Source organism: Magnolia sinica, chromosome 6 (genome assembly GCF_029962835.1).
Source record: "Magnolia sinica isolate HGM2019 chromosome 6, MsV1, whole genome shotgun sequence".
NCBI lineage: Eukaryota > Viridiplantae > Streptophyta > Magnoliopsida > Magnoliales > Magnoliaceae > Magnolia > Magnolia sinica.
Genome location: NC_080578.1, coordinates 24,041,634 through 24,113,722, shown reverse-complemented (window position 1 = coordinate 24,113,722; position 72,089 = coordinate 24,041,634). Strand labels below are relative to the sequence as shown.

Genomic DNA, 72,089 nt, shown 5'->3' with positions numbered 1-72,089 from the left:
AAATTCTCAATCGTCGAATCCAGCCCCGACAACCTCCGTAGAACCCCATTCTCGGCTCTCAGCGCCCATTTGTCAGGTTTCAATCTTAGGATGTTACGAGGAAGATTTTCAACATCAGTTTGATTCGTAATAAGCATAACCAAAGGCATAACCCACAAACAACAACCAAAAACTCCATCACATTTTCACTATGTTCAAAAACTTTACAAGTACAATGAGCATAAAGGGAAATACAATGATAATGGACAAAAAGCTCCAAAATGATCTGCTATGCACTCCTGCCTCAGCGCTGCTACGGTCCAACGTCACCTGCACGCAACGGTCGTGCATAAGCTTATGGAAAGCTTAGAGGGTGGTGTAAGTGTGTGCGTAAGGTAGTAATACAATTATGCAGTATCAAAGTAACACGGAATATGCTGATGAATCCATGAATGCTATTAGCCGTACCATGGTCATGCGGTGCAAGACATGAATGATGATGTCGGCCATACCAAGGCCATGCGGTGCGAAATGTAACTCAAGCATGCGAATCCTCATCTAAGACCACATATCAATACAACTCAACTGTAGAATATCACCGGGGTCTACTACACTCTAACCAGATTACCACCCTATCGCACGCAATAAAGTGAGTGGAAGAGACCTCACTATCCGCCTGCCAATATCTAGCTCGGCTCGTCGATAGCGGACCCATTCCTCGAGCTGGTCAAACTCAGCCTAGCTTTGTCCCCTCCTCTCGGACGGTTAAGGCCGCAACCTTTTCCAACCGACTACGACACAGTGGAAAGCGCGCCGTTTGGTAATCGACACACGACGCTCATGCACCCACTCGGTTTAGACGTTAGAACAACCTCTTGGTACCATAAGGGTTTAGGAACTTTTACCCAGGGATATCTATAGCACCCCATATAGAATAAGATTTTTAGTATCCAATCCTGCCAACCACGATATGCCTGTGGCGGCTATGGCCTTGATGTCGCTAGGGCGTATAGTATACATGTCAAACAATGTGAGATGCATAAATCACGCAATCCAATCATACAGCAATCATGCGTGTACTACGCGCTCATGTGGGCATCTCCCTCTACCAGGGAGTCCCATAACAATTTGCCCAATGGCATGCTCTATGATCAATCACTCGTCTCATCACAAACATGCAAATGATGCGTATGGGCATGTATTATGATGCCATGTTGTCACATACTCATAATCGATATCGATAACCGGCGTTGGCCTCGGCAATCGGCACCGATAATCAGCATCGGTAATCGGCGTCGATAATTAGGGTCGATAATCGGCATCGGCCTCGACAATCGGCACCGATACTCAGCATCGGTAATCGGCGTCGGCCGTAGTTATGAAGTCATTCGTCTACAGCGAATCAGGCCCACTTATTTGGGTTAACCCATGAAGAGAATGAGCCTAACAAGGCCTAAGGGAAGGTCATAATGAGGACATCTAACCATCATTGCTCATCAATGTGGACATCAAACCAACATTGCTCCCAAGGGGGGTGGCCTACATACGGGTAAACATATAGTGGGCCCATGGCCTCACGTACAATCATGATGGGCCTCATTTGCGTCACATAGGCCTCGTCACACGGGCCAACATACATCACATCGGGCCTCGAATACACACAACAGGTGGGCCTTGCACCAGGGCCTCGAATACATTTCAATAGGCCTCTTATTGCAAGCAGGCCACATCACATGGGCCACACTATATGGGCCACACCAACGGGCTTCATGTACATCAAATAGGTCGCATCGATGGGCCTTATGTATATCAAATCGGGCCCACCCCTATTTATATTCGAGATCCAACCTCTTCACAAGTTAACATAGAGATAAATGAAATGGAAACAATATTGGAAACTACGGTGGCCCATAGAAGTTTTGAATGGTGGATGTCATTGTACCCCACTATTTATTGCAATTGGTGGGGTCTACTTGAACTTCGGATCTCACTCATTTACCCTATGTCCTAAAATGATCTCACTAATGGTTGAACGGTTTGGATACGACACATGCACCATGGTGGGTCCCATAGATAGACGGTGTGGGTGAAACAGATGGGACCCACGGAATTAGCTACTGACGTAGAGAGAGGGAGGGAGAGAGAGAGAGAGAGAGAGAGAGAGCAACCACGTGCTGCTTGTACGAGCAGCATAGTTGCTTTTATTATATATTTTCTTTTTCTTTTTCTTCTTTGCAACAAAATAGAGGTGGGTCCCACGTAAGGCCCACCGCAATAGGTACCTATTTCAAATATAAAATATGTATATATAATATATATTATAATATATAACATACATCATATATATAATATAATATATATCATATTATATATATATATATATATAATATGGCGTCCAGGCCGTCCAAGGCCTGGACGGTCTCATACACCAGGGAGGGCCCTGCACGAGGGGGTGGGTCCCACCGTCCAAGGATGGTGGACACCACACGTGCATGGTGGTGTGGCCCACTCCAAATGGATGAACAGTGTGGATGGGTCCCACAGGCCCACTGTCAGTCCACAGTTCACTGTTAGCCACCCTCACTAGGAAATCGTGCCAAGACCTCAGTGTTGCAGCGATGTATCTTTCACTCTGTCTACCAGTTGAGCTATGAACTAAGTGTGTCAGGGAGGACCCCACACGAACGTGGCCCCATCATCCAGAAACGGTGGATGGTTTGGATAAGACCCATACACCATGGTGTGGCCCATTTGGACGGATGGAGGGAGACAGTCAGTCCACACCCACGTCAGTACACCCATGTCAGTACACACTCCATGTTAGCCACCTCCACAGGGATCGATACCAAGACCTCCAGTGTTGAAATGAGGCATCTTTCGCTCAGTCTGCCACCTGAGCTATGGAGCTGGGTGGGCCCACGTCAGATCACACTTCTCTGGTAGCCACTCCTACTGTTAGCCACCTCAAGGTGGGCCCCCCATGGACGGTTGGGATGGCATATAAACATCATGGTGTGTCCCACATTGATGGGGTCCACCGGTAGATGGCATGGATGTTATACACACATTAGGTGGGCCATAATCATAAAAAGAGAGAGAGAAAGAGGCATCGGCGATGTCGGAGGTGATGGAGGGGCCCCGCCACTATGGGCCCCTCTTTGATACAAAACATACATCAAGGTGGGTCCTAATAGATATGGACCCTTAAATCACAAAACAAATACATGAAAAAGAAAGGGAAAATGTGGGTCCAAGATCACCCACCGTCCACTCCTTCTTGGTCCAATGGGAAGGTAGTCGCCTAGGCTTCGACTTCAACGGAAGAGATGGGGTTAGATGGTTGAGATGGAAGAGGAGAGGATAGGAAGTGGGTCATACACAAAGCTCTCTTGGAGGAGAAAGAGCTTGGCGTGTGGTGTTTTCTTGCTTGGGAAAGAGAGTTTGAGAAATGAAAATGAGAGAGAGAGAAAGAGAGTGAGAGAGAGGGGTTGTAAAGAGAGAAAGTGGGAGATGGGTGATGGATGTGGTGGGTGATGGATGTGTAAGAAGTTTTTTTTTAACTTTTATGGTAAATTATGTAAGAAGGTATGCGCTTGTAAGAAACTTTTGACTTTAGGGGTTGCTTGGGGAAGGGTGAGATGTGATGTGTCCTTGACATGATGGGATGGATTGGTTGATTGATTGATGTAACATATTGTAGAGATTCTCTCAGAATTCGCATGCGCAGCGTTTTCATCACACCAAACGCTGGCCCACATCTCCTGGCTAGAGTATCGGATTAGCGCGCGAGACGCGGCATCGGAACTGCAGCGACGGTGCGGTTGCAAGGGTACAAGTCTCGGTTTGAGTCGATTCAGGTTGACAGCGTATGACGCAGGGTTGCGCGCAAATGCCGATTAAGGGTCAAAGGTTACCGGAATTCGACCGGAAAGACCGCGGAAGTCTATGGAACGGTACGGTATAGGATAAGGGGCTTACACATAGTTAAATATTTTTATTTCTTTACTTAATTTTCTTTCGCTAATTATAATGATTCTTACTCAAAAATCATTGAAATTGACGATTCTGTTCAATTTTCGATTTTATTTATCCATCATTTTATTATAGAGAAGCCTAAAAACGCAATCTTGATTGAAAGAAAAATCTTCGACACGAGAAAAAAATAATCTCATTTTGAAGGACTAATACTTCCTCTCTAAATTGCTTGACATAAGTATTTAATCGATTTGAGTCGAGTATAATTTAGGCACGCCCGACACCATTTTTAATTAATTGCACATGTTTAACCGAGCTCGAACTGTTCGTAACACGTGTGGCCAGGTACATAGATTAAACAGCAACAACATGCATGCCGCATGCATGGTAGATACATCACCTCCGTTGTTTAAAATGATGGTCAACTACCGCAATAGTCAGCCATTTATCACATGTTGAAGTTATTTTAAAAGCTTGATGGAGCTAAGTACATAGATAAACCATTGAAACCATCTAACTGAGCACGTATCCCACACTAGTTAACAATCAGTACGCCATTTCTTGAATGACCCACTACCTAAGATCTAACCGCTTGAACGATGGATCTTTTTCAGACATGACCCATGCAAGATGTGAACGATCTAGATCGATAGCCATATACAACGACATTAGTACTGGCTTATACTTTATACACCGTATTTCAGTGCAGACTACGTAGTAAAGTAGAGGCAAACATTGAGGTTGCAAAGCTTTTACATAGAGTCGAACACCCATTTTCCACCGTCCATAAATGGAGGTGGGTGGGAATCATATATTTTAAAATGGACTTTAGAAAGCTTGGAATGTGAAATGCTGCTAGATTCTAGCTAAGCATCTTTAAACGGTGAAAGTTAACTATCATACGGCTATTGTTATTATTAAGGTTCGTAGCAGCTACCTTCTCTCAGTCATTTGATATTTATATTTTGGTTCCTTATGTCGCGAATTATTTTAGGTAACTCCCCTTCATTTTAGAAGTAAGATGTATCTATACCAAGGACTAAAATGCCCTTGTTTGAGGAGTCCATTTTTCCTGAATGGGCCGCTGTTATTTATACATGACATCCAACCCATCCAACAAGTTTGCTTCACTGTAAAAATTGGATGCACAAAAAGTTAGGTGAACCCAATCATCAAATGGGCCATAACTGAAAGCAATAGATAAACATTGAAAGACCTTCAAATTTAAATAATGAGCCACCTTGTGATAAAATCAACCTGATTTTTTCATGTGAATAATAGTTTTATTTAAAAAAAAAAAAAATCAACATAATTTTTTGGGTGTCCCATTTTCACGAGGGAGTGAATTTATTAAGAGGGATAGATACCATTAAAGGAATTACAATGGGCCCACACATCTAACTAGTTGCATATGAAGTAGGGATGAAAAGGTCAATTGCTTAAAAATACTGGTGCTGATAGATCGCTATGCTTGTGTGGGGAATCAGTAATGAATATTTAAAATAAAGGAGATGTATATGTAATGATGCAAGATAAAGGGGGCACATGTACAAGGTCATATGGCTGGGGGCATGTACAAGTAACCCAACTTTTACGAAAACAGTGACTTTTTGCCGCAAATTCCCACAGATTAATGGTTTTACAAGGTCTTAAAAGGGCCTTGGAGCGGCGAAATGGCTTTTTATTTTTTCTCCGTACAGAAGTTGTATTCCAACGGTGTTGGGCCCACATAGTGTGGGTATGACGTCCACGCTACCAAAAAGATGCAAACAACATGATGATCAGGCCAATAAGATGTAAGTACAATCCATCATTACTGGACCCGGGATTGCCTACTCAGTGGTGTATGAGTAAACTCTGTGGAGTGCAATATGATGTATATGTATTATCCATGCCGTCCATCAGATTTACCAGCTCATTTTAGTAGTTAAGCCCAAAATCGAAATATTTCCAAAGCTCAAGCGGACCACACTACAGGAAACAGTGACGATAATGACCCCACCATTGAAATCTTTCTAGGGAGCGCAGTGATGTTTATTTGTTATCCAACCTATTCATAAGGTCACATTGAAATCTTTCTAGGGCGCGCAGTGATGTTTATTTGTTATCCAACCGACATGAATGATGGGAAAACACAAATATCAGCTTCATCTAAAGCTTCTGTGGCCCTCAAAAAAATTTCAATGGTAGTCATCAAATTCCCACTATTTCCTGTGGTGTAGTCCACTTGAACCTTAAATATGCCTAAATTTTAGATTCATGCTATAAAATAACCTGCTAAAATGGATGGACGGCATGGATAAGACACATATTATAGTGGGCACCACAGAGTTCACTTAGTAAACAATGGTTGGCCGCCATCATTAGTTGGGTCACACCATAACCAACAATGCACACTACCGAAAAACATCCAATTTCACATTTTGGCTCACCGAGTGACCGTTTTGGCCTAATTTTTCGTTTGACTGATCGCCATGTTAGGGTCCACGTAATGGCTGGGTTGGATGATACATCAAGTCAACCCTGCAACCTTCAAATTAATCCATTTTTATGAAAAAACATAAATTAGGTAATTTCGGTTGTTGCATCCTCCAAAAGGGACTTAGTCTTTATTTGGTAAAATAAGAAAATGTGAGGTATATGTGTCAAAAAAACCGAGAAATAAAAGATAATGAGAGAGGATTAGTCTAATTCTAGGTGCCAAATGCACCAAACACGCCAACATGGCACATGTGTGTGATATCTGAGACGTTCATAGCATGGTCCTCTCAGTGAATGCTTCTTAGGCCGAAAATCTGTCTGGTTAATTCATCACGTGGGCCACACATGAACAAAAATTGCACGTGTAGGAAAATGAGAATGGTGCGCGGCTGGTTTTAGAATTCCCACATGGGACAAAGTTAGACTGATAACAGTAGTCAGAGAGGAGATGATACGTTGGAAGAACCAGACTATATATGGTAGTTCCATCTCGATGCTACAGTGGACGTGGGAAGGCGATTTCTCAATCAGCGCCATCCAGGTGGCCCTACTATGATTGGCTAGTTCAAGATATACGGAGATCCAATGATCCTAGCCATCTGAAGGGTGGATTACGTGTAAATCTTAGGAAGAAAGTCTGTTATCATAATCACTATGATCATCTGATTAATGTGATTTTCAAAATATGGGCCATCCAAAGTAAGACACACTAGATGGACGCTTCTGATTGACAGATAACCTTTCCACGTGTACTGTAGAGATGGTCCTACCAGAGCGGATTAGGTGCGGCCTGGCTTCATCCAAGATGGTGCGGTCCTTATCATGGGGCCCACCTTGATGCATTTATTCTATATCTAATCCGTCCATCCGTTTTTCTATATCATTTAAGGGCATGGGCCTAAAAATAAATTAGATAAAAATATCAGGTGGACCATTCCATAAGAAACAGTGGATATTGACCATTAAAAACTTCTTGTAAGCCACAAAAGCTTTGGATCAAGATGATTTTTTTTCTCCGTTCATCCAGGTTTTTTTTGTCCTTACCAGGTGGTTGGATGGAAAGTAAACATTACAGTGGCCCGTAGGAAACATTTAATTTTGGATCGTTCAATCATCACTGTTTATTATATTATGGTTCACCTGAGATTTAGATCTACTTAATTTATGGTATATGTACTAAAATAATCTTTCAAAACGGATGGACGGCGTGGATATAAAATAAATACATCAAATAGGCCCCAAGGTAAGGGCCGCACCTAATCCGATCCTTTACACCCTATCTATCATATGTTCGGTCAGAGAGAGCAGCTGAAAAGTCAACATCGGTTTTATATGTCTTGATCAAACGTGTGGGTGTCTCACGTTTTCAGAGGCGATCAAATGCGGCTTGAAAGCGACAAAACGAGTGATGCTGTTGCGACATCTTGCAATGGCTGACGTGGATGACCAAAGGTCAACACCTATTGTCGATTGCCACGTGGCGTTAATCACGGTGATACACGAAAATAAAGGGACGAGGATTTCCCACCGAAGCCTTTTGCATAAGTTCCTACGTATGGATTCTGGATGGACCCGCTGCGATGTTGGGGAGAAATCCAACCGGTCCAACCTTTTTTCGAGCTCATTTTAGGATATGCAGCCTTAAGGTGATCCAAAACTCAAATGGGCCACATGATAGGTAACAGTGGAGATTTAGTGATCTATGTTGAAATATCTATATGGCCACAAAAGTTTTGCATTGATATGAGATCTTAGTGTTTTTTACTTCATTCCAATGAAATTGACTTTATAAACAGCTTGGATGACATATAAATATAAGGGCATGAAAAATGATATGTTGTATGACTTCGCCACAACACTCCCTCGAACGATTCCGTCTAACGATCGCACATGACAGCACTCCCTCATTGCGACTTTAACTGTCGAGTCGCCAAAACGTAGCTAATGCAATGCATGAATAATATTAACCGAGTATTTAGTTAATTCCATTCATCCAGCAGATTGGGAAAACTGGTACACCCCACGATATCAATGCCCTTAACTAGTTGTGAGGCCAAGACCCCTCAATGCGCGAGGCCAAGACCCCTCAACGCGTGAGGCCAAGACCCCGCGATCTTTGATCCTATCGGGTTCCCCATCCCCGATTTCAAGCACATGGGGAGTGCTGGGAAAGGGATCGCTCGCGGTCACTACGGGGAGGCTCGTCACCGCAGTGTAGGCCGACAGTTCAGATACAGTGTCTCATTCCACCATGCCTGGCTCTCGAGATAGTGGATCAGTTTCAAATGGTTATCAATGGGCTTCAATGGGCGAATGATGTTCCAGGTTCCATTCAGGCGTAAGCAGACATAGTTAAAAATCATAGTTAGTTAGTAATTGGGCTAGACCGTGCGAGTCCAGGTGAGTACGTGACGGACGACATCGGGTATAAGTGATCCAATAGTCCAACTACTGTCGCCCATTCGCATCCGCCCAAACCCGCGGGTTTAGCCTCAAGATAGTCCTACCAATGGGACCACCTTTACTCTCGTCAATTTCCTGACCAACCTAGAGATTTAATGATATTCAGTGATACTTCAACAATTCATGGTTTATCATCTAAACTCAACTATTGCCATGCACTCATATATCGATATAGAATTTCATATTTTTCTATAAATGTAAGTATTAACAATATTATGAAATGAATGTGCATCTGTGTTGTGAGGGTTTAGCGGAGATCAAGGGTTATAAATCATTCATAGCACAAACATGCATCAAAGATTTATGCTAGGATAACATACATCGAGGACTTATACAAGCACACATATACAACAAGGATTAATGCAACCTACAAGCTATGAGGAATCATCACACAAGAAACAAACAATAAATGAACATGCATTCACCAATTTCATGCCCAACCATGTTGAGGGACAACAAACATGCCATAATTAATCCATGTCGATTGAGAGGATCTAAAGTGTAAGGTCTCCTTAGGCTTTCTCTAGATTCTTCTAATACATCATCTAAGTAATCATAATCATTAGATTCACACTAAAATTGGTGTTAGGCCACTTAAGAATAATAGTCCACACCTATAGATCATTGAGATCTTGGGATATGACCTAGAAACGTGGATTTTGGGGTCGATCGGCCGGAATCCCTAAGGCAAGCACTTGCATGTTAGAACTCCATGTAAATCCCCTCTCAACACAAGGGTTTCAAGAAAAAAGGATGAGGGATTTACCTATACAATCAATGGGAGAGGTTCTTGCGGTTGTAGTGGAAGGTTTCCTTGGAGAAGAGGTAGGGAATTACAAGATTGAACTCCCTTGGGCCCCACCTCGATCAATGGTCCACTTTTTCCCATTCTACACTCTCCCTTCCTCTCTTCTTCCTTTCTTCTTTCTCCCTTTTCTCTCTTCTCTCTTTCCTTTCTCTAGGGCAAATTCGTATGGGGAGAGGGGTGCCCAAAAGAATCTCCTTTTATAATATCAGATTTGGTGCAAATGACCCCAAGTGTTAGGTTTTTCCTATACTAGCCCTATGGAAGGGTTTTTCTAGCCTCTAGGGCCCACTATGGGGGGTACATATTGATATACACCGTAGAATAGTTAGCCCTAATGATGATCTACGTATGGACATGATCGGCTCGCCATTTGGATGCATCGATCGACGGATATGATTAGAAATTTGTTCAACGGTCATCGATGGTCGATCGGGGCCGCGGATATACGGATATGAGCAGGAAAATATCATTACTCTACATGTAAAGTTTGGTCGTAAACCGACGGTCCGAAATTCTCAACTTTGCATAAGAGTGGATGACCCAATTCACTTAAGTTTCAGCTTCTTCCTTTAGGGTATTTGCACTTCTTATGCACTTGTCCTTTGGCTCAAGTTGAGTGGTTCTGGACCGTTCCCAGGTCTGACTCCCGTGATGAACGTCGAGCCCAGTAAGACGGACATTTCTCTATAGTTTTGAAACTAGTGACCCGCCAACGAGCGGTCTAGAGCTTGTTCAGAAAATTAGGGCATTTCTGGAATGAATTTGGTAGTGAGATTTCTCGTGGGCAATGCTTAGGTTTTGCATTAGCTATGTTCATAATGTGGCCTATTTATAACTAGTGAAAGTGGAGATTTGGTTATGATTACTCTAAACCGTCGGTTTTAGGCTAAAAGTGTAACAGGGTTAATTTGGTCGATTAGTTAAGATCCGGGCCTTATCTAACTCGGCTTCGGTTAGATCTTTAATTTAGTTATGCTTGTCTTGATTAGTTAGTAATGGGTCAGTTAGATTTGGGTCATATGTGAGTAAATCATGGGGCTACACCTGATGTTCAAGTGATCAGGCGAATTCGTTGGCTTCCTACGGTTGATTAATCGGACTTGTGTGGTTCTTTACTGGTACCACCCCTATATAAACTAACATTGGGTACTAATGGTCATTAAGTAATATTACAAGTTAATTAATACAAAAACTTTTAAGGATTTTTTTGGAAATCCAAAACAGTGAAAATCCAGGATGTTACACCAAGTCTGTTTGGCATGCTCGGCATATCCTGAGATTTTACCTTTCGATCCCTTCCAATCCGTCCAACCAAACACGCCCCAGGCGTGATTGAACGACATTAGGAGGGATGGGATTAATTTTAAGGTAATGATGGTAATGTCAGTGGATTGGTTTAAGATCCATAGGTTTGTTATTTCCCGAGACAAGTTCATCGGGTCTGTTTGGCTCGTTTGGCGTATCCTGAGATTTTACCATCCCATCCCTCCTAATCCCTCTTAATCCGCCCGGCCAAACAGGCCCTAAAGGTGACACTTGGGAAGGTTTCAACTATATGCAGTAAATCTCCTGGCCAAACAAGTTCATTTTCCCACTGTTTCATCTACTATGGCCCACTTGAGTTTTGTATCCTCCTCATTTTTGTCGCATGTCCTAAAATGAGCTTGTAAAATGGATGAACTGATTGGATTTCTCATAAACATCACAGTGGACCCCACCATCCCATATAGGAACTTCCTAAAAAAGCTTATGCAGTAAATCTCCTCCAAAATGGATACAATAAGACAAATCCAAAGACCAAATGGGCCACACACTACGTGAAAAATAGAAAAAAAAATGACGGATTTTGAGACGGTCTAGGACCGTCTCTAAAATTCCTTGGTTTAAAGACGGCTTAGAGACGGCTCTGGACCGTCCCTAATATTGTCTAAAAAGGTTGCCCAACCACAAATCATTTAAGGCGGTCGAAGACCGTCTTATATGCAGTCATCTGAGACGGTTATTGGCCGTTCGCATTAGAGATGGTCATTGGCTGTCTTTTACTTGTCATCTAAGACTATCAAAGACCGTCTCTATTAGAGACGGTCCGTAGCCGTCTTATAGCCCTGTCAAAGACCGTCTTCATTAGAGACCGTCAAGGACCGTCTCTATTAAAGATAGTCCTTAGCCGTCATATAGCCCTGTCAAAGACTCTTTTTAGAGACTGTCAAAGACGTCTCTTTAAATTTTCTTTTTCAAAATATCATTTTTCTTAAACATTGTCAAAATTTAAGAAGCTCAAAAAAATTATGAATTTCGAAAAAAAAAAAAAAAGTTGAGAAGCTTAGAAAAATAATTAACAATGTTTAAGAAAAATTTAAATTTTGAAGAAAAAAATTCGATAAAAAAAAGATATTTTGAAAAAGAAAATTTAAAAAATTAAACAAAATTGTGAAAATTTTGACAAATTGAAAAAAAATATATTTTTAAAAGAAGAAAACTAGATTTTGTATTTTGACAAGAAAAATTGAAAAGTTATATAACAAAAGTGAGATTAAAAAAAATGATATTTTGAAAAAGAAAATTAAAGAAATTAAAGAAAATTGTGAAAAAATTGACAAATTGTAAAAAAAATATATTTTTAAAAAAAGAAAACTAGATTTTGTTAAAAACATGTTAAATTTATTAATAATAAAAATGATATTTAGTTAAAAGAGTAAAAAAAATATACATATTGAAAAAAAAAATGTTAAATTTATTTGTGTAAAATAAAATTACTAAATTATTAAGCACATTCACTAATTGAACCTTTAATTGTTTTTGAACAATCTAATCGGTTCAAATTGAAGAGTAAATAACTTCAGATGTTTAAATCAAATTTCATTGAAATTGTTGATCAATCTTGTATACCCAATATCTTTCTCATATGTAGCCTGATTGAGGCGAGTAAGTAGTCAAATTGAGAGTATTGATCAGTAAAATAGAGTGAATGGACCAGACATGTAAAATGGGCCAAATATTCTGGTTAAAATTGTGATCCAACTTACTGACCTCATGAGAACCTAGGAATTGATGTTAGTAGGTTTTGTGGGCCCCATCATGATGTGTGTCGAACATCAACACTGTCGATTTGATGTGTCCCCTTTAGGTTATGAGATATCTCAAAAATCATCGGTAAACGAAACTCAAGTGGGCCATACCATTTAAAACTATGTGAAGACATCCTAAAAAATATAAAAGCACATGGTGGGGCCCACATGAGTTTTGGATGCAGTTGAAACTTGGTCTGACCCCTCATCTAAGAGGGACACACATAATGAGTGGGTTGGATATGGGAATCACATTTAGGCAGGCCCAATATATGATTATGAATGTTTTAAGGAAACCTTTCTCCACTACATTTAAGTTAGTCGTTACTTTTACGAGAGTAAACTCTGTGGCGTTCACCATTATTTATTTATTTTATCCACTCCATTCATCCATGTTAACAGATAATTTAAGGTCTAAAGAACAAAAAGGAAGCATATCTAAAGCTCAAGTGGACCACACCATAGGAAATAGTGTGATTGAACCTCTACCATTTAAAATTTCTTGGAGGCCATAGAAGTTTTGGATCAAGCTGATGTTTTTGTTTTCTATTCATTAATATATTTTTGATATTATGAACAACCTTTAACTGTTTTTGGATAAGCTGATCAGTCTGGACATGAAGAGTAAATAACTTCAGATGTTTAAATCAAAATTCACTCAAATTGTTAATTAATCTTGTTTGCCCAATATCGTTCTCATATGTAGTATGATCGAGGCGAGTAACTAGTCAAATTGAGGTTAATGATTCAGTAAAATTGAGTGAATGGACCAGACATGTAAAATGAACCTACCATGATGTGTGTCGAACATCAACACCGTGCATTTGATGTCTCCCCTTTAGCTTATGAGATATCTCAAAAATCATCCGTATACGAAACTCAGGTGTTGATTACCATCTAAAACTATGTGAAGACATCTAAAAAAATATAAACAGTACAATATTGGATGTCATACCATTTTGGGGCCATAAAAGTTTTGAATCAAGCTGATTTTTGTTTTTTCCCTTCATTTAGCCCTATATGACCTAATCAACATATTGGATGTCAAATAAACATTATAGTAAGCCTTATGAGGATTTTAATGATGGATATCCAATTACTATTGATTTCATGTGGTGTGGTGCACCTAAGATTTCTGTGGTGGGGTCCACTACAGATTTTTATCTGCCTCATTCTTTGGCTCATGACGTAAAATGATATCTCAAAATGGATGGACGGTGTGGATATAATAAATACATCATAGTGGCGCCCATAAAACTTGGTGAATGTTGGTTGGTGCTCTATGGGTCCCACCATGATGTATGTGTTTCATCCATGCCGTCCATCCATTTTTATAAATCATATTAGGGCTTGATGTAAAAAATGAGAGGGATATAAATCTCAAGTGGAACACACCACATGAAAACAATAGTGATTGGATATCCACCATTAAAACCCTCCTAAGGCCCACTGTACTTTTTATTTGACATCCAATCTGTTGATTAGGTCATATAGGCCCAGATGAAGGGAAAAAATTATCAGATTGATCTAAAACTTTATATGGCCCCCTGTTGAGGGTCGAATATTGCATATTAGACCCCAGTTATTACTTGTTTTTACGAACATGATACTGTTTAATGCCCTATTTAATCGTGTTTGTGATGCAAGGTGTATTCACAAGTGTAGGACTGAAAAGGATGCTTAAAGAATGGATTTAACACTCTGATGAAACCAAAGGCAAGGGACAGACCCCAAGGGAGCAAGATCGAAGGATTTACACGTCAGATATCCTAGGAAATCAAGTCGTTCACGTTAAAGAGGCTTGAAAGTCATCCAGTATATAAGATCATAAGGTTCCCACCATCCGTTTGGCTCGAAACTGTATATATGCCCTGAGGACCATAAATTAACTGTACACGTCAAAATTCATCCCATGGATCAGTGTATAAGTAACCTGATGGGCAAAATCAGACATTAACCATTAAGAAAGCATCTTGGACATCCTTGAGCGATTAGGACCCAAACTGAACCGATGGAAAGAGCACGAAAAACGGTGGATATTCGTCAAATTTCACTTCTTTTGGACGGTGCAGTAGGGAGGAATGAACGACGGACTATTCTAAAAGGGAGACTGGCAAATTTGTAAATAAACAAAATTCCATATGCATGCACATAAAGGATATCAGAGGGTTACTTTAACGGTGGGTAGTGCCTTATCACAGGTGGATAGTGTGGCCCACATAGAGTTCGGATCTACTTCATACTTTGACCCATTGGCTTACACGTTACTGAGAAAATGATGAATGGAGTAGATCCTCGAGAATATCATCAGAAGTGGGCCCCACCTATTTTTTGAAGAAAGCATCCAAACAGTTCCCTTCTAGCGAAAAACGTCCAGTGACGGACGTGCTTACTATTGGGTTTTGACAGTGGGCTCCACCCATCATCACTTTTCATGATCTGGACGGCAGTCTAAAAAACTCAATGGGCCGCGTCCACACAAAACCAAAACCATCCATATTCGGTTGAAATTTCGACACGCATTCAATGGACGGACTGGATTTCTAAGCCAGCATCGACCAGGGGCCCCACAGCTGACGCAAATCGGATTTTTCTGCAAATCGGTTGAAATTTCGACACTCATTCAATGGGTCGCCCTTCCATCAGAAACCCATGCGCCCTTTTCTCTTGCTCACAGCAAACCTCCCCGTGAAAACCCATCTCTCAATCTCTCTCTCCATCTCTCTCTCTCGCACTCAGCCTCTCCATCTCCCTCGCCCTCTCTCCATCTCCCTCACGCGCTCAGCCTCTCTCTCTCTCTCTCTCTCCTCAAAGCTCGAGAACCCTATTTTCGGCGTGGACTCGTGATTGGGGCTCCAACTCAAACAGGAACTCGTTCTCTTCCTCAAAGCTCGAAAGGTAATCCCATTTTGAAGGTGGTCCCTAATCCCATTTTGAATTTGGGAATTTTGGTACCCTAATTCCAAATCGAATTTGGTGGTTTTGAAATTGGGGATTTGGGTACCCAAATCCCACTTCGAATTTGGGGATTATGGTACCCTAATCACATTTCGAATTTGGGGGTTTTAAAATTAGGAATTTTGTACACCCGGCTTGGTGGATATCGAATCACTATTGTTTTTCTATGGTATGGTCCACCTGAGATTTATATTCCTCTCATTTATATTCCTATGGTATAGCACATGTAGAGAAGGGCATTACTCGAAAATCTCTGGTGGAATTGTTACTGCTACTGTTACTGTTACTGGTGAGATTTTTCATTTCTTTCCTTATCTGAAATGGGTTCTCTTTAATTTTCTCTTTTAACCTTTTTTTTTTGTCTTTTTTATTTGATATTTTCTTTTCTAATATTTTTTATTTGGATTTTTATTCTAATTTTGGTTTTTTTATTGTGAGATTTTTTATCTGGGTTTTTTTCTTTAATATATATTTATGTAGGAAAAATAGTGATAGAATCTTAGGCTCTGCTTGACTCTTCCGCTGTACACGTCATAGTTTTATGACAATCCAAACTGTTCAAATAGCTGACCCAATTGTGATGTATTCGGAATTTCGAATTTGCCACCGTATTTGGCAGTGATTAATATGTGGTATTTTTTTTAAAATTATTATTTTCAACAATGTTTCTAGTCCAACTAGTTGAACCATTAGTCATTTTCCACCTAGTGAGTTACTTCCAACTAAGCATGTTTGTGCGACATCCAACCTTCTAATAGGTTGGGTCCACCATGAGGATAGTCTTACATAAAAATCAGTCCCATCTACTCATTAGGTGGGTCAGACCAGCAACATTGTTTATTCATTAATAAATAACAAAATATAATTATTTATTTATTTTCAGGGATATAAGCCACAATAACTTTGTTAATTGGCTCCCACCATAGGTGGGGAATTTGTCAATTGCAACAACTGTAAGTTCTGTTTATTTTTATTTTAAAAAAAATTATTAAATTATTCTTCTTTAGAAATACCATATGATGTGTTTAGAATTATGAATTTGCCACCCAATTTGTTAGTGGTTAACATGGGATAGTTTTATTTATTTATCTATTTTAGAAGGTTTTAAGTTCAAAACTTGTTGGACCATAAGTTATTATCCATCCCTTGAATTATTGCCAACCTATCATGTTTATGATGATACTAACCCATCTAATTGGTTGGCTTCGCCATGAGGATACCCTTGTACAAGAATTAGCCCCAACCTCTTATTAGGTGGGCTATACCATTACAACAATGTTTGACTATTGATGAATATCAAAGTATAATTATTTATTTCTTTTCAGGGATATAAGCTTCAATAATTTCATTGGTTCGCTCCCACCTCAACTGTGGAATTTAGAAAGTCTGCAACAACTGTAAGTTTTTTTTTTTTTCAAATCTAATTAGTTATTCTTCTTCAAAAATGCCATAGACTTTATTATTTATTTATTTTAATAACTTAACTTTTTTTAAAAATGCCATAGGTTGTGTCTGGAATTTTGAATTTGCCACTGAATTTGGCAGTAATTAATAGGTGTTGGTTTTATATTTTATAATTTTCTTTTTAAAAAGGTTTTACGTTTAGCCACTTGTACCATACGTTACTATCCACCCAATGAAATACTTGCAACTGTTCACTCCCCAAGTATAGGGTTGTGATGTAGTAATAAACTCGGTAAGACCGAGGTCGAATCCCAAGGGACTAATACTTGTACGTTATCTGAAACCAAGTAGAACTAGAACTAAACTAAGATGTGATCTAAACCAAATAAAATTTAAGGAATTCAGAGGAGGGAAACTAGGGATTCAGAGGATCCACTTGTGGAGATTAGGGAGATCTTATGCCTGCATCAAGAATTATGGAAATTAAACTGAACTTACTTGATCAAGTTTTCATGAGATCAGACGGGTGTAAATTAGAGTAGATTCCATCACAAAACCATGCCCATGAGACAAAGCCAACAACAAAATCAAACCAATTCACAACCAATCTGAGTGATGTATGAATGTCAGGAAGAGTACCATCATCCTACCATGCCCAGGAGACGATGGTGAACAACAGGGCTTCCTAACGTCATAACATCAAAAGGGGAAAGAAATACTCAAAGCCATCGCAGATCTATTGTAATTTAGTCACAACAAACCATTAAAAACTGAAAGCATTCCATGAAATCAAACTATTATCAAATTCAATTTAATAAAAAGCACCAGCTAAAAGTCCCCCATCACGCTACAAGCTTCACCCCTTAGCCCTAGCTAAGAGATTTAGCCAAGCATGATTAGGCTAAATCCTTAGAAGACATAAGGGAAAGAAAGAAAAGAAAAAAACAATAGTTAAAGAAATAAGAAAAAAAAGGCTTTCCTTTTTTTTTCTCCCTGTCTCCACGTTCCCACCTCTGCTTACGCTCAGCCTCACGTCCCAGCTTCCTCCCTTTTCTCTCCACGTACCCCCCTCTTCTCTCTTGCTTATATGGTGGTGAGGTCAGCTGCAAGTGCATAAGGGTTACTGGAGTCCCGGTGAAAATCGGACGTCGTGCGAAGCTTTTACGCAGGCAGGCTGTGCACACAACACCTTTCGCAGCAAAACCGCGAGATCGGTTTATGTTTGGATATGATCATGCCCAGGCATTCTGTCAACGTAGGTAGGGTCTAAATTTCCCTCCCAACCATTTGGACGAGGAAGATCGGCTATCCGAACACTAATAAGATCACTTAGTGGGCCGAAAAAAATCGGGCGGCATCTGGAACTTACGGACGCTGGCTTTACGCACGGCAGCTGCGCTGGTTCTTGGTGGGGTCCACTTCTTTTATCCTTTACAAAATCCATGCCGTCCACCGGGTTCTTCTCGAAAAACCGTTTGGGAAGGGACATATTTGGATTAAAAACGCAGTGGCCCATGAGATCTTTGCTTCCACCATTTATTCTATGTTTGATCACATCCTTCTTGTGTGTGCATGCATGGTCGCAGATGATCACCATGGATACGGTAAAACTTCTGCTCTGGACGCAATGGACGGTCAGGATCAAGCGTTTGGAGCACAATGGTGGCCCACCGAATTTCGTCCGCAGTCTCTGTTTCATACCAGAAATAGAGTTTCTGTTTTGAAGAGGAGACGGTCCAGAGGACGATCTCTGTGTTGCCATGCACGGCTTAGTGCAATTGTGTACTGTGTACACTTTGCTTAGGTGGGGTCCACTATGATGATTATGAGAAATCCACACCATCCACCTTGTTCCCCATTTCATTTGAGCCGTGGCGGCTAAAGTTAAAGAGTATCCGGACAGCGGGTGGGCCCCAAATCAGGGTTTTATGGACTGATCTGTTAGTTCAGCCACTTTCACGAGGATCCAATGGCTGAAATTTGACGTGTACGGTTAGTTTTTGGTCCTCGAGCCATGTATAAAGTTTCGAGCCAAACAGATGATGGAAACCTAGTGATCTTGCATTCTGGCTGACTTTCAGGCCGCTTGAGCTTCAGTTTCTCAATTTTTGCGGATCCCTGACATGCACATCCGTCGATCTTGGTCTCCTGGGGTCCGTCGCTTACCTTGGTGATTTCAGACCGCTAAATCCATGCTTTTAGTATCTTTTTCCCAGTCCAGGCTCGTAAATACGCCCTGCAACACAAATATGATTAAAATGGGCTATTAAACGGTACCATGTTCATAAATCCAGGCAATAACTGGGTCTGATATGCAATATTTGACCCTCAACACAACCCCCAACCAGCATTTTGCTAGTCCCGAGCAAAATATGCGAAAAGTAAGTTGAGAATTACAGAACAATTTCCATAAACTCAAGTGATTTTTGCAGAATAATCCAGATATGAGAATTCTCAGATTCATGAATGTTGGCATTACTTTCTCCTGAAATCAAGTTCACAGTAAACTTCATAATCAAGCTCAAATATTAATCCATTAATTAGAACGATTCTAAATATTGAGTTTCATGAGTGTATAGTGTAATCTCAGCTTAACACTATTAAAATTCACTTCTCTATTTCAGGATATCATTGGTAACCACAATAGAATTCATGATAACCAACACCTAAACCAAAGCTTGATTCATTCTTCCAGCTTTTGATGATTTTCACACTATGTCAACTTTTCAAAAGTACAGTCAAGGAGGAGAATCGAATCTATACCTATAGGGAGCAAACCTATGGTAAAGACCAGTTGCCAAAAAGTTTTTGAATGTCAACCTTGGGGAATCAAACCTTCACCTGTAGGGAACAAACCTATGGTGAAAAACATTCGCCCAATCTTTTCAATTTCTCAGGTTGGTTCCTTTCAAACTTAGTGATCACCAAATTAATCCTTCAATATCGAATGAAACCTTAATGTGTAAGCGAGATGTGACATGTAAAATTATGATTCAATCAATGTTTAAAACTTCTAATCATGGATTAATAGTTCTAACTTAACTGTGAAATCTAACAAATAGTTGAATCCAAGAGTCATAAATTCCAACATCACTTATCTTGTAATTCTAAATCCAAGATGGCCGTCAAAATCGCTTCGAATTCATACGAAATTCTAGAAAAATTTAAAAATTTTCACAATTTCTGCTCAAGACTTAAGAAAACACTGATTAGGAAACCTAATCTCCCACCCTCAACCTAAAATCTACATTGTCCTCAATGTAAAAGAAATAAGCATGCAATGCACATGGGATAAAATAAGTAAATGAGAAGTGATGGGAAGATAGTACCTGGATGATGAATCGAGAGACACTTTCCAAGAGATTGCAGCATGGGCGTCGGTCAGCATGAGAGAGGAGGCGACACAAAAATAACAAAAATAAAATCCTACCTATACCACTTTCGTAGGTGGTCTCGATTGCATTTAGCGTATGCAACAAGCCTTTAAACCCCTAGGTTGCCCCTAGTGGACGAGTTGTAGTCTCGTGAGGGTTTGCAGTAATGTTACCCACAAACATTGAACTAACTAATGATAAAAACGAAATGAAATGAAGAGCTGGGTTACCTCCCAGGAGCGCTAAGTTACCGTCTTTAGCCAGACAAATAAAGCAACTACCCTAGTCCTATGAAAGTGGTAAACCTACCTATACCTCCATCAGACTAGGAGATCAATCCTGGTAAACAGGAGCAGTCAGAGGCATGGACATGTCCTCTGAATCAAATTTCTCGACAAATGGTTTCAATCGATGTCCATTGACTTTAAACTCCTTGCCATTGTTGGGATCTCTTATTTCAACGACCCCATGAGGAAAAACAGTAACAACAATGTAAGGGCCGGTCCAACGAGATCGAAGCTTGCCCGGAAAGAGATGTAATCGAGAATTGTACAAAAGGACCTTCTGACCAGGCGTGAATGATTTTTGCAAAATGTGTTGGTCATGAAATGCTTTCATCTTGTCCTTGTAAATTCTCGAATTATCGTACGCATCATTCCGGATTTCCTCAAGTTCATTCAATTGAAGTTTGCGTAGCGAGCCAGCGTTGTCCAGATTGAAATTAAGATTTTTGATCGCCCAGTACGCTTTATGTTCCAGCTCCACAGGCAAGTGACAAGCTTTCCTATAGATAAGTCTAAAGGGAGACATTCCAATAGGGGTTTTAAAGGCAGTACAGTATGCCTATAAGGCATCGGTCAATCGAATTGACCAATCCTTACGATCAGGCTTAACCGTTTTCTCCAAAATATGTTTAATTTTCCTATTAGAAATCTCAGCTTGCCCACTTGTCTGTCGGTGGTACGGAGTGCTCACCTTATGAGAGATACCGTATTTCTTCATTAAGCTCTCAAATGGTTTATTACAAAAGTGTGAGCCCCCATCACTAATGATGGCTCGAGGCATTTCGAATCGAGAAATGATATTTTCTTTTAGGAATTTAATGACTGTCCGATGGTCATTAGTTCGACACAGAATCGCTTCGACCCATTTAGTGACATAATCCACGGCGAGCAAAATATACAGATTTCCAAACGATTGGGGGAATGGTCCCATGAAATCGATGCCCCAGCAATCAAATGCTTCAATGATAAGGATGGGATTCAAAGGCATCATTTTTCGACAGGACAATGCTCTCAATTTCTGACAACGCTCACAAGCTTTGCAAAACTCATGAGTATCCCTAAACATAGTGGGCCAGTAAAAGCCACACTGCAGAATCTTGACCGTGGTCTTTTTAGCATAAAAGTGACCACCACAGGCCTGTGAGTGACAGAAGGAGATGACGCTCTGATGCTCATCGTCTAGTACACATCTCCTTAGAATTTGGTCTGGACAATATTTAAATAAATAAGGATCATCCCAGAAAAAGTTACGCACCTCGGTGAAGAATTTCTTCTTATCTTGCGCAGTCCACTGTGTCGGTATGGCACCTGTAGCAAGATAATTAGCAATATCAGTGAACCAAGGTGGATGGGAGACTCTGAATAGTTGTTCATCAGGGAACATGTCGTTGATATGGGTCGTCTCAAGGGAATCAGAGGTATTAAGGCGAGAAAGGTGATCAGCCACAATGTTCTCTACTCCCTTTTTATCTTTAATTTCCAAATCAAATTCTTGGAGTAGAAGGATCCATCGTATCAGGCGGGGCTTAGAATCATTCTTAGAAAGAAGATACTTAAGTGCCGCATGATCTTTGTAGATAATGATCTTAGATTTGATCAAGTAGGACCTAAATTTGTCCAAGGCGAACACTACAGCTAAGATTTCCTTTTTCGTAGTCGAGTAGTTCACCTGGGCATAATTTAAAGTTCTACTTACGTAATAAATGACGTAGGGCCTCTTATCTTTTCTCTGGCCTAGGACCGCCCTAAGAGCATAATCAGAAGCGTCACACATAAGCTCAAAAGGAAGGCTCCAGTCGGGTGGCTGCATGATAGGTGCAGTGGTTAACGTGCCCTTAAGCTTGGTGAAAGCTTCCTGGCATTGCTCAGTCCACTCGTACGGAGCATCCTTTTGAAGAAGATTACATAAAGGATGAGAGAGGAGACTAAAGTCCTTTATGAATCGCCTGTAAAATCCTGCGTGTCCTAAGAAGGATCGCACGTCTCTGATGTTCTTGGGTGGAGGTAGGTTAGAGATAAGATTAATTTTTACCTTATCTACCTCGATTCCCTTGGACGAGATGATATGCACAAGGGCAATTCCCTTCTGAACCATGAAATGACACTTCTCACAATTAAGTACCAAGTTCTTTTCTTCACATCTTTTCAGCACACATTTAAGACTTTCCAAGCACTTGCTGAAAGATGGACCGTAAACAGAGAAATCGTCCATGAAGACCTCTAGATATTGCCCCACCATATCAGAAAAGATACTAAGCATACATCGCTGAAAGGTGGCAGGAGCATTACATAGTCCGAATGGCATCCTTCGGTAGGCAAAGGTGCCGTAGGGACATGTAAATGTGGTCTTTTCCTGGTCTTCAGGGACTATCTCTATCTGGTTGTAGCCCGAATACCCGTCAAGGAAACTGTAATAGGAATGACCAGCTAACCTTTCCAGGATCTGATCAAGGAATGGTAAAGGAAAGTGGTCTTTCCTCGTGACGGTATTCAACTTTCTGTAGTCAATGCACATTCTCCAACCAGTAGTAACTCTAGTTGGCACGAGTTCATTATTAGCATTGGCTACGATGGTGATTCCGGACTTCTTAGGGACCACTTGAGTTAGACTCACCCATTGACTATCAGATATAGGGTATATGATACCCACGTCCAATAGTTTAAGAACCTCGGCCTTAACTACTTCCTTCATGTTTGGATTTAGTCTACGTTGTGGTTGCCGAGCGGTTTTTACATTATCCTCAAGATATATGCGATGAGTACAAATCAAGGGATCGATTCCTTTGAGGTCCGCTATCGTCCATCCCAGGGCTCCTTTATGCTCAATGAGAGTAGATATGAGCATACTCTCCTGTTCTTTCTCCAGGTGGGCAGAGATCACCACCAGGTATGTCTCATCTTGACCTAAATAGGCATATTTCAAATCAGAGGGCAAAGGTTTTAGGTCAAGCTTCGGCGGCTTGAGGTTAGACGGTAGAGGCACTACATCGGTTTGTGGCAATTCTTCAAATTGTAGCCTCCACCGGTTAACTTCAAGTACCGGTGTAGTATCCAGGAAGGCGCACGTCTCCCTAATCATGTCATCATCAAAATCATGGGAGTGGGCCAGGCACGTCTCTAGATGGTCGGAGGATAAGGTTAGAGGTGTCGTATCTTCCATGAAAGAGTCAATCATGTTAATGTCGTGGAAATCGTCAGCATCCTCTAAGTTTCTGCCGTTATTGAAAAAGATGTTTGACTCCAATGTCATATTCCCAAAAGACATAGTCATGACACCATTCCTGCAATTGATAATTGCATTTGAAGTGGCAAGGAATGGGCGGCCAAGAATGATGGGGATCCGAGTGCTTATATTATTGATGGGTTCGGTGTCCAGGATGATAAAATCTACAGGGTAGTAAAATCTATCAACTTGGACCAACACATCCTCAATTATCCCTCTTGGTACACGAACAGAGCGATCAGCAAGTTGTAGTGTGGTTAGGGTGGATTTTAATTCACCCAAACTTAACTGTTTGTATACCAAGTAGGGAATCAGATTGACGCTCGCTCCTAAGTCAAGAAGTGCATGATCAATTCGATGGTTCCCGATTACACATGATATAGTTGGGCTACCGAGATCCTTGAATTTCTGCGCCACGTCTTGCTTCAGGATGGCACTCACTTTCTCAGTCAAGAAGATTTTCATTTGAATACTTTGCCGTTGTTTGATCGTGCATAAGTCTTTTAGGAATTTGGCATATGAAGGTATCTGTTTCACGACATCAAGTAGAGGAATGTTGACTTTCACTTGTTTCAACACCTCTAGGATATCCTGAAAGTTAGAGAGAGGTTTTGGTGAAACCAACCGTTGGGGGAACGGAGCAACTGGCTTCTCTAGAGGTTCCGGTTCTAATTTTTGTGGGGTATCACTAGATCCATCATTGTTGTCCTCTTCTGGTTCTTGAGGCTTTTCGGGCCTAACCGGAAGAGTTTTATCAATGATTTTTCCACTCCTAAGAGTGGTGATGGATTTAGCGTGCCCTATCTGATTTGAAGAGCTGGGATCATTAATCTCGTACTGCGGTTTAGGATTGGGGAGAGGTTGTGCAGGAATCATCCCCTTTTCTATAATCGTCATACGAGAATCTATCTTTTGCATAAAATCTGTGATTCCCCGCATTGGCTGAGCCAGCTCTTGTATGGAATTTTGAACGGGTTCCTCTTGAGGTTTCACTTAATTTGGATTTTGATTGAAGAAACCTTGAGGGGTAGCCGTTTGTCCATTCCTCCAACTAAAGTTTGGATGATTTTTCCAACCAGGATTGTACGTATTGGAGTTAGGTCCAGTAAAAGGTCTTTAATAGTTGTTTACGGCATTAGCTTGTTCATTCAACACTCCTCGAAAGGCGGGTATTGTAGGACAATTTTCAGTTGTATGAATGTTGCAATCACAGATGCCGCAAACAATTTCATTAACCTTATCCTTCTTTCCTTCCATGGCCTCAACTTTCCTTATGAGCGTAGTCACTTTACACTTGAGATCATCCTCTTCTTTCAAGAGATATAATCCACCTTTCTCCTTTAATTGAGTCGGCCTAGACGTGGTGTTCGACTTTGGATAATAGTCTCATGATTGTGTTTTTTTAGCAAGACTATCGAGGTAATCCCATACCTCGTCAACATTTTTATTAATGAACTCTCCATTACACATTGTCTCGACCATTTGGCGCATGGAAGATGTCAGTCCATCATAGAAAAAATTTGTAATGCGCCACGTTTCAAATCCATGTTGTAGGCATGAACTGACCAATTCTTTGAACCTTTCCCAACATTGGAAGAATGTTTCATCTTCCTTTTGGGCAAAGTTCATGATTGCTTTTCTGAGGGTAATCGTTTTATGATGTGGGAAGAATTTTTTTATGAATTCCCTCTGCATGTCGTTCCATGTGCCAATGGATCTAGGACACAGTGAATGTAACCATGTCTTAGCTTTCTCTTTTAAGGAAAAAGGAAAGAGTTTCAGCCTGATTGTATCCTCAGATACATTAGGAAAACATAATATAGCTATAATCTCATCGAACTCTTTCAAATGTAAATATGGACTTTCTGATTCAAGTCCATGGAATTTGGGAAGGAGTTGGATAACTCCTGGCTTGATGTCCATTTGTCCTGTGTTTTCAGGGAAAATCATGCACGAGGGCGTACTCACTCTCGCCGGTTGTAGATAATCTCGTAAAGTACGAGGCGGGGGTGTCTGATGCACCTCGTTCTCATCTTGGGTATCCTCCACCCTAGGTGGAAGTAGAGGAAGTTGGTCTTCAGCCATAACTTCAATTAACTCAGGGAATTTCGAGTAGTGTCTAGTCCTGCGATGGATAGTCAACCCCTCAACCAATCCTCCTTCAGTCAAGAGACGTCGAGTGTTGTCATGGGCCCACTTGGGTATGAAACACTCACAGCCCTCAATCAAATTCGAACGAAAAGAAAATCTAGAAAGAAAGAGAGAGTTGGAAAGAAATTACCAACTTGAAGCCCCTAAGTTAAGGACCTGCAAAAGAAAACAAACAAGTCAGTTCTAAAGAGAATGTCTAGAATAAAAAAAAAATCTTTAAAAAGGAAGATAGAAGTAAACTAGTTTCTAAAAGAAGGAAGTCCTACACTAAAAAGTAAATTAAAAAGAGATATAAAAAATAGAAAGTAGAGAGAAAGAACTTACCGAATTAGAAATTTCTATCTTAAAGGCCTACACAATAGGAAAGTTAGTTTCTAAATAAAAATTCTATAAGTAGAAAATTAGGAAACAAAATTAGATTTTAAAAGAGTTAGAATTAGAAAGTTACTACAAGACAAAAATAGAAGGTTAATTTCTAAAAAGAGGAAAGTTCTAAAAATAAACTATTTCCTACAAATAGGAGGATACGAGAATTAGAAAATTTCTAAAATTTAAGCCCTAATTTTAAGAGTAGAAAAAGTAGAGAAATTAGGAAGGAATTACCAATTTAGAAACTCATGTCAGGGTCCTACAAAATCAAGAAAACAGGTTAGTTTTTAAAAACAAAATAATAGTTCCTAAAAATAAAATAAAAATCTTTAACCAAAAGTTAGTAAAATCCTAACCTAATTCTAAAACTAATTAATTTCAAAAAAACGTAACCGTCAGTCCCCGGCAACGGCGCCAAAAACTTGTTCACTCCCCAAGTATAGGGTTGTGATGTAGTAATAAACTCGGTAAGACCGAGGTCGAATCCCAAGGGACTGATACTTGTACGTTATTTGAAACCAAGTAGAACTAGAACTAAACTAAGATGTGATCTAAACCAAATAAAATTTAAGAAATTCAGAGGAGGGAAACTAGGGATTCAGAGGATCCACTTGTGGAGATTAGGGAGATCTTATGCCTGCATCAAGAATTATTGAAATTAAACTGAACTTACTTTATCAAGTTTTCATGAGATCAGACGGGTGTAAATTAGAGCGGATTCCATCACAAAACCTTGCCCATGAAACAAAGCCAACAACAAAATCAAACCAATTCACAACCAATCTGAGTGATGTATGAATGTCAGGAAGAGTACCATCATCCTACCATGCCCAGGAGACGATGGTGAACAACAGGGCTTCCTGACGTCATAACATCAAAAGGGGAAAGAAATACTCAAAGCCATCGCAGATCTATTGTAATTCAGTCACAACAAACCATTAAAAACTGAAAGCATTCCATGAAATCAAACTATTATCAAATTCAATTTAATAAAAAGCACCAGCTAAAAGTCCCCCATCACGCTACAAGCTTCACCTCTTAGCCCTAGCTAAGAGATTTAGCCAAGCATGATTAGGCTAAATCCTTAGAAGACATAAGGGAAAGAAAGAAAAGAAAAAAACAATAGTCAAAGAAATTTCTCCCTGTCACCACGTTCCCACCTCTGCTTATGCTCAGCCTCACGTCCCAGCTTCCTCCCTTTTCTCTCCACGTACCCCCCTCTTCTCTCTTGCTTATATGGTGGTGAGGTCGGCTGCAAGTGCATAAGGGTTACTGGAGTCCTGGTGAAAATCGGACGTCGTGCGAAGCTTTTACGCAGGTAGGCCGCGCACACAACACCTTTCGCAGCAAAACCGCGAGACCGGTTTGTGTTTGGATATGGTCACGCCCGGGCATTCTGTCAACGTAGGTAGGGTCTAAATTTCCCTCCCAACCGTTTGGACGGGGAAGATCGGCTATTCGAACACTAACAAGATCACGCAGTGGGCCGAAAAAAATCGGGCGGTGTCTGGAACTTACGGACGCTGGCTTTGTGCACGGCAGCTGCGCTGGTTCTTGGTGGGGTCCACTTCTTTTATCCTTTACAAAATCCATGCCGTCCACCGAGTTCTTCTCGAAAAACCGTTTGGGAAGGGATAGATTTGGATTCAAAATGCAGTGGCCCATGAGATCTTTGCTTCCACCATTCATTCTACATTTGATCACATCCTTCTTGTGTGTGCATGCATGGTCATAGATGATCACCATGGATACGGTAAAACTTCTGCTTTGGATGCAATGGACGGTCAGGATCAAGCGTTTGGAGCACAATGGTGGCCCACCGAATTTCGTCTGCAGTCTCTGTTTCATACCAGAAACAGAGTTTCTGTTTTGAAGAGGAGACGGTCCAGAGGACGATCTCTGTGTTGCCATGCACGGCTTAGTGCAATTGTGTACTATGTACACTTTGCTTAGGTGGGGTCCACTATGATGATTATGAGAAATCCACACCATCCACCTTGTTCCCCATTTCATTTGAGCTGTGGGGGCCAAAGTTAAAGAGTATCCGGACAGAGGGTGGGCCCCAAATCAGGGTTTTATGGACTGATCTGTTAGTTCAGCCACTTGGACGAGGATCAAATAGCTGAAATTTGACGTGTACGGTTAGTTTTTGGTCCTCGAGCCATGTATAAAGTTTCGAGCCAAACAGATGATGGAAACCTAGTGATCTTGCATTCTGGCTGACTTTCAGGCCGCTTGAGCTTCAGTTTCTCAATTTTCGTGGATCCCTGGCGTGTAATTCCGTCGATCTTGGTTCCCTGGAGTCCGTCCCTTGCCTTGGTGCATTCTGAACGTTAAATCCGTGCTTTTAGCATCCCGATCCAGTCTCAGCTCGCAATTCCACCTTGCAACACAAATATGATTAAAATGGGTTATTAAACGGTACCATGTTCATAAATCCAGACAATAACTGGGTCTGATATGCAATATTTAACCCTCAACAGCAACCTATATATTTGCATGACATCCAACCTTCTAATAGGTTGGCTCCATCATGAGGATAGACCTGTACAAAAATCAGTCCATACACTTATTAGGTAGGACATACCATATTAACAATGGTGAGCTATTGATAAATAACTAAATATAATTAGTCATTTATTTTCAGGAATATAAGCTACAATAACTTCAATAATTCACTCCCACTTGAACTGGGGAAGTTGGCGAGTCTGCGACTATTGTAAGCTCTGTTTTTCTTTCTTTATTCTATTTAATTATTCTTCTTAAGAATGTCATTTGAAGTGTTTGGAATTTCAAATTTTTCATGAAGTTTGGTGGTGATCAATATGTTATAGTTTTTTTTTATTATTATTCATTTATTTTCTCAAAGAAGGTTTCAAGTCCAATCAATTGGACCATAATTCATTGTCCAGTAAGCTACTTTCAACCTATCATGTTCATGTAACATCCAATCCTTCCAATAGGTTGGCTCGACCCTAAAAATAGCCTTGTACAAAAATCAACCCATCCACTCATTAGTTGGGCCTATCATATGAAAGAAATTAGTTAACCTTATTAAGGTTCTCTAACAATACCAAGGCATACTTTGTGTAGAAAGACTTCACCTCTGATCTTCATCAAGAGGTCCTGGAGACAGACAAAATCCTTATCCAGTTGGTTTTCGTTGCCCAAGCGGGCCAACCCATCTGCTACTCTATTAGCTTCCTTCATGACATGCTGAAAAGAGATGTTTGGGATGAACAGTTTTGATGTTTTCAGGTGGCAGTTCAAGGTTAGTCGTGAATTCCAAGGCAATGCTCTTTTATTAATAAGCCACCTAGTACTCATAAATAGGCATATTATGGACATAGACATTGTTTTCATTAATAGGCCACCTAGTACTCATAAACATTCATTGCAAGCATTTTCTGTTTATGTGCATGATGACCATACTATTAAGATCAATTCTCTTATTTTCATTTACAGAAACTAGTAGATAACAAATTCATAGAAAGACAAATAACATTAGTAGCCACAGATTACAACCTAGATTTAAACAAGGTTCGAGGTGCCATCGACAATAGTAAAAGAATCCTCCAGGTCAAATTGTTGATTAGACCTAATTTTATTTAAATGATCTTGATAATCCATTTTATTTAAATGAGCAGACCCGGATATGAGTCGAAGCTATCTGGATGTTGAGCGAGGGTCCCTGGAAGGTGGAAACCGCTGTTATGACCATGATGAAGCTGTCCATTTTCTATGGACATCATTGGAGGGACCTAGCTATTTTGACAGGCCGTGTTTATGTATTTACTCGAAATTGATGGAGCAGACCCGAATGTGCGTCGGAGCTATCCGGATGTTGAACGGGGGTCCTTGGAAGGTGGGAACCGCTGTTATGACTATGATGAAGCTATCCATTTCCTATGGACATCATTGGAGGGGCTGACCATTTGGACAGGCCGTGTTTATATCTGTATTTGCTCAAAATTGATGGAGCAGACCCGGATGTGCATCGGAGCTATCCGGATGTTGAGTGGGGGTACCTGAAAGGTGGGAACTGCTGTTATGATCATGATGAAGCTGTCTATTTCCTATGGATAGCATTGGAAGGGCCTGGCCAATTGGAGCAGGCCGTGTTTATATTTGTATTTGCAAGGACCACACCACACCCTTAACCTATAACCTAAACCTATTCTTAAATCCCAAAACCTATAAATATAACATGAACCTATAACCTATAACCTAAATTCAATTCCCTAAACTTTAACCTACAACCTAACCTAAACCTATTCTTAAATCCCAAAACCTATAACCTAAACCTATAGCCTATAACTTATAACCTGAACTTATAACTTAAACTCAATTCCCTAAACCTTAACCTATAACCTAACCTAAACCTATACTTATAACCTAAACCTATTCTCAAATCCCAAAACCTATAACTATAACCTAAACCATAACCAAAAACCTATAACCTAACCTAAACCTAAACCTATAACCTTAACCTAAACCTAAACCTATAACCTTAACCTTAACATATAACCTAAACCTATAACCTAAATCTAAACCTTAACCTAAACCTATTCTCAAATCCCTAAACCTAAACCTAAACCTATTCCCAAATCCCTAAACCTATAACCTAAACTTAAACCTTTAACCTATAACCTAAACCTATAACCTATAACCTAAACCCAAACCTAAAACTATAACCTTAACTTAAACCTAAACCTTAACCTTAAACTATAACCCAAACCTAAAACCTAAAACCTAAAACTTAAAACCTAAACCCGATCCCAAACCCGAACCCGATTTCCTAAACCTAAATCTTAAACTATTCTCAATTCCCTAAAGTTATAACCTATAACTTAAACCTAAACCTATAACCTTAACCTAAACTTATAACCTAAATGTATTCTCAAATCCCTAAACCTAAACCTATAACCTATAACATTAACATAAACTTGTTACCTAAACCTATAAACTACAACATTAACCTAAACCTAAACTTATAACCTTAACCTATAACCTCAACGTATACTTATAACCTAAAGCTATACTTATAACCTTAACCTAAACTTCTAACCTTAACCTAAACCTATTCTCAAATCCCAAAACCTATACTTATAACCTAAACAAAAACCTTAACTTATAACCTTAACCTAAACTTATAACCTTAACCTATTACCTATAACTTAAACCTATACTTATAACCTTAACCTAAACTTCTAAACTTAACCTAAACCTATTCTCAAATCCCAAAACCTATAACTTAAACCTATAACCTAAACCTAAACTTACACTTATAACCTATAACCTAAAACCCAAACATAAACCCGATCTCGAACCCGATTTTCTAAACCTAAACCTTAACGTATTCTCAAATCCCTAAACTTAAACCTACACCTAATCCTAATCTCAACTCTCTAACCTAAACATAAACCTAAACTTATAACCTTAACCTAAAACCTATTCTCAAATCCCAAAAACTATAACCTAAACCTAAACTTAAACCTTAACCTAAACCTAAACCTTAACCTATAACCTTAACGTATAACCTAAACCTATAACTTAAACTCAATTCCCTAAACCTTAACCAATAACCTAATCTAAACCTAAACCTATAACCTACACTTATAACCTAAACCTAAACCTAAAACCTAAAACCTAAATGTATTCTCAAATCCTTAAACCTAAATCTACAACTAATATTAATCTCAACTCCTTAACCTAAACCTAAACTTGAAAACCCAAACCTAAACCTGATCCCAATTTCCTAAACCTAAACCTTAACCTATTCTCAATTCCCTAAAGCTAACCTATAACCTAAACCCAAACCTATAACCTAAACCTAAAACCTAAACCTAAACCTAAAACCTAAATGTATTCTCAAATTCCTAAACCTAAACCTACACCTAATCCTAATCTCAACTCCCTAAGCTAAACCTAAACCTAAACTTGAAAACCCAAACCTAAACCCGAACTCGATTTCCTAAACCTAAACCTTAACTTATTCTCAATTCCCTAAACCTATAGCTTATAACCTAAACCTAAACCTTAACCTAAACCTAAACTTAAACGTATAACCTTAACCTAAACCAAAACCTATGACCTAAAACCTTAACCTATAACCTATAAACATAAACTTATTACCTATAACCTAACCTTAACCTAAAACTAAAACCTTAACCTTAACCTATAACCTATAACCTAAACCTAAACCTAAAACCTAAATGTATTCTCAGATCCCTAAACCTAAACCTACACCTAATCCTAATCTTAACCCCCTAACCTAAACCTAAACCTAAACTTGAAAACCCAAACCTAAACCCGATCTTGAACCCGAACCCGATTTCCTAAACCTAAACCTTAACCTATTCTCAATTCCCTAAACCTATTGCTTAGAACATAAACCTAAACCTAAACCTAAACCTAAATCTATAACTTATAACCTAAACCTAAACCTAAACCTAAAACCTAAATGTATTCTCAAATCTCTAAACCTAAACCTACAGCTAATCCTAATCTCAACTCCCTAACCTAAACCTAAACCTAAACTTGAAAACCCAAACCTAAACCTGATCCCGAACCCGAACCCGATTTCCTAAACCTAAACCTTAACCTATTCTCCATTCCCTAAACCTATAGCTTATAACCTAAACCTAAACCTATAACCTTAACCTAGAACAAAACCTATGACCTAAAACCTTAACCTATAACCTATAACCTAAACATATAACCTATAACCTAACCTTAACCTAAACCTAAAACCTAAACCTTAACCTATAACATAAAACCTAAACCTAAACCTAAAACCTAAATGTAATCTCAAATCCCTAAACCTAAACCTACACCTAATCCTAATCTCAACTTCCTAACCTAAAGCTAAACTTAAACTTGAAAACCCAAACTAAACCTGATCCCGAACTCAAACCCGATTTCCTAAACCTAAACTTTAACCTATTCTCAATTCCCTAACCCTTAACCTATAACCTAACCTAACCTAAACCTATAACCTGCACTTATAACCTAAACCTAAGCCTAAAACCTAAACCTAAACCTAAAACTGAAATGTATTCTCAAATCCTTAAACCTAAACCTACACCTAATCCTAATCTCAACTCCCTAACCTAAACTTAAACCTAAACTTGAAAACCCAAATTAACCTAAACCCAATCCCGAACCCAAACCCGATTTTCTAAACCTAAACCTTAACCTATTCTCAATTCCCTAAAGCTATAACCCATAACCTAAACCTAAACCAAAACCTATAACCTAAACCTTAACCTATAACCTAGAACCTAAACATATTACTTATAACCTAACCTTAACCTAAATCAAAAACCTAAACCTATAACCTATAACCTAAATGTATTCTCAAATCCCTAAACCTAAATCTACACATAATCCTAATCTCAACTCCCAAACTTAAACCTAAACCTAAACTTGAAAACCCAAACCTAAACCCGATCCTGATCCTGAACCCAATTGCTGTAATAATGTAGCCCAATTACATGGTAACAAATAAGAATATATCCCTTTTAACACATGCCCCTTTTTACAAAGCTTTAATTTTGTTGTTGTTTCCATTAACTTGAATTGAAACACTTTTTTGCATTATTTGCTTACATTAGTTTTATTTTAATGATCAGTTTTATTTTTAAAAAGTGCTCACTTTTTTGGAAGAAGTTTCTGCAATTCTTCATAATTCTGAATTATAATGACCTGTTGGATATATATATATATATATATATATATATATATATATATATATATATATATATATATATATATATTTTGTTGCTAATTTTTTTTCTTTTTTTATTTATGATATTAAACTTATATGTATTTATGCGTGGATGAATGTAATGTGGATAAGATTGTTTGTATTTGGATGGATGTAGTTTATGTTTGGATGAATGTAGTTTGTTCGGATGGATTTACGTAGTTTGGATTTAAATGGATGTGAATGTGAATATGATGAAATATATTATATAACAGGTGTATATCAGGAAGAATACAATGAAATATATTGTAACAAGTGTATATTCTCAAATTTGAAAATGTCCTTTGAAGGCTCATAAGAGAAGGTTCATGACCGTCATTTTTGAAGGCTCATAAGAGACGGTTCATAGCAGTCCTTTTTAAGGACGGTCCATGATCGTCCTTTGAAGGCTCATAAGAGACGGTTCATAGCAGTCCTTTTTAAGGACGGTCCATGATCGTCCTTTGAAGGCTCATAAGAGACGGTTCATAGCAGTCCTTTTTAAGGACGGTCAAGGCTCATAAGAGACGGTTTATATCAGTCCTTTTTAAGGACAGTCCATGACCATCCTTTGAAGGCTCATAAGAGACAGTTCATAGCAGTCCTTTTTAAGGACGGTCCATGATCGTCCTTTGAAGGCTCATAAGAGACGGTTCATAGCAGTCCTTTTTAAGGACGGTCCATGATCGTCCTTTGAAGGCTCATAAGAGACGGTTCATAGCAGTCCTTTTTAAGGACGGTCAAGGCTCATAAGAGACGGTTTATATCAGTCCTTTTTAAGGATAGTCCATGACCATCCTTTGAAGGCTCATAAGAGACAGTTCATAGCAGTCCTTTTTAAGGACGGTCCATGGCCGTCTTTTGAAGGCTCATAAGAGACGGTCCATGAGCGTCATTTTTAAGGACGGCCCATGACCATCCTTTTTTCATCAATAAGAATGACGGTTTTCAACAATCCTTTAAGTAATACGACACGTCAAAATGTGACGGCCCATGCGACAGTCCATGACCGTCCTTTTTGGCCATTTGAGACGGTTTTAGACCATCCTTTTTTCGTTGTTTTGGCGTAGTGACACTAGATCGCAGTAATTTATTTGTTTTACTACACACGCACATACACCCCCACACACTCACGCACAGTGAAATTTCCCTACCTAGGGTGTTGAAACTCCTGAGAGTTTGCCACCCGAGCAAGAGTAGGGATCCATTGAAATTAGATAGAGCAGTATGATTCAACGTTTACCATTGAAACCTTTTCAAGGTTACAGATGTTTTAGATCAATCTAATATTTATTTATTTTTCCTCATACAGGTCCATATGACCTTGTGAGCAGATTGGATGGAAAATAAACATTATGGTAAGCCCTACAAATGTTTTAACGGTGGGAATTATTGTCTCTACTGTTATTTGCGGTGTGGTTCACTTAAACTTTGAATATGACTCCTTTTTGGGTTCATGCTCTAAAATGATCTCTCCAAATAGATGAACGGTGTGGATATAATAAATACACCATTGTAAGGCTACGTAACTTTGATTTTCTTTCAACAGTTGGTAAAAGCTTAGGAGTTGTGGTGCTGGTCTTCACACGCCATGTACACATACGACCAAGATCAATCGTGTGTGGTACACCAACTAATCCGCTTCCGTAGAGTGTAAGGCTGTCAATCGGCTAGCCCCATGCCAGGTTGGTCGCAGCAATTCAAAATCCGGCCCAAGTCAACCCCTGTCTCAACCCAGTGACAATAAAAACCATAACATGATGGAGCCATCTTTCCACATTGCAAGGGTGATGTGTTGATACCTCAATTGAGGTGGTCCAATTAGTTAATCTAACCATGGATGATCCATGTTTTGAAAATTCATAGTTAGTACAGAACTAGGACGGTTACACTTTTTATTTTATTTTATAATTCATATTAAATATCTCATCGCGTTACAATCTTTCTTCTTTTTCAAGTAGGGAGACAACAACAACAATAACCAAACTAGTCACAAGAACATATTCATAAACAAATCTTAATGGTGACTATTAACTAATTCTATTTTAAGCTATTGATTTGAAATATGTTCATCTGATGGATACTGTCATTATCATTTGATGTGTATCCTTAATTATTTTCCATCTATAGCATGGCCCACAAAATGAAATTAAGGTTATAATTGATGGCTCAACAGTGTACTCTAGATAGAGACATCCATCTAAAGTAAATGATACGGTAGAGCCTGAAGAACTGGCTCATGGTGGAGACATTTCTCCAAGGACACGTGGCAGGGAGATTATCGAAGAGCATAGTCCATCTGTTAAGCTCTTATGTTTTAAAAATTACACTAATTAGACATTTCTGTCCATTACATTTCTCCAATTTCCCATGATAAGTATTAGCCATTAAAAGCCGTTTAGCATCTTATATTCAGTGTATTTGAGAGGATTTTTAAGGAAAATTTGTCTCAAATCTATCGTTTGACACCGTGTATTTGTATTTAAAAACAAATATGAGAAATGATATTTCCTTCCCGATGATTTCTTGAAAATTAAATTTTTCAAGAAATGTTATTTCCTTTCCCGTACTTCCCTGGAATCCAAACAAGCCCTTAAATCAAAGCATCCAAATTTCCAATCTTAGGGTGATATCCTTTGTCAAAGGTGGACTAGCCAATCATATTTTGGATGAATGATTCCCAACGAATATACAGAATCCCATGCATCAGCTTCATTTTTTTAGCAGCATATCTTTACAACCCTAATACAATAGTTTTAAATTTTGAGAATTATCTTAACCTCTTAATTATCTTGTGAATGTGACATCCAACCCTTTTAACGGGTTTTTCTAATGATGACGAACAACTTGCATAAAAATCAGCCACATCCACTCCTTGCATGGACCACACTTATATTTTGTTATTTATCAATGGTTGCAAATTGTTTTCTGTGGTATGATCCACTTGATGAATGGATAGAGCTGATTTTTGTGCAAAACAACCCTCATGGTCAGCCCGACCTACTAAAAGGATTGGATGTCTCATATAAATGATCAAAAGGTAAGGTAGGTGTGTGTTGGTTGACATCATGGGAACTTCCCTGAGGGCCTGTTTGGCCGAGCAGATTGGAAGGGATTGGAAGATAGATCCCGGGATTGGCCAGGCATGCCAAACAGACAGGGGATCCTGATCCTGGTATATAGCAATCCCATAGATCTTAAGACAATCCAATGACATCACCATCATTACCTTTAAATCCAATCCAATCCACCCTAATCCCTTTAAATTTGCCAGGGACGTGTTTGGTTTGAGGGATTGAAAGGGACTGGAAGGTTTACTCCTGGGATTGGCCAGGCGTGCCAAACAGACCCGGATATAGCAATCCCATAGATCTTGCACCAATCCACTGACGAGGCACCTATCATTACCTTGAAATCCGTGCAATCCACTCTAATACCTTCCAATCCCATCCAATCTGGCGGCCAAACAGGCCCTGAGCTCTGTAGGCCCACCGAGATGTGCACTGGATACCCACACCAAACATGGGTTGGTTCCCTTTACATAAAAAAAAAATAAAAATAAAATCAGCTGTATCTTAAACTCAGGTGAGTAACACAATATGAAATCATGTAAAATCGTACCTACTGGTGTGGTCATCCTCTCGTTCATGCTTCATCCCTGGCAAATGCCAACAAACCAATGGTCTGGATTAACCAGCTGAGGACTCACTTGTCAGAATTGAAAACGCGTCTATGATGAAAAGGTAAGGCGTGTATCATATAATTCAAGAGGTGGCCCCGTGATTGGTGGCTTATGTTTCAAAAAGCACACTTGCTCCGGGCCCAGGGAAGGAATCATCTAAAACACCTGCTTTATCCGTAAACCACCCAGCTGTGTGGTCCACCATGTTGATTATGTAAAAATCAACTCCGTCCATTAGGCGAGAGACCTTATTTAAACCGTAAATACAAAACTATTCACTGTTAAAACCTCAAGTGGGCTACACCAGTGGAAACAATGTAAAATTCTCCTAAAATCTCTAAGTGTACACGGTGTGGTCTGCTTGAGTTTAGGATCACGATGACTTTTGTGTATCCACTTCATCCTACTGATTTAAACCTGATTAATAGGTTTAATAAAAGAAACACACCTCAGAGACTCCACATACAAACCATTGGTTAGCATACCATCCAAACTTTCCTCTGTGGTGTGGTGCACATGACTTATGGGTGTATCTGATTTTTCATCTCAGCCACTCGAATCGAGGATGGAATTTAATGGATGGAGTGGATTTTACATATTCAACATGATGGTCCCCAGAGGAACTAGAGCGTTTTACACGCTGCTGTAGAGGATTCCGGTCGTCGAGCCATGCCTTTCCGCATATTAAGCGCGTCCTCTGGAGGCGCTTCTCGACACTAACCACTAAAGTATCGGTCATTTGAATGTCGAATCTGGACCGTTTACTTAGTTTTGATTTTCACATTTTACCATCCACCATTTGACCCGTTAGGTTCTAATCTGGACCGTTTACTTGTTTTGATTTTCACATTTTACGATCCACCAATTGACCAGTTAGGCTCTACTATGATTTTATGTAGATACCAGGGCACCAAAAATGGATGGACAGGAATCTTCCAGTTGCATGCAAGGTGTGCAACGACCAATCTCTGTGGCCCACCGTGTTGTGCGTGACATCCACTCCAGCCATCATGTTTGGCTTTCTAAGTTAGGTGGGCCACAACACAGTGAACAAAGTGATGGGACCCACAATGCATTGCCTGTGGGGCCCAAATTATTGCCCATATGCCATCCAAACCGTTAATTAGGTGCATCTCTCCATGATGAATGGACATACCAAAAATTAGGCTGATCCAACACTCATGTGTCAATACCATGTGAATTTGTTGGTTTTGGAATTGATTTTATAATTTTTCATATGGTGTGGCCCACTTGGGTGATTTTTGAGATTTCCAATGAAAATCAAATGGTAGACCTGATGTATTAAGGATGACGAGCTGAATGACTTTGATTTTAGTATCTTTACCTTTTTCATTGATTCCACTGTACAATGCAACGGTCAAAATCCTTCTTCCAATGGAGCCTTTGATAGTGAATTTTCTTTATTCCCAGACATACTAAATCGATATCCAAATTGGACGGCAGAGATCAACTGCATGGACTCATGTATCGCACACCATCTTGGACATTGGAGTATCCCTATAATATTCTTTTAGGGCTAAAGGGCACTGCCACTGGGAGTGCCACGTGGCAAGACGTGATAGGTGGTCTCATGAGATTGGTACAATACCAACCAGCTGCGATGCTTAGCTGGGTGTGGGGCCTATGATTCATGAGAGGTAGTGATTCAATTCGTTTATATTATTAGGCATATATAAATGCATAAAAACACGTTCTTCTTGTTTCTCTGCTCACCGCATGCCAACGGCACTTTCTTTCCCACCACCAACCAGCCAAGGAGCGTTAAAACAGGCTCAATACCTAAGTCAACCAAATAAATAAATAGGATTCGAGAGAATTCAAAGATCAACTGGCATTTTGTCAAAGCTACTCGATTGGGATCAGAATTTAAAGAAAAATAACAATAATTCCACTAACCATGGACATAATTTAAGAAGGTTATGATATTATAGCAGGATTAGCAGTAATTTTCTTCGCTTAGGTATTACTGCATCAAAATCACAAATTTCGAATGACTCTCTGGTTTAGGAATGATTTTAGGCGGTTTAAAATTTGAAACGGTTTTAAACTGTTTCAAATATATTTTTTAAAAAAAATCCTCATGATCGAAAGTCCTAATTCAAGCCATCACAGCTCCTATTATTCTCTGCCATCCTCCCTAGAAAACCCTTCTTAGCTTTGTAAATATTGTTTAAAAAATCCTTTAAATCTTTCTTCACGGCTATATCTTTCTAGAATTAAGGTTTTAGACCATCTGATTTTTTTATTTCTGGCTGATTCTGGCAAAGTTCAAGCCATATTCCAAATCATCGTACCCAAGCAAGTTGCAGGTGAAGTTGGAGATCGAGGATCCATTGGATGAAGAGCACGACCCGCTAAATACATGGTCAAAGATCTCCATGCCTTTTGAGCAAGTCAAAGATTACATCAGTCATGTCTTGCAGACTGCGCACCTCAATTATTCTGTCTACACATGCAGTAATAGATAATTATTTTAATTCTTTGTTTAATTTATTTTTTCACCAATTACACTATTCATCTTCTTTGATTAATGAAATTGACGATTCGGCATTAATTTTTAATCTTAATTAATAATTCATCAGCGCATTACTAAGAAACCTAAAATCGCTATCCCTATTGGAAAAAAGTACTTAGCGCAAGTAAAAAGATTCCATTTGGAATGACTAATCTCCCATCTAAATCACCTTATTGTTGTAACATTGGTGGTTAAACAATCAGATCAACCTTCACAGGTTTGATCCTAATGGAGCTAGTTCGGCACTTGAGGTTACAAGCATCCAATTAATTCGAGTTGAGCATGCATTTGTCATGCTTGACACTATATGTAATCGCATACATATGGCCGAATACAGGCCATCTGTAACATGTGTGGCCATGAGACATGAGAACGTAACAAGGGTATATGGTTATGTTCTTTTTTTCTTTTTTCTTTTTTTTTTTGGTCTACTATTTCTTTTAAGGACTTAAAGATAATAAAACATGCATGAAAAAGTGACTCATTTCTATTTCTTATTTTTTCATTCCTTATTATTTAAATAAGTCTTAGGAGAATTTCTAGCCCCTTCTCTCAGACAGTGGTTTAAATATCAAGAGTATTGGCTAATATACCAACCGATGCCATGGATATCGCATGTTGTCGATGCAATATTCAGTGGGAGTTACATAATGATACATGCTATTGCCACAAACAGTATAAAATTCTCCCTATTATTGATACATATGATACATTTTGGTATGTGTTGTCAATAAATTTCGATAATTCCCATTGAAAATTGAAAAAGAAAAAATCATAAAAACCATCAAAATTCAAATTTGTTTGGAAAAAATTGTTTTCATACTTGTAATTTATAATTTATAAATTATATAAACTTATTTTGAATATAAATTCATTACTTTTATTATACACATAGCTTAAGATTTTATACAAAAGAAACGTATCATGTATACATTTTTTCAACGATCTTTTAAGTTCTAAATATGTAATCATGCCTCAATTATATTCTAAAATTGTATTGAAAAATTCCATCGTTTCTCAATTTTTCCTTAAACAGTACTGATACACGCAATGTTTTTCATGCAACACAAATATGTTTCCATATCTGGAGGGTGCGGATATGCATTGATATTGATATTTAAATCACTGCTCCTAGAGTCTTTTTTTCAAAGAGAGACATGGAAATTCACTCATGTTTGCCATCTGGACCGTTCATCACGGATCCTGCTACGTATATGTCCTGGTGCAAAAAAAATCAAGTCTGGCAGGGCAAGTAGGCCACAATTACGTGTTTAAGGTGGACTCTTGGTTGAGTTTCTACTGCTGGCCAATGGTTTCATACGAGTGTGGCCCAAATTATGAGGGGACTGCACAACTCTTGCCCAAGGCACACAAGGGTAGGTTGATGTAGAGCAGGCCGCAGACACTTTCATGGCAAAGATGAACGAGAGAAGGTCTGATTGGAGGTAGAAACGATCCGGCCTGTCAGAACCACTACAAGAAAGAGGGTTTTTAGCAAAATTTTGATGCTAAAAGTCACTTTTAGCGACCAAAATGTTCGTAGCTAAAACTCGTGGATAAGACTTTTAGCGACGAAAGTTTTCGTTGCTAAAGGCGCCACACATTTTGCCAATGTTTTCCTAGCATTACTTTTAGCGACGAAAATTTCGTAGCTAAAAATCATGTATAAGACTTTTAACGACAAAAATTGTCGTCGCTAAAGGCTCTAAACATTTTTTCAGGATTACTTTTAGCTACGAAACTTTTCGTAGCTAAAAAACGTGTATGACACTTTTAGCGACGAATATACGAAACTTTTCATAGCTAAAAAATGTGTATGAGACTTTTAGCGACGAAAATATTCATCGCTAAAGGCTCCAAACATTTTTTCCCAATAATTCGAATGGATTACTTTTAGCTATGAACATTTTCGTAGCTAAAAAACATGGATTAGACTATTAGCGATGAAAATATTCGTCGCTAAAGGCTCCAAAATATTTTTAGCTACAAAAATTTTCGTCGCTGAGGGCTCGAAACATTTTTTTTTGAAAAATTTCGATGGATTACTTTTAGCTACGAAACTTTTCATAGCTAACAATCGTATATAAGACTTTTAGCAACGAAAAGCTTCGTCGCTAAAAAACGTTATTGTGACTTTTACCTACGAAATATTTCGTAGCTAAAAGTCTCTTTTAAAAAAAAAAAAATTCCATCTCAAATTTCCTGATATACACCTGTTAGAATATAATTCATCATATTCTTCCTGATATACACCTATTATATAATATATTTCATCATATTCACATTCACATCCATCTAAACCCAAACTACGTAAATTCATCCATACATAAACTACATTCATCCAAACATAAACTGCATCCATCCAAACACAAACAATCTTATGGAAAAAAATAAATGAAAAGAGAGAACATATGAGAGGTGATCGAAACAAATGAAAAGAAAAACAATATTAACCTAAACCTAAACCTATAACCTACACTTATAGGTTTAGGTTTTAGGTTTAGATTAAGGTTAGGTTATAGGTTATAAGTTTATGTTATAGGTTATAGGTTATAGGTTATGGGTTATAGGTTATAGGTTATAGGTTACACAAACAATCTTATGGAAAAAAACAAATGAAAAGAGAGAGAACATATGAGAGGTGATCGAAACAAATGAAAAGAAAAACAATTTTAACCTAAACCTAAACCTATAACCTACACTTATAGGTTTAGGTTTTAGGTTTAGATTAAGGTTAGGTTATAGGTTATAAGTTTATGTTATAGGTTATAGGTTATAGGTTATGGGTTATAGGTTATAGGTTATAGGTTAGGGTTTAGGTTATAGGTTTTGGTTTAGGTTAAGGTTATAGGTTTAGGTTAAGGTTAAAGTTTAGGTTTAGGTTTAGGTTATAGTTTATATGTTATAGCTTTAGGGAATTGAGAATAGGTTAAGGTTTAGGTTTAAAAAATCAGGTTCTGGTTTGGGTTCGGTATCGGGTTTAGGTTTCAGTTTTCAAGTTTATATTTAGGTTTAAGTTAGGGAGTTGAGATTATGATTAGGTGTAGGTTTAGGTTTAGGGATTTGATATTACATTTAGGTTTTAGGTTTAGGTTATAGGTGTAGGTTGTAGGTTTAGGTTTAAGTTAGGTTATAGGTTAAGGTTTAGGGAATTGAGAATAGGTTAAGGTTTAGGTTTAGGAAATCGGGTTCGGGTTCGGGTTCGGGTTTAGGTTTGGGGTTTCAAGTTTAGGTTTAGGTTAATGAGTTGAGATTAGGATTAGGTGTAGGTGTAGGTTTAGGGATTTGAGAATACATTTAGGTTTTAGGTTTAGGCTATAGGTTTAGGTTAAAGTTAGGTTACAGGTTATAGCTTTAGGGAATTGAGAATAGGTTAAGGTCTAGGTTTAGAAAGTCGGGTTCGGGTTCGGGATCGGGTTTAGGTTTGGGTTTTCAAGTTTAGGTTTAGGCTTAGGTTAGGGAGTTGAGATTAGGATTAGGTGTAGGTTTAGGTTTGAGGATTTAAGAATATATTTAGGTTTTAAGTTTAGGTTTAAGTTATAGGTTTAGGTTATAGGTTATAGGTTATAGGTTATATAGCTTTAGGGAATTGAGAATAGGTTAAGGTTTTGGTTTCGTTTTAGAAAATCGAATTCGAGTTCGGGATTGAGTTTAAGTTTGGGTTTTCAAGTTTAGGTTTAGGTTAGGGAGTTGAGATTAGGATTAGATGTAGGTTTAGGTTTAGGGATTTGAGAATACAGTTAGGTTTTAGGTTTAGGTTTAGGTTTAGATTTAGGTTTTAGTTTATAGGTTTAGGTTTTGGTTTTAGGTTTAGGTTAAGGTTATAAGTTTAGGTTATAGGTTATAGGTTATAGGTTAAGGTTTAGGTTATAGGTTTTGGTTTAGGTTAAGGTTGTAGGTTTTGGTTTAGGTATAGGTTTAGGTTTTAAGTTTAGGTTAAGGTTATAGGTTTAGGTTATAGGTTTAGGTTATAAGTTATAGTTTTAGGGAATTGAGAATAAGTTAAGGTTTAGGTTTAGGAAATCGGGTTCAGGTTTGGGATCGGGTTTAGGTTTGGGTTTTCAAGTTTAGGTTTATGTTTAGGTTAGGGAGTTGATATTAGGATTAAGCGTAGGTTTACGTTTAGAGATTTGAGAATACATTTAGGCTTTAGGTTTTGGTTTAGATTTTAGTTTATAAGTTTAGGTTTAGGTTAAGGTTATGTTATAGGTTATAAGTTTAGGTTACAGGTTATAGGTTATAAGTTAAGGTTTATGTTATAGGTTTTGGTTTAGGTTAAGGTTATAGGTTTTGGTTTAGGTTTTAGGTTTAGGTTAAGGTTATAGGTTTAGGTTAGGTTTAGGTTTAGGTTTAGGTTTAGGTTATAGGTTATAGCTTTAAATTGAGAATAGGGCAAGGTTTAGGTTTAAGAAATCGGGTTCGGGATAGGGTTTAGGTTTGGGTTTTCAAGTTTAGGTTTAGGTTTAAGTTAGGGAGTTGAGATTATGATTAGGTGTATGTTTAGGTTTAGGGATTTGAGAATACATTTAGGTTTTAGGTATAAGTTTAGGTTTTAGGTTATATGTTTAGGTTATAGGTTTAGGTTTATGTTTTAAGTTTAGGTTAAGTTTAGGTTATAGGTTATAAGTTTCGGTTATATGTTATAGGTTATAGGTTATAGGTTTTGGTTAAGGTTTAGGTTTAGGTTTAGGTTTAGGTTATAGCTTTAGGGAATTGAGAATAGGTTAAGGTTTAGGTTTAGGAAATCGGGTTCGGGTTCAGGATCGGATTTAGGTTTGGGTTTTCAAGTTTAGGTTTAGGTTTAGGTTAGGGAGTTGAGATTGGGATTAGGTATAGGTTTAGGTCTAGGGATTTGAGAATATATTTAAGTTTTAGGTTTAGGTTTAGGTTTAGGTTTTGGTTTTAGCTTTATGTTAAGGTTATAAGTTTAGGTTATAGGTTAAGGTTTAGTTTATAGGTTTTGGTTTAGGTTGATGTTATAGGTTTTGGTTTAGGTTTTAGTTTATAGGTTTAGGTTATAGGTTTAGGTTTTGGTTTTAGGTTTTGGTTATAGGTAATAGTTTATAGGTTATAGGTTAAGGTTTAGGTTATAGGTTTTGGTTTAGGTTAAGGTTATAGGTTTTGATTTAGGTTAAGGTTTGGTTTTGGTTATAGGTTTAGGTTTTGGTTTAGGTTAGGTTAATGTTATAGGTTTAGGTTATAGGTTAAGGTTATAGGTTTTGGTTAGGTTTAGGTTTAGGTTATAGGTTATAGGTTTAGGTTTAGGAAATCGGGTTCGGGTTCGGGTTCGGATTCGGGTTCGGAATCGGGATCGGGTTTAGGTTTGGGTTTTCAAGTTTAGGTTTAGGTTTAGGTTAGGGAGTTGAGATTAGGATTTGGTATAGGTTTAGGTTTAGGGATTTGAGAATAGGTTAAGGTTTAAGTTTAGGAAATCGGTTTCGGGTTCAGGATCGGGTTTAGGCTTTGGTTTTCAAGTTTAGGTTTAGGTTTAGGTTAGGTGTAGGTTTAGGTTTAGAGATTTGAGAATACATTTAGGTTTTAGGTTTAGGTTTAGGTTTAGGTTTTAGCTTATAGGTTTAGGTTATAGGTTTAGGTTTTGGTTTTAGGTTTAGGTTAAGGTTATAGGTTTTAGGTTAAGGTTTAGGTTATAGGTTTTGGTTTAGGTTAAAGTTATAGGTTTTGGTTTAGGTTATAGGTTTAGGTTTATATTTAGGTTTAGGTTTATGTTTTAGTTTATAGGTTTAGGTTATAGGTTTAGGTGAAGGTTATAAGTTTAGGTTATATGTTATAGGTTAGAGGTTAAGGTTTAGGTTATATCTTTTGGTTTAGGTTAAGGTTACAGGTTTTGGTTTAGGTTAAGGTTTAGGTTTTACGTTAAAGTTATAGGTTAAGGTTATAGGTTTAGGTTAGGTTTAGGTTTAGGTTATAAGTTATAGGTCATAGATTTGAGAATTGAGAATAGGTTAAGGTTTAGGTTTAGGAAATCGGGTTCGGGTTCGGGATCGGGTTTAGGTTTGGGTTTTCAAGTTTAGGTTTAGGTTTAGGTTAGGGAGTTGAGATTAGGATTAGGTGTAGGTTTAAGTTTAGGGATTTCAGAATACATTTAGGTTTTAGGTTTTAGTTTATAGGTTTAGGTTTTAGGTTTAGGTTTAGGTTTTAGGCTTTAGGTTTAGGTTTAGGTTTAGGTTTAGGTTTAGGTTTAGGTTATAGGTTATAGGTTAAGGTTTAAGTTATAGGTTAAGGTTTAGGTTATAGGTTTTAGTTAAGGTTTATGTTTATATTTAGGTTATAGGTTATAAGCTATAGCTTTAGGGAATTGAGAATAGGTTAAGGTTTAGGTTTAGAAAATTGGGTTCGGGTTCAGGATCGGGTTTAGGTTTGGGTTTTCAAGTTTAGGTTTAGGTTTAGGTTAGGGAGTTGAGATTATGATTAGGTATAGGTTTAGGTTTAGGGATTTGAGAATACATTTAGGTTTTATGTTTAGGTTTAGGTTTAGGTTTTAGTTTATAGGTTTAGGTTATAGGTTTAGGTTTTGGTTTTAGGTTTAGGTTATGGGTTATAGGTTATGCGTTATAAGTTTTGGTTTAGGTTAAGGTTATAGGTTTTGGTTTGGTTTTAGGTTTAGGTTTTAGGTTTAGGTTAAGGTTATAGATTTAGGTTATAGGTTTTCATTAGGTTTAGGTTTAGGTTATAGGTTATGGTTATAGGCTATATAGCTTTAAAGAATTGAGAATAGGTTAAGGTTTAGTTTATAGGTTTAGGTTTAGCTTAAGGTTAGGTTAGGTTATAGGTTATAGGTTATAGGTTATAGGTTAAGGTTTAGGTTATAGGTTTGGGTTTAGGTTAAGGTTATAGGTTTTGCTTTAGGTTTAGGTTTAGGTTTTAGGTTTAAGTTAAGGTTATAGGTTTAGGTTAGGTTTAGGTTTAGGTTGTAGGTTATAGCTTTAGGGAATTGAGAATAGGTCAAGGTTTAGGTTTAGGAAATCGGGTTCGGGTTTAGGTTTGGGTTTTCAAGTTTAGGTTTAGGTTTAGGTTAGAGAGTTGAGATTAGGATTAGGTGTAGGTTTAGGTTTAGGGATTTGAGAATACATTTAGGTTTTAGGTTTAGGTTTAGGTTTTAGTTTATAGGTTTAGGTTTAGCTTAAGGTTAGGTTATAGGTTATAGGTTATAGGTTAAGGTTTAGGTTATAGGTTTAGGTTATAGGTCATAGCTTTAGGGAATTGAGAATAGGTCAAGGTTTAGTTTTAGGAAATCGGGTTCGGGTTTGGGATCGGGTTTAGGTTTGGGATTTCAAGTTTAGGTTTAGGTTTAGGTTAGGGAGTTGAGATTAGGATTAGGTGTAGGTTTAAGTTTAGGGATTTCAGAATACATTTAGGTTTTAGGTTTAGGTTCACTGAAATGAGAATAGGTTTAGGTTATAGGTTTAGGTTTAGGTTATAAGTTTAGGTTAAGGTTAGGTTATAGGTTATAAGTTTCAGTTATAGGTTATAAGTTATAGGTTAAGGTTTAGGTTATAGGTTTTGGTTTAAGTTTAGGTTATAAGTTATAGGTTTTGGTTAAGGTTAAGGTTATAGGTTTTGGCTTAGGTTAAGGTTATAGGTTTTGGTTTAGGTTTAGGTCTAGGTTTTAGGTTTAGGTTAAGGTTATAGGTTTAAGTTATAGGTTTTGGTTTTGGTTTAGGTTATAGGTTTTGGTTTAGGTTAAGGTTATAGGTTTTGCTTTAGGTTTAGGTTTTGGTTTAGGTTTATGTTATAGGTTTAAGTTATAGGTTTAGGTTAGGTTTAGGTTTAGGTTATAGGTTATAGGTTGTAGCTTTAGGGAATTGAGAATAGGTTAAGGTTTGGGTTTAGGACATCAAGTTGGGGTTTGGGATCGGGTTTAGGTTTGGGTTTTCAAGTTTAGGTTTAGGTTTAGGTTAGGGAGTTGAGATTAGGATTATGTGTAGGTTTACGTTTAGGGATTTGAGAATACATTTAGGTTTTAGGTTTTGGTTTTGGTTTAGGTTTTAGTTTATAGGTTTAGGTTTTAGTTTTAGGTTTAGGTTAAGGTTAGGTTATAGGTTATAAGTTTAGGTTACAGGTTATAGGTTATAGGTTAAGGTTTAGGTTATAGGTTTTGGTTTAGGTTAAGGTTATAGGTTTTGCTTTAGGTTTAGGTTTAAGTTTTAGGTTTAAGTTAAGGTTATAGGTTTAGGTTAGGTTTAGGTTTAGGTTTAGGTTATAGGTTATAGCTTTAAGGAATTGAGAATAGGTCAAGGTTTAGGTTTAGGAAATCGGGTTCGGGTTCGGGATCGGGTTTAGGTTTGGATTTTCAAGTTTAGGTTTAGGTTAGGGAGTTGAGATTAGGATTAGGTGTAGGTTTAAGTTAAGAGATTTGAGAATACATTTAGGTTTTAGGTTTTAGTTTATAGGTTTAGGTTTTAGGTTTTAGGTTTAGGTTAAGGTTTAGGTTTAGGTTTTAGGTTTAAGTTAATGTTATAGGTTTAGGTTAGGTTTAGGTTTAGGTTATAGGTTATAGCTTTAGGGAATTGAGAATAGGTCAAGGTTTAGGTTTAGGAAATCGGGTTCGGGTTTCGGTTTGGGTTTTCAAGTTTAGGTTTAGGTTAGGGAGTTGAGATTAGGATTAGGTGTAGGTTTAGGTTTAGAGATTTCAGAATACATTTAGGTTTTAGATTTAGGTTTTAGTTTATTGGTTTAGTTTATAGGTTTAGGTTTAGCTTAAGGTTAGGTTATAAGTTTAGGTTATAGGTTATAGGTTATAGGTTAAGGTTTAGGTTATAGGTTTAGGTTATAGGTTTAGGTTAGGTTTAGGTTAGGTTTAGGTTATAGGTCATAGCTTTAAGGAATTGAAAATAGGTCAAGGTTTAGGTTTTGGAAATCGGGTTCGGGTTCGGGATCGGGTTTAGGTTTGGGTTTTCAAGTTTAGGTTTAGGTTTAGGTTAGGGAGATGAGATTAGGATTTGGTATAGGTTTAGCTTTAGAGAATTGAGAATAGGTTAAGGTTTATGTTTAGGAAATCAGGTTCATGTTCGAGATCAGTTTTAGGCTTGGATTTCCATGTTTAGGTTTAGGTTTAGGTTTAGGTTAGGGAGTTGAGATTAGGATTTGGTATAGGTTTAGATTTAGGGAATTGAGAATAGGTTAAGGTTTAAGTTTAGGAAATCAGGTTCGGGTTCAGGTTCGGGTTTAGGCTTGGGTTTTCAAGTTTAGGTTTAGGTTTAGGTTAGGAAGTTGAGCTTGGGATTAGGTGTAGGTTTAAGTTTAGGAATTTGAGAATACATTTGGATTTTAGGTTTAGGTTTAGGTTTTAGCTTATGTTTTAGGTTATAGGTTTAGGTTTTTGTTTTAAGTTTAGTTTAAGGTTATAAGTTTAGGTTATAGGTTATAAGTTAAGGTTTAGGTTATAGGTTTTGGTTTAGGTTAAGGTTATAGTTTTTGGTTTAGGTTATAGGTTTAGGTTTTAGTTTATAGGTTTAGGTTTAGGTTATAGGTTTAGGTTAAGGTTATAAGTTTAGGTTATATGTTATAGGTTATAGGTTAAGGTTTAGGTTATAGGTTTTGGTTTAGGTTAAGGTTATAGGTTTTGGTTTAGGGTAAGGTTTAGGTTTTGGGTTTAGGTTAGGTTTAGGTTTAGGTTATAGGTTATAGCTTTGGAAATTGAGAATAGGTTAAGGTTTACGTTTAGGAAATCGGGTTCGGGTTCAGGATCGGGTTTAGTTTTGAGTTTTCAAGTTTAGGTTTAGGTTAGGGAGTTTAGATTAGGATTAGGTGTAGGTTTAGGTTTAGGGATTTGATAATACATTAGGTTTTAGGTTTAGGTTATAGGTTATAGGTTTAAGTATAGGTTTAGGTTTCGGTTTAGGTTATAAGCTATAGGTTTAGGAAATTGAGAATAGGTTAAGGTTAAGGTTTAGGAAATCGGGTTCGGGTTCGGGTTCGGGATCGGGTTTAGGTTTGGGTTTTCAAGTTTAGGTTTAGGTTTAGGTTTAGGTTAGGGAGTCGAGATTAGGATTAGGCATAGGTTTAAGTTTAGGGATTTCAGAATACATTTAGGTTTTAGGTTTAGTTTATAGGTTTAGGTTTATGTTTGGTTGTAGGTTTTTGGTTAAGGTTTAGATTATAGTTATAGGTTTTGGGATTTGAGAATAGGTTTAGGTTAGGGTTATAATTATAGGTTTAGGTTAGGTTATAGGTTAAGGTTTAGGGAATTGAGTTCAGGTTATAGGTTATAGGTTATAGGTTTAGGTTATGGTTTAGGTTATAGGTTTTGGGATTTAAGAATAGGTTTAGGTTATAAGTATAGTTTTAGGTTAGGTTGTAGGTTAAAGTTTAGGGAATTGAGTTTAGGTTATGGGCTTAGGTTATAATTTATAGGTTTAGGTTATAGGTTTAGGTTGTAGTTATAGGTTAAGGGTGTGGTCCCTACAAATACAGATATAAACACGGCCTGCTCCAATTGGTCAGGCCCTTCTAATGCTGTCCATAGGAAATGGACAACTCCATCATAGTCATAACAGCGGTTCCCATCTTCCAGAGACTCCCGCTCAACATCCGGATAGCTCCGACGCACATCCGGGTCTATTCCATTAATTTCAAGTAAATACAGATATAAACACGGCCTGCTTTAATTGGCCAGGTCCCTCCAATGCTGTCCATAGGAAACGGACAGCTTCATCATGGTCATAACAATGGTTCCCACCTTTCAGGGACCCCCACTCATCCTGATAGCTCCGACACACATCTGGGTCTTCTCCATTAATTTTAAGCAAATACAGATATAAACACAGCCTGCTCCAATTGGCCAGGTCCCTCCAATGCTGTCCATAGAAAACGGACAGCTTCATCATGATCATAACAACGGTTCCCACCTTCCAGGGACCCCCGCTCATCTGGATAGCTCTGACGCACATCCGGGTCTTCTCCATTAATTTCAAGCAAATACATAAATACGGCCTTTGCATGAGTGAGACAAGACAACATTACCTTTGCTAGGTAGTCAACTTACACTATGCGGTAGAGAAAAAACAGTTGAACATTTTGAATTACCAGATGCTAACTTGATCTCCACTTCTTTCATATCATAGACACCTCATTCTTTTCATTCATGCAAGCATTGATTAAGCTCTGCTTTGTTCCCAGCACATGTACGGATGCTCCCACAACTTAATAAGACTGCAAGAATGAATTAATTAAACACAGTATTGAAAAGAATAAATTTTTTAAGCCCATACACACTTCAATCCTTTTGCCAACCACTTGCAAACACATTTGAGATCTAACGTTAACATAGGATGGGCCACATGCTTTGTATCTTCGGGCATGATAAATTACCATATAAACTCAGCAATTGAAATGATTGAGTCGCACAAATCATTGCACTCCATCGTAATCAAATTCCTCTTAGGAATTTCATCAAACACACCATGTGCACACCCAATCTCTTCATCCCTTGTACTGTCCTAGTACATTAGTCTTGTATAAAACAATCATCATGAGAAAATTGAATAATAGAAGAATCATCAATGCATCTTTTAAATAAAAAATACTTACAGTTTGTCCACAAATCAAAAGCTCAAAAGTAGAGATTGACTAGTATGTCCAAAATGAGTTCATTTAGATCTCTTTTTTTTTTTGAAAGAAAAGGAAAATATAATAAGAATTTATACATCAAACAGTTTTTCTTTATCAAAATTCACTAGTGGAATCTATACATTCTTCTTCTTGCAACTCATCAATCTCAACATCTTCATTTCAGACACTCAAACTAAATGTGGTGGCCATCAAATATAAATGCTAAAGAATCTTTAGATCAAATGCATTACTAATCCAATCCTATGTATTACAAAATGCAGTATTTTGGTGTAATACAAGCTGAGCTTCATCAGTGAAAACAGAAACATGTAAACTGGATATGGATGTCCATCTAGGTGTAAGGCATGGCTACCAGATGTAAAACATGGAGACTCATGCAGGCATCTAGGTTAAGGTTTAGGGATTTGAGAATACATTTAGGTTTTAGGTTTAGGTTTAGGTCTAGGTTTAGGTTATAGGTTAAGGTTTAGGTTAAGGTTGTAAGTTTAGGTTAAGGTTGTAAGTATAGGTTATAGGTTAAGGTTAAGGTTTAGGTTTCAGCTATAAGTATAGGTTTTGGGATTTGAGAATAGGTTAAGGTTATAAGTTTAGGTTAAGGTTATAGGTTATAGGTTTAGGTTAAGGGTTAGGTTTAGGTTTAGGTTATAGGTTATACGTATAGGTTTACATTTAGGTTAAGGTCTATGTTTAGGTTATAGGTGTAGGTTTTGGGATTTGAGAATAGGTTTAGGTTAAGGTTATAAGTTTAGGTTAAGGTTATAAGTTTAGGTTAAGGTTTAGGTTTTGGTTTAGGTTTAGGTTATAGGTTACAAGTATAGGTTTATGTGAAGGAGATAGAGAAGGGTATATGATGATTGGAATGATAACCATACAATTCACAGCCAAACAAAAAAGAAAAATATAACTATTAAAATGCAGTTTTGGCTTTTCTATTTAAGCAGCAAAAGGAATAACAATAATACCTCTGCATGGTATATGGGCCCTCTGGTAGGCGTTTCCCTTCCTTCATGCAATTCTCAAACCGAAGATGGTTAACTATTTTTGTTCCCAAATCCTTAGCCAGACTATATTTCCTGAGAAAGTAACTCATCAATCTCATCACTTAAACTGGTACTATAATTGATTCCTTCATTTCAAAACCTATAAATGTGTCGTCGATTTAGACATTTTTCCGACATAACTACCACTGGTTTGATTGATGAGCTTGATGAGTTTAAACTTCTCTAATCCATGGTAGCCGCTGCTGTAGCAATAACAAATTCCATGCCCCGAAGAGGTTATCTTTTTATCACTAAAATAACAAGAAAATGTACAAGGGATAAGCTTCACCAGAAACAAATTATTGTTGCTTCTGCTTTGTAGAAACCTAAAGTTCAAAATATTAGGAGTCATGCAAATATGGTGGCCATTGTGGAACAACAAAGTGCAAAAGTTATGATAATGGATGATTCAAAATAGTAATAATAAGTTAAAAACCATGACTATACATGCAAATATCTTGGTTTTGATTTAGGTTTAGGTTATAGGTTATAGGTTTTGGTTTAGGTTAAGGTTATACGTTTTGGTTTTAGGTCTAGGTTTTAGGTTTAGGTTAAGGTTATATGTTTAAGTTATAGGTTTTGGTTTAGGGTTAGGTTATAGGTTTTGGTTTAGGTTAAGGTTATAAGTTTTAGGTTAAGGTTATAAGTTTAAGTTATAGGTTTAGGTTAGGTTTAGGTTTAGGTTATAGGTTATAGGTTATAGGTTGTAGCTTTAGGGAATTGAGAATTGGTTGAGGTTTAGGTTTAGGACATCGGGTTGGGGTTCGGGATCGGGTTTAGGTTTGGGTTTTCAAGTTTAGGTTTAGGTTTAGGTTAGGGAGTTGAGATTGGGATTAGGAGTAGGTTTAAGTTTAGGGATTTGAGAATACATTTAGGTTTTAGGTTTAGGTTTAGGTTTAGGTTTAGGTTTTAGGTTTTAGGTTTAGGTTTTGGTTTTAAGTTTAGGTTAAGGTTATAAGTTTAGGTTAAGGTTATAAGTTTAGGTTATAGGTTATAGGTTATAAGTTAAGGTTTAGGTTTAGGTTTTGGTTTAAGTTAAGGTTATAGGTTTTGGTTTAGGTTATAGGTTTAGGTTTAGGTTTAGGTTTAGGTTTTTGTTTATAGGTTTAGGTTATAGGTTTAGGTTTTGGTTTTAGGTTTAGGTTAAGGTTATAAGTTTAGGTTATAGATCAGAATGAAAATATCGGAAGAATCAAAAGTGAAAACCCAATCAAATCAACAGATCTAGGGAAGTTTATTCAATTACACTACGCCAAAACTGCAAAAAAAGGACGGTCCAAAATCGTCTCAAATGACCAAAAAGGATGGTCATGGACCGTCGTAAGGGCCGTCAAATTTTGACGTGTCGTATTACTTAAAGGACGGTTGAAAACCGTCATTTTTATTGACAAAAAAAGGACGGTCATGGACCGTCCCAAAAAAGGACGGTCGTGAACCGTCCTTAAAAAGGACTGTCATGGTCCGTCTCTTATGGGCCTTCAAAGGACGGCCACAGACCGTCCTTTAAAAGGACGGTTATGGACCGTCCTTAAAAAGGACTGTCATGGTCCGTCTCTTATGGGCCTTCAATGGACGGCTACAGACCGTCCTTAAAAAGGACGGTCATTGACCGTCCTTTAAAAGGACTGTCATGGTCCGTCTCTTATGGGCCTTCAAAGGACGGCCACAGACCGTCCTTTAAAAGGACGGTTATGGACCGTCCTTAAAAAGGACTGTCATGGTCCGTCTCTTATGGGCCTTCAAAGGGCGGCTACAGACCGTCCTATAAAAGGACGGTCATGGACCGTCCTTAAAGAGGACTGTCATGGTCCGTCTCTTATGGGCCTTCAAAGGACGGCCACAGACCATCCTTTAAAAGGACGGTCATATCATCATAATCTTCCTGATATACACCTGTTACATCATCATATTTTTCCTGATATACACCTGTTATATAATATATTTCATCATATTCACATTCACATCCATCTAAACTTAAACTACGTAAATCCAGCATAAACTACGTTCATCCAAACATAAACTACATTCATCCAAACATAAACTACATCCATCCAAACACAAGCAATCTTATCCACATTACATTCATCCACACATAAATACATATAAGTTTAACATCATAAATTAAAAAAGCAAAAAATCAACAACAATTTTCTTTTTGTCTTTCACCTGAAAAAAAAAATTAAACCAACAAAACATTATAATTCAGAATCATGAAGAATTGCATAAACTTCTTCCAAAAAAGTGAGCACTTATTAAAAATAAAACTGATCATTAAAATAGGTTTAGGTTTAGGTTTTAGGTTTTAGGTGTTAGTTTTTAGGTTTAGGTTTAGGTTTAGGATTAGGTTTTAGGTCATATGTTATAAGTTTAGGTTATATGTGATAGGTTAAGGTTTAGGTTATAGGTTTTGGTTTAGGTTTAGGTTTAGGTTTAGGCTTAGATTATAGGTTTAGGTTAAGGTTTAGGTTTTAGTTATAGGTTATAGTATATAGGTTATAGCTTTAGGGAATTGAGAATAGGTTAAGGTTAAGGTTTAGGTTTAGGAAATCGGGTCTGAGTTCCGAATTGGGTTTAGGTTTGGGTTATCAAGTTTAGGTTTAAGTTTAGGTTAGGGAGTTGAGATTAGGATTAGGTGTAGGTTTAGGTTCAAGGATTTAAAAATATATTTTGATTTTAGGTTTAGGTTTAGGTTTTAGGCTTATGTTTAGGTTATAGGTTTAGGTTATAAGTGCAGTTAATAGGTTTAGATTTATGTTAGGTTATAGGTTAAGGTTTAGGTTTAGGAAATTGGGTTCGGGTTCGGGATCGGGTTGAGGTTTGGATTAGAGAGTTGAGATTAAGATTAGGTGTAGGTTTAGGTTTAGGGATTTGAGAATACATTTAGGTTTAGGTTAAGATTTAGGTTTAGGTTTTAGCTTATAAGCAATAGATTTTAGGTTTAGGTTTAAGTTATAGGTTACAGGTTTAGGTATAGCTTTAGGCTTAGGTTTAGGTTACAAGATAAAGGTTTAGGGAATTGAGAATAGGTTAAGGTTTAGGTTTAGGAAATCGGGTTCGGGTTCGAGATCGGGTTTAGGTTTGGGTTTTCAAGTTTAGGTTTAGGTTTAGGTTAGGGAGTTGAGATTAGGATTAGGTGTAGGTTTAGGTTTAAGGATTCGAGAATACATTTAGGTTTTATGTTTAGGTTTAGGTTTAGGTTTAGGTTATAAGCTATAGGTTTAGAAAATTGAGAATAGGTTAAGGTTTAGGTTTAGGAAATCGGGTTCGGGTTCGGGATCGGGTTTAGGTTTTGGTTTTCAAGTTTAGGTTTAGGTTTAGGTTAGGGAGTTGAGATTAAGATTAGGTGTAGGTTTAAGTTTAGGGATTTGAGAATACATTAAGGTTTAGGTTTAGAAAATCGGGTTCGGGCTCGGGATCAGGTTTAGGTTTGAGTTTTTAAGTTTAGGTTTAGGTTTAGGTTAGGGAGTTGAGATTAGGATTAGGTGTAGGTTTAGGTTTAGGGATTTGAGAATACATTTAGGTTTTAGGTTTATGTTTAGGTTATAGGTTATAGATTTAGGTTTAGGTATAGGTTTAGGTTTCGGTTTAGGTTATAAGCAATGGGTTTAGGGAATTGAGAATAGGTTAAGGTTTAGGTTTAGGAAATCGGGTTCGGGTTCGGGATCAGGTTTTGGTTTGAATTTTCAAGTTTAGGTTTAGGTTTAGGTTAGGGAGTTGAGATTAGGATTAGGTATAGGTTTAGGTTTAGGGATTTGAGAATACATTTAGGTTTTAGGTTTAGGTTTAAGTTATAGGTTACATGTTTAGGTTAAGGCTTTAGGTTAAGGTTTAGGTTAAGGTTTAGGTTTAGGTTTAAGGATTTGAGAATACATTTATGTTTTAGGTTTAGGTTATAGGTTATAGGTTACAGGTTTAGGTCTAGGTTTAGGTTTATGCTATAGGTTATAGGTTTAGGTTAAGGTTTAGGTTTAGGAAATCGAGTTCAGGTTCGGGATCAGGTTTAGGTTTTAGTTTTCAAGTTTAGGTTTAGGTTTAGGTTAGGGAGTTGAGATTAGGATTAGGTGTAGGTTTAAGTTTAGGGATTTGAAAATACATTTAGGTTTTAGGTTTATATTTAGGTTATAGGTTACAGGTTTAGGTTAAGGCTATAGGTTATAGGTTTAGGTTAAGGTTTAGGTTTAGGTTTAAGTTTTGGTTATAAGCTATAGGTTTAGGGAATTGAGAATAAGTTAAGGTTTAGGTTTAGAAAATCAGGTTCGGGTTCGGGATCAGGTTTAGGTTTTGGTTTTCAAGTTTAGGTTTAGGTTTAGATTAGGGAGTTGAGATTAGGACTAGGTGTAGGTTTAGGTTTAGGGATTTGAGAATACATTTAGATTTTAGGTTTATATTTAGGTTATAGGTTACAGGTTTAGGTTAAGGCTATAGGTTATAGGTTTAGGTTAAGGTTTAGATTTAGGTCTAAGGATTTGAGAATGCATTTAGGTTTTGGGTTTAGGTTTAAGTTATAGGTTACAGGTTTAGGTTTATGCTATAGGTTATAGGTTTAGGTTAAGGTTTAGGTTTAAGTTTAGGTTTTAAGCTATAGGTTTAGGGAATTGAGAATAGGTTAAGGTTTAGGTTTAAGAAATCGAGTTGGGGTTCGGGATCGGGTTTAGGTTTGAGTTTTCAAGTTTAGGTTTAGGTTTAGGTTAGGGAGTTGAGATTAGGATTAAGTGTAGGTTTAGGTTTAGGGATTTGAGAATACATTTAGGTTTTAGGTTTTTATTTAGGTTATAGGTTACAAGTTTAGGTTAAGGCTATAGGTTATAGGTTTAGGTTAAGGTTTAGGTTAAGGTTTAGATTTAGGTTTAAGGATTTGAGAATACATTTAGGTTTTGGGTTTAGGTTTAGGTTATAGGTTACAGGTTTAAGTTTAGGTGCATGTTTATGCTATAGGTTATAGGCTTAGGTTAAGGTTTAGGTTTAAGTTTAGGTTATAAGCTATAGGTTTAGGGAATTGAGAATAGGTTAAAGTTTAGGTTTAGGAAATCGGGTTCGGGTTCGAGATCGGGTTTAGGTTTGAGTTTTCAAGTTTAGGTTTAGGTTTAGGTTAGGGAGTTGAGATTAGGATTAGGTGTAGGTTTAGGTTTAGGGATTTAAGAATACATTTAGGTTTTAGGTTTATGTTTAGGTTATAGGTTATAGGTTAAGGTCAAGGTCAAGGCTATAGGTTATAGGTTTAGGTTAAGGTTTAGGTTAAGGTTTAGATTTAGGTTTAAGGATTTGAGAATACATTTAGGTTTTAGGCTTAGGTTTAGGTTATAGGTTACAGGTTGAAGTTTAGGTTTATATTTAGGTTATAGGTTATAGGTTTATGCTATAGTTAAGGTTTAGGTTTAGGTTTAAGTTTAGGTTATAAGCTATAGGTTTAGGGAATTGAGAATAGGTTAAGGTTTAGGTTTAGGAAATCGGGTTCGGGTTCGGGATCGAGTTTAGGTTTTGGTTTTCAAGTTTAGGTTTAAATTTAGGTTAGGGAGTTGAGATTAAGATTAGGTGTCGGTTTAGGTTAGGGATTTGAGAATACATTTAGGTTTTAGGTTTATATTTAGGTTATAGGTTACAGGTTTAGGTTAAGGCTATATGTTATAGGTTTAGGTTAAGGTTTAGATTTAGGTTTAAGGATTTGAGAATACATTTAGGTCTTGGGTTTAGGTTTAGGTTATAGGTTATAGGTTTAGGTTTAGGTTTAGGTTTAGGTTTAGGTTTATGCTATAGGTTATAGGTTTAGGTTAAGGTTTAGGTTTAAGTTTAGGTTATAAGCTATAGGTTTAGAGAATTGAGAATAGGTTAAGGTTTAGGTTTAGGAAATCGGGTTCGGGATCGGTTTTAGGTTTGAGTTTTCAAGTTTAGGTTTAGGTTTAGGTTAGGGAGTTGAGATTAGGATTAGGTATAGGTTTAGGTTTAGGGATTTGAGAATACATTTAGGTTTTAGGTTTAGGTTTAGGTTATAGGTTACATGTTTAGGTTAAGGCTATAGGTTATAGGTTTAGGTTAAGGTTAAGGTTTAGGTTAAGGTTTGGGTTTAGGTTTAAGGATTTGAGAATACATTTAGGTTTTAGGTTTAGGTTTAGGTTATAGGTGTCACGCCCCAGACTCGGTAACCAGATTCACAAGGAACCCGGTGGCCGGTTCTGGCCGCAACAGCCTCCGTAGTACCCCATTCTCGACTCCTGAAGCAGGTTCCGATCCTGGGATCCTACAAGGAGGATTTCCATAACAATATAACCATTTCCAATACGAGCATACCCAAGATCATAACAAGTAAATCTGAGAATAAAAAAAGCACATATCACAAAATCCACTATGAATTTGAACTTTTACAAGTTTACATAAGGTCCAAAAGGACATACATAAGATAATAGAAGAAAGAAAGGAAGGATGCAATACTGGGTCCTCAAGCTCAGCTCTAATCCAAACTCTACCACTGCGACACCTGCCTAGGATCTCCTGCACGCATCAATCGTGCATAAGCTTATAGAAGCTTAGAGGGTGGTGTAAGTGTGTGATAATAGTGCACAGAAGAATAATAGGAGATACAGGAAGGAGACATGCTCAATGAGAATATCACTAGCCTTACCAAGGCTTATCATGAATATGATGCAATGAGTACTGGACGTCATACCAAGGCAATGCATGAAGGGGCTTACATAACCAATACTAATGCGATGCAAGTAATGCCAGTGCTCATAACCAAACCATATGTCAAGTATATTTTCAATCATAAGGAAATCACCGGGGTCCATTACACTGCTGGATGACTGCCATGCTATAGACCCACACACTTAAACGAGCGTAAGAGACCTTACTACCCGCCTGTGGACAGCCAATCACCAGCAAGGCCTGACAGTAACGGACCCATTCACGAGCTGGTCAAATTCAGCCTAGCAATGCCCTCTTACATCAGGCGAGTAAGGCCACACCCCTATCCAACCGACTACACGACAGTGGGAGTCGCGGCCTAATGGTATAAGGCCCTCGTGCGCTCATATATTCCACCCGGTCACGGCGTTGGAGCAGATCCTTGGTACCATGGAAGTTTTGAAAATTTCACCCATGGGCATCCTATGCACCCAGTATGCTCAAGTAATATTTTCAGTGTCCAAACATGGTCATCCACAATGTATCTGTGGAGGCTACAACCCTGATGAAGCAAGGGTGATAATGCTCATATATTATACAATGTCAGATGCATGAATCACACAATCAACTATGCATCAATTCCAAGCATCCAACATGCTCAAGAGGGAATATTACGTCCCTTGGGAAGACAGCATGCAATGCTCAATGGCACAATCATAACCACACACACAGTGTCATCCAAGCATACAATGATGCACATGGGCCATGAAGATGGGTCTAGGCGCATCATGCGGCGATATACAAAGTAAATTACATTCCTCCTATCCAAGAAGAAACCAAGACTAGGTACTTAGACAATATCCATAAGGAATCCCACCTCTAGTGGGGGCCCATTTACTTGGGGTAGCCCACGAGATTAAGCATACAACTACAAGTCTAAGTAATATAGAAATGAGCCTAGCAACTGTCTAAGATAAGTATCCAATCACTCTTAAATACAACCGGACCTAGAGGGGTCCATAATGGGGACATTTAACCACCATTCCCCAAAAAGGCATATCTACCATGAACTATATGGATAAAAGGCTCAAGGCCTACATTTAAGATAGAAATAAAAGTAACCACATACATATATTCCTCATAATAGGCCATAAAAAGATATAATGCCACTTTTAACAACATGGGCTCTAAGAGGAGAATTAAGGCCCAAGGCCCAATTCCCAATGGCCATAGAATCCATGCATTAAGTTGGACTTGGTGGGCAGCCCGCGTACACAATATATGGCCCAAAAATAGGTTTAAGTTTGGATGAAATGGGCCCCACTACATCAGCCCAATAATTAACAATTTAAGTAGGCAACCGAGGGCCCAATACTATCCTTACCTTAGCCCACAAGTCCATCAAAATGGTGGAAGTCGGCCCAATGTATGGTTGGGGCAAGCTGGGATGTCCCTGCCCAATCTGGGCTCACTAGATGTCCCAAAATTCTGATCTTAAGATGGGGTCCTCATAAGATCACTAAAAGTGACCCAAAAGAATGCACTGATTAAGCCCAAGGATTATAAAAGAGCATAAGCATGTAACACGTACACAAGTTCTCAATATGGTGAGCCCCACAGCCAAATAAAGTTATAACCATAAAATTGTACATCGAAGGCCCTTTGATAAACTTTTGGCCCATTTGACTTCCTGGGCCTGCTAAGGTCCAGAAATTAGTTGAGTATGTGGAAATAATCCCATGAAGGCCAACTATACTCACTGGGGAATCCCACCAGATGGAGAGTGTGTATATATCATGAAAAGATCAAGTGGGCCTGCTACTGGATTGTGAGTCCAACAGCAACCCAAGGCAGAGAGTGCTTCCACAATCGGGCGATCCAAGGCTTGGACGGCCTGGACCAAACATGCATTAAGGTAGATTCCACATACATGCACATTGAGCCTTAAATAAATAGCCTAAGGTCTATGGTGGGCCTTTAACCACCCATAGAGAAACCTATGAGCTTACCTTAGGATCACCTAGGAGGACATCCAACCTCAACTGGTTTCCAAGAGGTAGCTCACCACTACCCATATAAATGAAAGATCTAAGGCCTAAGCAATGTGTGGACTAGTAGGCCATACACCAAGCCCAACTCATAAGCCATATAGTGGGCCCTCAAGTAAGGTTTGGGCCCAACCACAAAGGTCATAATTCCACATATTGTGGTGGGCTTCATGGGCAGCCCAGTAATTCATTTACATGGGCAAGTTTCACATTTAACACAAGTGAGTTGGGCCTCACTTTTGGCCTAAGTACAGGGTCAGTTTAATGGGCAGCCAAGGGCCCGACTTCTTGTGTATCATTGCCCCTAAGCCCATCACAATAGATAGGAGAGTATAGGCTTAAGATCAATGGGCCTATCCAAAAGAACTAAGTCCACAAGGCCTACTTGCTAACACAAACATGCATATACTATATCACATAATGAGCCCTAAAGAAATGGCCCAAAACAAAAGTCATCCAATTCATACATTATGGTGGGCTTGAGGGCAGCCCATAAACCCAAGAATACACATAGGCAAGGCCTATACTGACAGTGTGGGTCTTACCACATCAGCCCAAAGACTTAGCAAGGCCCTCCACACTATACATTTATGTGGGCCCCGCAAGTCAGCCCATAATTAATCATTTCATGAGGGCATCACTGCTAATAAATACACACGGTCAGCCTGTAGACGGCCCGTTCGGCCCGTGAAATAATAAGGTCAGGCCCTACACGATCTTGGGCTCAAGAAATAGGTTTCCAGCCCATTGGGCCTATAAACTACCAAAAATCTGGTTAAGGCTAACCCCCAACATCACCACAAAGGTGAGCCTTAAGAGCCACTGATTACGCCCAAAAATATCTAAGGAAATAAGGCAAGGAGTGTGTGCAATGCTCCCTTAAATCTAGTGGGCCACAAAAACTCCAAAACAATCAACTATGGAGCAAATTTGGGCCCCTTGTTGGAATTCCAGACCACCCACTTCCTGGGCCTGCTGGAATCCAGAAATTTATTTAATTCAGATGGGTTACTGGCCCATGGTGACCCACACATATCACAGTGGGTCCCACCGGATGAGAGGGGAATGCACAACACACATTGGAAGTGGGCCATGCCACTGGAATACAGGCCCAGCAACAGCCCAAGGTAGGGGCGTCCCGTGGTGGGTAGTCCTACGGGCTTGAGTATATGGCCCAAAACTGACCCAAGTTTGCAGGCCACACCACGGTCAGTACAGGGGCCCGATGGCCATAAAAATTTACAAGATGGTCCTCCCATAAGTGGACCACGAATCCTCAAAATTTTGTGATTTTTGGACGGTCAGAAGTATTTTAATTAATTTAAATAAAACAGACCATCAAGAAAATCTGGTGAATCGGGACACCTGAACGTGGTGAGCCATTCCAGCACTTGCCACGGTGTGCACAGGGCTCCATTGGCCCCAAAAATTTGTAGGTGAGTCCCACCATGGGTGGACCACCTCTCTGTAAATTTTTATGATTTTAGGATACTCAAAAGTATTTAAATTAATTTAAATAATACAATCTATCCAGGGTGAAATATTGCTGGAATATAACTGTCCTGAATTTGGGCAATCCAATGGGTGGGTTCTGGGCCTCCAAAATTTCTGAAATTTGGACCCAAGGTCCCTCATAAAGCCTAAAACAATTTTGGATCCATAAATATGGCCCATCTTCTTAGAAATTATTTATTATTATTATTATTTTTATGGGACTATGCTGCTGGACTGCACAGCCAGTATGTTGGCCCCCCCTTTTGGATGCCCAAATAGGATTCCTTGGCCCTGAAATTATGTGGATAGGTCCTACCATAAGTGGGACACCTCCCTACAAAAATTTAGGATTTTTGGGATAGTAGAAATATTTTATTTAACTCATGAAATTCATGGACAGCAAGGTCCAGATTTTTATTTTCCTACTGCAGCAATGCTGCTGTCCCTGACTTTAGCACCCCATTTGAGTGGGCCCAGGTCTATGTAAATTTGGAAAAATGCAAGACCAACCTTCCTATACAAGTATACAGTAAGGTGGGGTCCACAAAGGTGGCCCACCATTTCAAAATCAGGCTAATATTTATGAGTTTCCAGCAAACAATGTAGCTGGACAGTCCAGAAAAATCTGGACCGTCCACCCTCCTTGGCCCACCCTTTTGGGTGATCAAATAAGGACATTTGAAGCTGAGGTTTAGCATACTTTTAGGTGGGGTCCATACCTCAAAGAGAAGTCTAAGAAATCAGGAAAAAGGAGACCACAAACAAGGCCTACAACCCATTCATTATAGCATAAAAAAATTCCAGCAATCTGGACAGCAACATGTTGCTGTCTAGATCAGCCCAAAAATTTAATAAATGGGAAATAAATCATAGATTCCACAAGGTGGGGTCCACCCTGATGTGTCACACAACTCCCAAGCCCAGCACCTCCCCAAGAAAATCCATAAAATCAGGCCCAAAGGCTTTCCAAATCAAGCAGCAAAACTAGGCAGCACAGTTGGGCCTAGGTGTCCAACAACTTGGGCCTGGATGTCCCAAAAATTTAAAAATTCTGGTTGCATGGCACATCAGGTGGGCCACATAATCATTACATCCAAACCATAGAAAGTGGAGAAGAGAGGAATAAAGTAAATCTCATCAAGATGGGGTCCATGGAGAATGGCCCCATCAAGATCACATGCATGCAAGTGATGGCTAAAAAACAAAACCTTATCCAAGGAGTGGTGGACCTTCACCATTGATGTGGTGAGTCCTACACTCTCCATATGAAGCAACAAAAGATCTATGACAATAAGAACCATGCAATCTATCCTACATGCTCACCCACTTGTTGGATCTTCAAGATTCTTCAACCACCATGCTCCTTAAGCTTCAAGGAAGGAGGTTCAATGGTGATGATGGATTTTTGATGGTTAGATCTAGGGGGAAAGTGAAAAGGCCAAGCTATATGTCCTAGAGGGGGGGTGAATAGGACAATGCCAAATAAAAACTTATAACAGCGGAATAATAAAGAAAATGATAGCCAAATTAAATAATAATGCAGGAAAGAAAAACAACCTCAAGATTCAGATCTTGAGAGGTTGATACAAACGTTATTCTAAGGACAACCTTACACCAAAAACAGAGTTTATGGTAGGACAACCTTATTTCTAGAAAGGTCTTTGTATCAAGTCTCAAATCGAAGAGGAATACAGAATTAAATACAAACTGAATTAAAATAACTTGTAATTAAAAATGTATTGTTCTAGGGACAGCCATACACCATAAAAATGGCAGGGCAACCTTGCTGGAACAACTTTCAAAATGAAATTGAAAAACAAGCTTATAAAGGAATAGCAGAAAGTAAATTCTAAGCTATTACAACATTCTCACAAAGCTTGAAATAATTACAACATTCACCACCATACATACATCTCACAAAAAGAATAAAAACAATTAAAAGAATAAATCAATCAACCACAACTCAAAGGATTTATAGTGGTTCGCCTGTGTGTTCACCAACTGTTATCCAACAGCCACACAAAAAGCTACTCCACTCCTAATATCCTCACACAGGGGATATTAGCGTTCACTAAAGATAGGTTTTCCCAGGTTCACCCAAAACCCTTACAATTGTGTCTTTGTATGTGGGCTTACACAATTAAAAAAACCCCCACTTCTGAGTTTTCCTGGCTTTCCTCAGATAACCAATATAACAAGATTTTTCTGGCAAATCTTGAAAGAAACCAAAATAATAGAAAGGAATTTACAATATGTAAAATACATGAATATCTTCTTCGTTTTATCAGCCCGGAACAACCAAAACAAAGTGATGATTGAATGTCCAAGTTCAATGTCCAGTACTTGATTACAATGGTTCTAGATCTAATTGTTTTTAAATTAAACCAAACTGGGCTTGCCTTAATTGATTTTGATTCCAAAGAATGTGAATAACAATTCCTCTTTTCAATTCTGATTGGAATAGCTGAAACAAAATCATTTAAAATAAAGCTAAGGAAAGAAGATATTAAATAAGCACACTTAGCTTAAATGGAGCACAAAATTATCTCTCGGAAGTTCGACGAAGATTGGCTTGAATACTATAATTAAATCGATGATTTCTTCGAGATTCGTGCTCTATTTATAAGTGAGAAGATCAGGTCTTCTGGTCTAGAGTGCTCTACGACTAGTCGAAGCTCTAAGATATTTGAAAAATTCGGCGGGATATGCTCGACCGTTCTACGACTAGTCGTAGCTCTCCTACGACGGTCGTAGGTCACCTACGACGGTCGTAGGTTTCCTTCGACCGGTCGTAGGTCCAAAGACCCTCTGGACTTCGAGTCGTAGATTCTACGACTAGTCGAAGATGCGGTCGACACTGTTCCTACGACGTCGAAGCATTCCAGGACTAGTCGAAGGCTATGATTTTATCCGGAATTTGTAACAAACTTACGATCGGGTCGAGGATTTTCTTAGATCGTCGAAGCAAGTCTAGGACTAGTCGAAGCAGACTAAGAATGGTCGAAGAACAGACCAATCACATGTAAAATAACATTCGGCTTATGTATCCGAAATGACCTACTTCTAAGGTCATCCTATGGTCAAACAAACCTCAATCATGAAGTATGGACATTGAAACAAGAGACCATGAAGAATGAGCCTTGAAGTCTTGATGTAGACTAAACCTTGAAGTAGCTCAATCATGAAAGTGGCTTGAGTTTCAGCTTGAGTCTTGAGTTCAGCTTGACTTTCAACTTGAGTCTTGAGTTCAGCTTGAGTCTTGCCTTGTACTTTCTTTTTCTTTTCAGCTTGAGTCTTGTGAGCAGTTCTTGCATTCAAGAGTCTTGTCTTGTGATCAGTTCTTTCATTCAAGATCTTGAGTCTTGTACTTGAGAGCTTTGCTTGATGTGAGCTTAGTTTGTTCATGAAGTCATGAATGTTGATCCTTGAGAGAGCTTCACTTAAGCAGGTTATATAAAACATAACAGAGATTTTGGCACCACAAATTTGACAACAAACAGGGATATAAACTATAGCACTTACAGAAAGAAGAGGAAAGAGGGCTGGAAAAGTTCAGCAATGGAGGACATTTGCAAAGAGGAGAAGAGAGAAATGAAGAAAGAGAGAGGGAGATGAGAGAGTTTCTAAGGTTGAAATGATTGCTTTCTTAGAAAAAGATGAATTTTGAAAAGAGAAAATAATCATTGCTCATGGGATAGGGTGGCTCATCATTGCCTAAAGAAGCTAATCTCATCATGATTTTCTTGAGAAAAGAAGTCATCATTGCTAGCCTAAAGGTGGCTTACATGGGGAATAGTGCACATGGGGAAATGTGCAATCAGGTGGGTCCCACCACAAATGCAATCAACAGTCCAAATAATGCGCGGCCCATAACTTTTGATGGACACGCTGGATTTATGCATGAGACGCGGCACTGGAATCGCGGCGACGATGTGGTCATAATGGCATAGGTCTTGGGTCAATCCAAGTCAGGTCTACGTGAACAAACTCATGGGTGACCGCAATCACTATCCGAAGGTCGCGGGTCGCCGAAATTTGACTGGTAGGATCGCGGGACCAAAATACACGAGATGCATACTCACACACACACATGCACACATGCGAACTCGGGTCAGGTCTCACAATAGGTTACAGGTTAGAGGTTTAGGTTTAGGTTTAGGTTTATGCTATAGGTTATAGGTTTAGGTTGAGTTTTAGGTTTAGGTTTAAGCTATAGGTTTAGAGAATTGAAAATAGGTTAAGGTTTAGGTTTAGGAAATCGGGTTCGGGTTCGGGATCGGGTTTAGGTTTGAGTTTTCAAGTTTAGGTTTAGGTTTAGGTTAGGGAGTCGATATTAGGATTAGGTGTAGGTTTAGGTTTAGGGATTTGAGAATACATTTAGGTTTTAGGTTATGTTTAGGTTATAGGTTATAGGTTTAGATTAAGGTATAAGTTTAGCTTTCGGTTTAGGTTATAAGCAATTGGTTTAGGGAATTGAGAATAGGTTAAGGTTTAGGTTTAGGAAATCGGGTTCGGGTTCGGGATCGGGTTTAGGTTAGGGAGTTGAGATTAGGATTAGGTGTAGGTTTAGTTTTAGGGATTTGAGAATACATCTAGGTTTTAGGTTTATGTTTAGGTTATAGGTTATAGGTTTAGGTTTAGGTTTAGGTTAAGGTATAAGTTTTGGTTTCGGTTTAGGTTATAAGCAATAGGTTTAGGGAATTGAGAATAGGTTAAGGTTTAGGTTTAGGAAATCGGGTTTGGGTTCAGGATCGGGTTTAGGTTTGGGTTATCAAGTTTAGGTTTAGGTTTAGGTTAGGGAGTTTGGATTAGGATTAGGTGTAGGTTTAGGTTTAGATTTAGGGATTAGGTTTAGGTTTAGGTTAGGGAGTTTAGATTAGGATTAGGTGTAGGTTTAGGTTTAGGGATTTGAATATACATTAGGTTTCAGGTTTAGGTTTAGGTTATAGGTTATAGGTTTAGGTTTAGGGATTTGAATATACATTAGGTTTCAGGTTTAGGTTTAGGTTATAGGTTATAGGTTTAGGTTTAGGTTTAGGTTTAGGTTTGGTTTTGGTTTTGATTTAAGTTATAGGTTATAGGTTTAGGTTTTAGGTTTAGGTTTAGGTTTTGATTTATGTTATAGGTTATAGGTTTAGTTTAAGGTTTAGGTTTAGATTATAGGTTTTGGGATTTAAGAATGGGTTCGGGTTTAGGTTATAGTTTTGGTTATAGGTTATAGGTTTAGGTTAAGGTTTATGTTTAGGTTATAGGTTTTGGGATTTGAGAATAGGTTCGGGTTTAGGTTATAGGTTTTCGTTTTGGTTTAGGTTATAGGTTTTGGGATTTGAGGATGGGTTCGGGTTTAGGTTATAAGTTTTGGTTTTGGTTTTGGTTTAGGTTATAGGTTTTTGGATTTGAGAATAGGTTATGGTTTAGGTTTAGGAAATCAGGTTCAAGTTCGGGATTGGGTTTAAGTTTGAGTTTTCAAGTTTATGTTTAGGTTTAGGTTAGGGAGTTGAGATTAGGATTAGGTGTAGGTTTAGCTTTAGGGAATTGAGTTTAGCTTATAGGTTTAGGGAAAGCTTAGGTTTAGGTTATAGGTTTTGGGATTTGGGAATAGTTTTAGGTTATAAGTATAGGTTTAGGTTAGGTTATAGGTTAAGGTTTAGGGATTTGAGTTTAGGCTATAGGTTTAGGTTTAGGTCTAGGTTTAGGTTTAGGGAATTGAGTTTAGGTTATAGGTTTAGGGAAGGGTTAGGTTTAGGTTATAGGTTTTGGGATTTGAGAATAGTTTTAGGTTATAAGTATAGGTTTAGGTTAGGTTATAAGTTAAGGTTTAGGGATTTGAGTTTAGGTAATAGGATTAGGTTTAGGTTTAGGTTTAGGGATTTGAGTTTAGGTTATAGGTTATAGGTTTAGGTTTAAGTTTGGGTTTGGGTTTTGGGATTTGGTTTTGATTATATGTTTTGATTTAGGTTATAGATTTTAGGTTTAGGTTTTAGGTTTTGGTTTTAGGTTTAGGTTTGGTTTAGGTTATAGGTTTTGATTTAGGTTATAGGTTAACGGTTTAGGTTATAGGTTTTTGGATTTGAGAATGGGTTCGGGTTTAGGCTATAGGTTTTGGCTTTGGTTTAGGTTATAGGTTTTGGTTTAGGTTATAGGTTATAGGTTTAGGTTTATGTTTAGATTATGGGTTATAAGATTTGAGAATGCGTTCGGGTTTAGGATATAGGTTTTGGTTTTGGTTATATGTTTTGATTTAGGTTTAGGATATAGGTTTAGGTTTTAGGTTAAGGTTATAGGTTTAGGTTAAGGTTTAGGTTAAGGTTTAGGTTTAGGTTTAGGTTTAGGTTAAGGTTATAGGTATAGGTTAAGGTTTAGGTTTAGGTTTAGGTTTAGGTTTAGGTTATAAGATATAGGTTTAGGGAATTGAGAATAGGTTACGGTTAAGGTTTAGGTTCGGGTTCGGGATTGGGTTTATGTTTGGGTTTTCAAGTTTAGGTATAGGTTTAGGTTAGGGAGTTAAGATTAGGATTAAGTGTAGGTTTAGGTTTAGGGATTTGAGAATACATTTAGATTTTAGGCTTAGGTTTAAGTTTTAAGTTTTAGGTTAAGGTTTAGGTTTAGGTTAAGGTTGAGGTTTAGGTTATAGGTTAAGGTTTTAGGTCATAGGTTTTGGTTTAGGTTAAGGGTATGGTCCCTGCAAATACAGATATAAACATGGCCATCCGACCAAATGGTCAGGCCCTTCCAATGCTGTCCATAAAAAATGGACAGCTTCATCATGCTCATAATAGCGGTTCCCTCTTTCCAGGGAACCCCGCTCTTCCGAATAGCTCCGACGCACATCCGGGTCTGCTCCATTAATTTCGATCAAATACATAAACACGGCATGTCCAAATGGCTAGGCCCCTCTAATGCTGTCCATAGGAAATGGACAGCTTCATCATGGTCATAACAGCGGTTCCCACCTTCCAGGGACCCCCACTCAACATCCGGATAGCTCCGACGCACATCCGGGTCTGCTCTATCAATTTCGAGTTAATACATAAACATGGCCTGTCCAAATGGTCAGGCCACTCCAATGTTGTCCATAGGAAATGGACAGCTTCATCATGGTCATAACAGCGGTTCCCACCTTCCAAGGACCCCCGCTCAACATCCGGATAGCTCCGACGCACATCCGGGTCTGCTCCATCAATTTTGATCTAATACATTTAAAAACAACATAATTGTATCTAAAAGCATTTGGATACCTGGGGAAGGCCTCCCATATTCGTATTGTTGGTTACTCATCCCTTTGTCTATAAGCCACAATCGACCAACACTTTCTATTGCTACCTGTACTCTGAAACCAACACAAATATAACTGAGAAACAATATAAGGAATAAAAAAAATGAATTTACCTGTACACATCATTAAATGTTTCCCTATAAGGATGTGATATTATATCTTTGATAGCCACAACCTGTATGACACATCATTAAATGTTTCCCTATAATGCAACCTATATATAGATCCATGCAACCGATACATGGATCTATATATATCCGCAAATATATGCACATGATTAGGTGTAGGTTTTAGGTTATAGGTTTTAGGTTATAGCTTTAGGGAATTGAGGATAAGTTAAGGTTTAGGTTTAGGAAATCAGGTTCGGGTTTAGGGTCGGGTTTAGGTTTGGGATCATGCATACATACATACATGCATACAAACATGCATGATGATACATTCATTCATCCATGCATGCATACATACATAAACACATGCATGATGATCCATCCATCCATGATCTAACAATCCATCCATCTATCCATGCATGCATACACACATACACACACATGCGTGATGATCCATCCATCCAGTCTTCCATCCATGCATGCATACATACATATACACACACATAAATCCATCCATGCATGTATGCATGCATACACACATGTATAATCTGTCCATCCATGCATGCATGCATACGTTTCATCCATCCATGTGTGCATGCATACATATACACACATACATACATGTGTTTTATCATAAAACCATGCATGATGCATCCATACAAAAAAAAAATCAAATGAAATCAAAAAAATCAAATGAAATCAAATGAAATCAAAAAAATTAAATCAAAAAAATCAAGTGAGTTTACCTTGCACTTTAAACTTTCACTAAGATCATAGAGTATCAACACATGTTATATGTAAGTGTTTATGAAATTGGATAACAGAAGAAGATATAAGAGGAAGCCCAATTTCTCTAACAGTTCCTATTTGTCCAAACAAAAAGGGAAAAAAGAGAAAGAATGAAACAAAAAAAAAAAATCTAATATAAAAGAAACTGAAACTGCATGTCTCCTCTTAGGCTGAAATTACTGCAATCAAAGTGGCCATGTTTCCGTATATGCTAGATCAAGAGGGAGCTAAGAAGTAGGGAACACAGTCTCAAGTACTTAAAGAGTTTCCACCACCAAAGAGATTCAATCATTGGATTGTACTCATCAGTAACTTAAGTTTTAGTAACAACATTGGTGGCAAGTTTTCTGTGACAAACATAAGCGAGCCAAGATCATTTGTGTGGGTTCCAAAAACGGTAAAATGAACAGTAATTTACAGTAATGCAGACAATCACATACACCAAAAACTAAATAATGAAAGAAAATCAACATTTGATAGTCTAAGTAACTAATAAAGAAAAAGAAGAACACAGGATCTGCCAAAAGCCAAATATATGGGAGTAAGATGACACCTCAGGTTAATTTATCAGCCACAGAAAAATCAGAATCAGCAAAAACTGAAAGGAACCAAAATATATTGTT

At 38.2% G+C, this 72,089-nt stretch overlaps 1 long non-coding RNA gene and 1 other non-coding gene across 2 annotated transcripts; both read left to right on the top strand.

The window, feature by feature from the left end:
- The first annotated feature begins 25,557 nt into the window (after positions 1-25,557).
- LOC131250223 (small nucleolar RNA R71) lies at positions 25,558-25,664 on the top strand. The gene has a single exon (XR_009173149.1). It is a non-coding gene; the product is annotated as a small nucleolar RNA R71 (small nucleolar RNA).
- A 20,113-nt stretch (positions 25,665-45,777) lies between these two features.
- On the top strand, positions 45,778-48,049 carry LOC131249921 (uncharacterized). The gene is made up of 3 exons (XR_009172903.1): positions 45,778-45,924; positions 46,045-46,120; positions 47,968-48,049. It is a non-coding gene; the product is annotated as an uncharacterized LOC131249921 (long non-coding RNA).
- Positions 48,050-72,089: the final 24,040 nt, after the last annotated feature.